Raw genomic sequence first — 72,089 nt, forward strand, 5'->3', positions numbered from 1 at the left:
TGCGCTGCAGAACACGGAAAGAAGCACGGGCCCCTGCGGGGGCGGTCGCTGCTGCGATACTGGCTTCGAAGAGGTGATTGTAAGGGATGGAAAGTGTTTGGTGACTGCGCTGCAGAACACGGAAAGAAGCACGGGCCCCTGCGGGGGCGGTCGCTGCTGCGATACTGGCTTCGAAGAGGTGATTGTAAGGGATAGAAAGTGTTTTGTGACTGCGCTGCAGAACACGGAAAGAAGCACGCGCCCCTGCGGGGGCGGTCGCTGCGGCGATACTGGCTTCGAGGAGGTGATAGGAAAGTGGTGACGGCAGAGTAAGGGAGGAAGCACGATACTTCCGGGAAGAGGTGAGGGAAACATGCAGGGATTCGATTTTAAGTGGTGGAGAGACGTTCTGCTGCGGCAGAGTGAGGGATGAAGCTCGGGGCCCCTGCGGGGGCGGTCGCGTGGTGCGATACTGGCTTCGAGGAGGTGATTGGAAGGGATGGAAAGTGATTGTGACTGCGCTGCAGAACACGGAAAGAAGCACGGGCCCTGGGGGGGCGGTCGCTGCGGCAATACTGGCTTCGAGGAGGTGATAGGAAAGTGATTGAGACTGCTGCTGCAGAGTGAGGGAGGAAGCACAATACTTCCAGGAAGAGGTGAGGGAGACATGCAGGGATTCAATGAATGAGAGAAAGACATTCTGCTATGGCAGAACGTGAAAGGGTGGGTGGCATGGAGTGAATTTGTCTCTGGTGCGGGGAGGTGCATTGGTGATGCCTCATCTAGGGGGTGATGCTTGAAGGGTGGATGCAGGCTGATGCTTGACGAGGTGGGTGAGGAGGGTCCGATGTGTTTTCCTGATGTGGGCACGGTCGGTCCTGATGTAGTTCTTGAATGCGTCGGACGACCAGCGGCCGAGTGTTTGGATCTGTGATTTTGTAAGGCCTTTTTGGGCGGCCGTAGTTGCAGCGCCGATGCGGAAGGAATGGGTGGAAAATTGATCCGCCGGAATGCCCGATTGTGATAAGACCAGTTTAAGGTGTTTTTGGAACCAAAAACGTGATGCAGGGTGATTTGAATCGTCCACAAAGAGAGGGTCAGATGGAGATGAGGCCTGTGATGTCCTGGAGTGGAGGTATGCTGCTAATGTTTGGAACGGCTGGATCGGTGAAGGGAGTTTGGAGATGTAAATTAAATGACCAAGTCCGGCCTGGTCTGTCTTGCTCTGCTTGATGAAGTATGAGATGGTTTCATGATCGATTATGGACAAATCAACGATGGAAGGGTGAGCTGAAGGATTGAAGTGAGATGTAGTGGTGAATTCTGAACCTCTGAGAAAACCGAAGAACGCCAGGATGAACATGGCATCGAGGGTGCGTGCGGTGTGCTTTGTGTGGTAGCCTCTGCGAAGAGTGGAGATGCATTTTGTTAGGATCTCTAATGTGATGGGTTGCCTGGCGTCTCGAGGAGGAGGTTGGGTTCTTTGGATGCCCTTGAGGAGCAGGGATGTTTGAGGACTTTCTATGGCTGGGGAAAGTGCTTTGAACATCAATTTGGATCCCACTCAAGTAACCTTTGATGGAGCTGGCTTGGAGACGCTTTGTGTTGAGGAAGGATATGAATGACGTGATGGAGAGGAGGGAAGAATCCGGGAAGGGGATGTTGTATGAGAGGTGAAACGTTTTGAAGTTCCTCCAAGGCGTGAGGTATGTCCCTTGGGTCCTGTGAGAAACGGCATGGATGATTGAGTTTCTGGAGGCTGTTAGCAAGGTATTTAGAGGATGATTTAGTTGAATATTAAGGCCGAAAGGGGAGGGACCGGAGTTGGTGATTGGTCTGCCTCTGGTGCAAGCAGCCTGAATGTCTGCTAAAATCTGCGCCCTGATGCTGTTAGAGACTGGAGGAGGTTCCAGAACCGGAGCGTTTAAAGGCATCGGAGAGGGGACAGCAGTCCCTAAAGAATGCTGAGACGTTGCCTGAGTCGCAGAGATGAGGGCAGTTGTGGCTTCCGCTGGAGCGGCCAACTGGTGCTTCCTCAGGCCGGTGACGGCATCCTGGCAAGAGACGGCTGTTAGTAGTGGATCCGCTGGCCATGAGGCGGTTGCTTGGGTAGGTGGAGGAGTGATTTTTAGCGGGTAAACGGACCGGACAGTGCTGTTGCTCAAGCTGTGCTGTCGGTTGCCGTGCAAGGGAGCGGGAAATGTCCCTTCTGCCCCCAACTGGCATCGACAATGGCTAACCTGGAGCGTGGCCTAGGTAGCCGACTTGTGGAATGCTCATGTATCTTTAAGTTGATGTGCGCACTGTGTGGGTAAAAAAACAATGAATTATTTCAGAGGTAACATTGTGACTGCGTTGCGATTCCAAGATGCGGTTGTGTTCAGGTTGGCAGACGAGATACCATAGAGATCTTGCGTTTAAGCAACTGGTAAATATACTGGTGCGTGCCCTTGTAGTGTAGCTTAACCCTGCAGTTTGTAACAACCGCCACTACATGGTGCACGATCTAAACAACATGCCGTAGCTTGACGCTGTGAAGGCGGATGGAATGATGGGATATGTTGTCTTCACCGCTGACTGCCATCGATCAGACAGGAACGCAAAATCATGTTAGCGTATTGAGTAGAGCAATGAAGTTTATGGTTATATTGCATATATTTGTGGTCCATATATAAAAGTTACTGCTTGTCACAAGCTTGTGGCTAACTAGACGCTGGACACTACTTCCACCTTTGTCCAAGACACAGTGGTCATGCGGTTTCTACGTCAGAAGGCGGTGACAAACACGATTTACAAGTAGAAAAAATAATTTGAGATATATATTGTGTTCAACGGAGTATTTACTATATGAAACACTTGCTTGTGGTTTAGTGATAGTTTACTGCGAATTTGTTACAAACTGCACCTTTAACTGTAACGGGTGCGTGCGTTATTTGGGCAAGATGTAAATGGGAATGACACCCTGTGTAGAAACGTATCCCGTTGGATACGGACACATTTGTTAACCAGCAATCCCTTTCGGAAGTGCCGATTATGTTACTAATCTCCGGAAGTTTACAATAGTATGACTGACGTTCGCTGAACGGCACGGTTCCGTGCTGGCCAGCGATATGCCAATCTTGAGTGCAGTGGCGCCGCGGAATGACAGTGGATAAATCTAAATGTATTAAAAGATTATAGTCACCCAGCTTCTTGCGTGACAGCGAGTTCGGCTGTTCAACACTAGTAAAGTCAGTTTATAATTATGTACATTCTCATATATTGTGAATTATCGGAACTGAGTCATGGAATTTGGGGTTGATTAGAGTCAACGTTGCTGCATGGAACGACAGAGTGAATCGTTTCCCCCAAAATTATTGCACAGCCATTGAAACGTTGACGTGTTGTCATTGAGCGTATGTTTATTGGATTGGGTCGAATCACGGCGATCTTGTGAGGCGTGCTAGCATATGTTTGCTGGTGCCGGCGTCTTCACGCTCGTTCCCCGTTAGCAGTGAGCAAACGCTAGCTGGGAGCTAGCGTTTGCAATTAGCCGGCATGTAGCAGCGAGCTCGCGTTGCAATGAGCAGGTGTTTAGGAGCAAGCTAGCGTTTGCAATGAGCTGGCGTGTAGCAGCGAGCTCGCGTTGCAATGAGCAGGCGTTTAGGAGCGAGCTAGCGTGCCGGCAGCAATTGCACGTGGGAACGAACGAGGTGACTTGCGCGACGTAAACAAGTGGGGATACGGAAACGCTTCCCTAATCTGCGGGAAGATGTAATTGGAAATGTTGCCTCACGGATCGGCCCTGCTGCGTGACTACATCGATTGCAAACCCGTATGATCCCTTGAATACTTTACGTCCTTCCTGTGATGTGTAGATGTGTAATCCTTTGAGATGGCTTCAGGTAAGAATCTTGGTCTACTTAAGTGCTGGTTCGCTTGAGCTGATAGGTTGGAGTCTATGATTGCTGATTGCGAACCAGCCGGTCTTAATTATATGCTCTGGCTTCTCCCGAACTTTGTTAATCTATAATTATCCATTAACATCATTTAGTCTCATGCTGTTACTGTCATCCGCCCTGTTAAAACACATGTTGTAGTTATCTATCGTCCCCCAGGTCTGCTTGGACTTTTCTTATAGGAGTTGGATGGGCTTCTGTCATCTTTTCCCGAGGATGGTACTCCTCTGGTGGTACTTGGAGACTTGACCATCCACCTGGAAAAACCACAGGCTGCTGACTTCAACAACCTGACTGCGTCGTTTGACCTCAAGCGAGTCCCCACTCCAGCAACCCATAAATCTGGTAATCAACTTCTTTTGGTAATCGATATTATCTACACACGCTATTGCTTCACCCATCACTCCCAGGTCACCCCGTTGCACACGTTGGATCATTTCCTCATCACTCTTGATCTCGACTTAACTTCTCCCGACCCTAAACATGCTTCCCCACTGGTCACATTCCGACACAACCTACGATCACTCTCTCCCTCCCGCCTATCCTCTGCAGTCTCTGCCGCTCTCTCTCATCTTGATGCTAACACCACCACCTAGAGGTAGACCGATATGCGTTTTTCAGGCCGATTCCATTTTGAACCGATATATATATATATATATATATATATATATATGTAAAAAGGTAATTTTATATAGAAATTAAGAACACGGGCTCTGAAACGTTTGAAAAAAAAATTATTCTGACCTAGAAATCTTAATCATAACACTTATATTAATAATAACAAAAGAAAGAAGGGAGCACCTAGCAGAATTCTGTGAACATTTTGTAAACCACACGCAACACAGTAAAAAACAACAAGGAACAAATGATAAATTTGAATTGTATGGAATAAATTATATTTATTTATGGAAAAAAATATGTTCTGATGACTTAAAAATTCCATACAATACTAGAACCATTCAATTAATCATTTTGCTCATCATTGGATTAACTAGCACAATTTGAATTTATATAATAAGTGTAAATAATTGAATTGCCTTCATAGCTTTATTGTGAATGTTGTTGAAGAGACCGCAAATGTTTTCATGAAGCTATAACATTAAAAGCATATTTTAGGCACACTTAGTTAGTACATTAGCCTATTCCTTGAGTGTATTGTCGGCAAGACGAGCATTTAATCACACCCATGTGTGTCTCTGAACATTTATGTGTATAAATGAGTTGCGAAAAATAACTCGATCTAACATTTGTCACGAGCAGCTTGAGATTGCGGAGTCTGTGTGTGTGCGTGCGCGCGAGCGTGCGTGCATGAGAGTGTCTGACTGAAGACCGACGATTCAAGTTCTTTATGCTGTAAAATGGCTTGTATTTTTTAAATGGCATAACTTAAAATGACGGGCAAAACGCCATCTCGATCAATTACAAGAAACGCGTGCAGTGTGCTGCTCGCTTGCAGAGCAAAATCATTGTTATACTATGGATGTGAATTATATCTACATGATAATAATGGGTAAATCCTGCGGAACCTGCATGAAACCCGCAAAGATGCTCCGAAATTCAGGCACTAATTAAATTGAAGTGTTTTGCATCTTCAGTGTAGTGGATTGAGATTTATTTCACGTCTGATGCTGCCTTACCTCAGAGAGCATGAACCCGAAGCAGCGCTTTCGGTGTGAGAGTGAAAAACACTTTCTGTTCCACAGCCTCCCGCGTTGATTGGCCGGACTCGTGACTTAGTCCCAACAAATCAGAGGGGCAGTGGGCGGGCATTACTCTAGGCAACAAACTAGAGTGACGTGTTCCGACTGTTCTCACTAAATCCTTGACTGCATCAGAGCCAAATAGCGCATTTCAAAATTAAATGACTTTATCGGCAAATCGGCTTTGAAAATGATCGATATCGATTATCGGCTATATCTTTGATATAGACGCCGATAATCGGCCAGTTCGATAATCGGTCGACCACTACCGCCACCCACACCCTTTGCTCCACACTAACCTCCTGCTTAGACATCTTATGCCCTCTTACATCTAGGCCATCTCGTGCATCTCTTTCTGCCCCCTGGTTATCTGTTGTTCTCCGTGAGCATCGTCAGGTCTGCTGAGAGAAAGTGGCGCAAATGAAAAGAACCCACTGACCTCTCTCTCTATCAGTCTATTCTCTCTTTCTTCTATGAGGATGTCTCCCCTGCGAAAATCCCAGCACTACCCCGCTAAAATCAACAACTCTCCTGACCCTCATACTCTCTTAAAACCTTTTCTGCTCTTCTTTGCCCGCCTACCCCCTCACCTCCATCGGACTTAACAGCTGATGATTTTGCATCATTCTTTGTAAAGAAAATGACAACCATCAGCAATCTATTCTCTGCGCCACCGTCTCCGACTCTGCCCAATCCCCAGACACATGCTTCTCCTCTCGTTTTCTCTCCTATCTGAAGAGGACTTTTCCAAGGTCATGCCCCCTAGATCCCATTCCCACTCATCTCCTCCAGGCCATCTCTCCATCGGTTGTTCCATCTCTGACCTACATTATCAACTCGTCTCTCACCACTGGTACATTTCCTACACTCTTCAAAGAGGCCCATATTACCACACTACTGAAGAAACCCACTCTTAATCCTGCACTGTTAGAAAACTACAGACAGGTATCCGTCCTCCCCTTTGTTGCTAAAACTCTAGAACATGTTGAATGTAACCAGCTCTCATCCTTTCTCACCCAGAACAACCTCCTGGACAGCAACCAGTCTGGTTACAAGAGCGGTCATTCCACTGAGACTTCGCTGCTCTCTGTCATTGAAGCCCTGAGACTGGAAAGATTTTCCTCTAACTCATCTGTTCTTATCCTACTGGATCTATCTGCCGCCTTTGATACCATTAACCATCACATCGTCCTGTCCACCCGCAAGGCTATAGGTGTCTCCGGAATGGTGCTACAATGGTTCAGGTCTTACCTCTCAGATAGGTCAGTAAGAGTATCCTGGAGAGGTGAGGTGTCTGAGTCCCAAGATCTCGACACAGGTGTGCCTCAGGGCTCCGTGCTTGGTACGTTGCTATTCTCTTTATCCATGACATCCCTAGGCTCTGTCATTCGGAAACATGGCTTTTACTATCACTGCTATGTGGATGATACACAACTCTACCTGTCTTTTTATGGCAAGCGATTTTGTCATTTAACCCTTGAGGTTTACTAGTATCTATTTTTAGTCTACTAGTACTTATTGTTTAGTCACTAGTACCTATTCCATTAGATACTAGTACTTATTCATTAAATACTAGTACCTACAAATTAGATACTAGTGCTTATTTATTAGATACTAGTACTTATTCAATAGATACTAGTACTTAATCATTAGATACTAGTACTTATTCATTACATACTAGTACCTAAAATTAGATACTAGTGCTTATTTATTAGATACTAGTACTTAATCATTAGATACTAGCACGTATTCATTACATACTAGTAACTTTTTAGATCAAAGATATCCTGAACATAATAGATACTAGTTTAAGCTTATGCTCAGTTTGAAAATTATATGTTGAATATTTATAAGACAACGTGGCATGTAAGGGTGATCGGGCCAGAGAGTAAGAAAGAAGATGCAAAATGGAAGTTATCAAGCAAATACAGAGAAAATGCAGCTTTATTGAAAGAAAATTAATTTGTGTTTAGTGAACTTAAGAAGAATCGAGGGCATGCTGGGTTGCAAAAAGATGAATGTTGGTTAGAGCTTACCATTCTCAATATTACTTTGATAGAACAGTTTTTAGGCAGCCTATCTCCACCATGAATATTAATCACATCCAATAGTACCTACATGTTTGAAAGTGCAATATTCTAATGCAGAGCATGCAATACGGTTTATGCATAATTAAGTCAATTACGTGTATATTTGTAGAAAGCATAGCATACACAGTTTTATCATACATTGCATATCTATTATTAACTTTCTCTCTTACCTCTTATGTAAATAAATTATTTTCATCATTGATATATTTTATTTTTATTCTATATATTTCTTTTTTCCATTTTTTAAAAAATGTTCTGATCCATTGCTCTTGTACAATTTACTATACACCTGTTGGTCTTAGCCAGTGCGTTATACACACATTATATTTCTACTATGTAGTTACATGTATATAGATTCATGTAAACTTTGTCACTTGTTGTATGAAGAGAAAATGTCTATTGTCACAACTGTGTTTTTGTACAGATATATCTTTGATGGTGCGTTCAAAGTTCCACAGCTAGGTTATACCTTGTTTTGATGTCTACCGTCATGCAAGAAAACAGACATTTTTACTGTAGCATTTTTAAGTTATGGACCCCTGAACTTGGCATATCTCACAGTGCTGTTCAATGGGCCGTTGCACTTATGGGACATTTTGAGGTGCTACATCTCGAAAACTATTTAGGGTGCATTGAAAGTTCTATATTGGGGTTATACCCACTATCCTTGACTACCATCTACCCAAAACACAGACATTTTTACTGTAGCATTTTTAAGTTATGGACCCCTGAATTTGGCATATCTCACAGTACTGTTCAATGGGCCGTTGCACTTATGGGACATTTTGAGGTGCTACATCTCGAAAACTATTAAGGGTGCATTGAAAGTTCTATATTGTGGTTATACCCAGTATCCCTGACTACCATCTAGCCAAAACACAGACATTTTTACTGTAGCATTTTTAAGTTATGGGCCCCTGAATTTGGCATATCTCACAGTACTGTTCAATGGGCCGTTGCGAGTATTATTACTTAAGTGGATGAACTATATTTTTATACAAATTAAAGTCTTGAAGCTGCTCAACCATCTTGATTAATCTGGCTGTCTGGTTTTAGCAAGTATAAAATGGTAATAGCTTGTTTAGCTGGTCCTCCCAGTCTGACCAAAGCTGGCAAAGGTAACTGAACCCATCCAAACTACTATGCTAAACCAACTGAGCCATCTTAAACAATCCAACCAGTTTAGGCTTATATTAATACTGCTCAACATCAAAACTGATTAACACACTCAAAATGATTTTTACTATGCACTTCATTTAATGCAAATGCATATACTTGTATGTATATACGCATTACAAATATTTTACGCCACTAACGCAAGATCCATTTTTTCTGTAATCATTGTCAAGGGTTCCATTATATAATCATGATCTTATTCATATAAAGGCCATTAAACTATTTATTTGGCTGTGGGTCAGAAGTCCCGTCTGCTACACTTATGGCTGTATCAGAATCTATCAGACAGCGTACCAGTATTAACTTCCCTTTCGTGCTGGAATGAACAGCAAGATTTTGTGTAGTATTTTGAAGTCTTAAAAGAATACAATCAGTTATGAAAATATTTTGTGAAATATGCCGATTTCATAGGCCCATAACTACAAAATGCTACAATAGAACTGTCTTCTGTCTTACATGATGGTAGACAGTGAGACCCTGTCTACGGCCCATCGAACAGTACTGTGAGTTATGTCAACTTCAGGGATCCATAACTTAACAATGCTACAGTAAAAATATCAGTTTTCTTGCATGACGGTAGACATCAGAACAAGGTATAACCTAGTTGTGGAACTTTGAACGCACCATCAAAGACATACTTGCACAAAAACACAGTTCTGACAATAGACATTTTCTGTACATACAACAAGTGACAAAGTTTACATAAATCTATATACATGTAACTACATAGTAGAAATATAATGTGTGTATAACGCACTGGCTAAGACCAACAGGTGTAAAATAAATTGTATAAGAGCAATGGATCAGAACATTTTTTGAAAAAAATGGAAAAAAGAAATGTATAGAATAAAAATTAAATATATCAATGATGAAAATAATTTATAATAAGATAATTTACATAAGAGGTAAGAGAGACAGTTAATAATAGATATGCAAAGTATGAAAAAACTGTGTATACTATGCTGTTAACAAATATACATGTAATTGACTTAATTATGCATAAACCGTATTGCATGCTCTGCACTAGAATATTGCACTTTCAAACATGTAGGTACTGTTGGATGTGGTTAATATTCATGGTGGAGATAGGCTGCCTAAAAACGGTTCTATCAAAGTAATATTGAGCATGGTAAGGGGAGTGGGTGATGGAGGTTCCACATGAAGTTCACTGTCATCTCAAGGGGCACTCAGCATGTTTTGACTCAGACAGCAAGCAGCAGCCCATCCTCTGTGCTCTCTCACTCACACACACACACATACACACACGCACGCACATACAGACACGCCCACAGAGACACGCACACACAAAAAGTTTAAAAAAAAAAACGTAAAAGAAGAGAAAGGCGAGATGGGCCCTGAGCTAAGCGTGAATAAGAAACTGGAAAAGCCGCATGCACAACCAAACCTCTAATGATGATCCAGAATGCCGCAGCAAGAGTTATCTTTAATGAACCGAAGAGAGCACACGTCACTCCTCTATTCATTAAGCTACGTTGGCTCCCTATAGATGCATGCATCAAATTCAAGACTCTGCTCCTGGCCTACAAGACCACCACTGGTTCGGCACCCCCTTATCTTTACTCGCTAATGCAGACACCATCTGACCAATCACATGACACTAGGCTAGCGGATAGGAGGGGATTACACAGAAGAATCTCGGAACGAATTCAGACAAGTATGGTAAGAATAACTGCATATTATTACGACATAATAGTGTTTTTACTCCTTGTATGTACATAAACTTGTTGTTGGACACTCCATAAACCAAATTAGGACCTTAAAAATACAATGCAAGTCTCTTTAAGACTAAAATGGCAATTTGAGAAGCTTGATAAATACAAGCCCTGATCTCCGCAAAGGGGAGCCATAATTAAACATCACCATTATGAGGTATGACGTACTTAAACTAGGGAGTTACTGGAGTGTTATTGATTGTTTATGTGAAAGTTTCTAAGAAAATTAGTGATTGATTTCTTGGAGACATCAAAGAAGTTTAAGAACAAAGAGAAAAAAACGTAAATGAAGATGTTTCTCCAGAAACAACTCTGCAGGTATCGTGGAAGGGCTTTGGAAGTAGTGTGTTGGCAGATTGGTTGTGATAAAAATAAAACATATTTTAAAGCGCTATTTGCTTAATTTTGAAGGGGGCAATACCAATGAAGTGTGACCTAGAGGGCTACCTTTTCTTAACAATAACCTGCACAGGTTATTGTTAAGAAAAGGTAGCCCTCTAGGTCACAGCTGCACCACCCCAATTTTATTATCTGCTATTATCTTCTAATCTGCCAGAACTTGAGGCTAGTGATTACATCAAAATAAATGTAATGAACGAAACAAATAAAAATAAACTTTGATGTGAATAATTGACACTTGCGTAAACATTAAGGTATAGCTTTATATTTATATTTTCTATGGTAAACTGTGTAGACCACTTCGGAAAATGCAACGCCGCTCCAGAGGAACAGAGTTTAAGTTTTTCAACAATACAAAAACGGCCAACAGAACAATACAAACGAATCAAAATATTAACAAATATCTTCATGATTTAAATATACATATACTGTATAAGTAACATTTAAAAATAAAACAGACCAGTGTTTACATCTTGCGAAGTTGTTACTGTAAAAACCTTTTATCTACATATTTTTTCATAAATCATGACATCTGGTCACCCTTTATATTTTTCTGTTACAATAAATGTATTGAAATGAGCTTGTCAAATTTCACAATTATTAAAAAAAAGTACAGTTCCTGAAAAGTAGCAGCTTTGTAGATATGACAATAGCAACAATATACATGTTTTGAACAACATGAAAGTAAACATGTATGCCTTTATTTGTATTTTTAGATGGACTATCCCTTTAAGATAAATAAAATCAATAGACATAATTTGGATAAAAGGTACGGTTGGATATGCACGAAACAACAATTTTAGAGACACACTTAAAAACTTAATTTAACGTAGCACCCACAGAGACCACAAGTGGGACACCACAGGAAGTGGTCTGGAATGGGAAATTAAGGGACGTCCTGCACTGCACGAAAGATGATGCCAACAACGAACCAGATTAGCGGCCCATAACTCAATACTCATTAATCTTGTAGAGTTTCAGGAACAAATACAGGCAGATTAGAAGGGATAACAGCAGTTGTGCCATGATTTTTTACCCCCCACTCTTAAGTGATCTGTAATCCTTACTATTTACAACACTCCTATTAAACAATGATACCAGATGTGTTCTGGCTCAAAGAGAATCAGGTCAGACATTCAGCAGGTAATCTCTCTCTCTCTCTCTCTCTCTCTCTCTCTGTCTTTCTGTCTCTCTGTCTTCTAGCCAGTTAAACAAAACTGTGTTTGTTCATGAGATGAGAACCATCTCAAATATTCATGTGATCTCAAAACATTGTTCCTTTTGAGGCTAAATAGGCCTTTCTCTCTTGATGGGTGTCACATGTTTTCAAAGAGTGTTGAGGACAGTAGCATTGTGGTGGGAGTTATAAAAATAATATATTAGGTCATTACGATAAAAGATAATTACTTTTTTGTTTGTACTGTTTGGTTTCAGTTCTGTGAGATATCAAATAGCTTCAGATTTTTGCACATATTTTTGTGTAATATGATCTGTTTCACAAATAAATAGTTTATGTGTATTGATTTTGAGGCTGGGTTTCATAGCATTTCCATGTCAGAAATGGAGTGCAGAACAAATTATTGAAATTATCAAGAGCTAAAATGAACTCAATGATAATCATCCATAAAACTGTTATCATAATAGCTTGTTGATTTCTGTTTGCTTTAAGTTCAAATCTTGTTTAATGTAATGGATAATGTCATCATCATCATCATTTTTTATAACACACCATAACAGAAAAAAGTCATGATCATGGTTTTGATGCAGGGAACAAATATTAGTAAAATTTAGATATTGAATGAATATCTTGAATACACTTAGAAATCAAAGTGTATGCCACATGAATAAATAGGCCTATATAATATTTCAAACATAAAAACAGCCTGTTAGCATTGGCCCCATAAATGACTATTTTGCTTCTCTTCTTAAATAGCTTTATCTGAGTGTTTAATATTCAACCTGAAAACATTTGAGGTAAAGATAACTGAAAAAAACAAGTTCTATCTAGGTTTGCATGTCAAAGAGACAATCAATGCAGGAGTTATCCACTCTTAAATCTCCTGACACCACAAACTAAGCAACTGTAGTACTGAATTAAAGTGCCTGTCTTTACAGTTAATCTGGCATTTACTTTAAGAGGGTTTGGTCCATCACAGGATAAGTAAGGTGATTTAATCTAACAACGAATACAGGTGATGCCATGAGAAGCTTGTCCACCAACAGCTTTCACGGTTGATTAACATGGGTTAAACAATTAGCCTGCAGTCTGTCCCAAAGACCTTTAGAGAGCATTAGCCAGAGTACCAAAAAAAATGTCATGTCTCTGTCTGCTGTAATATACCGTAAAACTTAATTTGCAGTTTATGTGTAAAACATCTTTAAAACAAGAAGCAGAATTTTGTGAGACATTAACCATTTGACGCAAATCTACTCAGATGGACATCTGAAATGTTAAAATGTGTGTAACAATGTTGTTTTACCCTAAGAGCAATAACACACGCAAATCCTGACTGAAGTTGTCATTAATCTATGCATGCACAGTTAAAATAAATTTTATAAAAATAAATTTTATTTTGTACCCCTGTTTGGGTCACAGAGAGTTGGAGCTTACCAGGTTTTTCTGAGGCCTAGAGATCCTAGACAACTGGTCAGTCTATCACCTTACATTGGAGGTTGGCAAATTTTTTTTTTACAAAATGTTGCCATTTTACACTATAAAATTTTCATATATTTTTGAAATGCGGTCAAATTACAGAAAAAATGGAAATGTACAAGTTGGGTGTAAAATAATATTTAAAAATGTAAAAATATTCTATATTTGATTCTGGAGCCCCTGCTACCGGAATATTATTGTTTTCACTTCTTTTTTAAACTGTGTATTTTCCCTATTTTTGTTATCAGTCTAATATTTCAGGTAAAAATGCTGATTATAAAAAAAATTGTTGTAAATATCAAATACTTATATGTTACAAATGCTATTATGTTATTTTGCAGCATATGGGACTTCAAATAGCTTTAAAATGCACACACATGCAATATAATTAATTTCAAAATAATCATCGTTTTCTCTCACAAACCAATCCTTTCACTTCAGGTGACAGTTCTTAATTCTTTGAAGTCATTTCGATTACTTTCATTATGGATGTATTTCCTTTCTTGGAGCTTTACCCTTTATAATCCCTTAAGATTATGTGGAAGAACCCCTGTTTCCATAAACAAAATGCTTAAAGAAAGAGATGCCAGAAGGCCAGGCATGAGCATCAGAATAGAGGCTGCAATCTTCTGCACACTACCCATATCACTGTTCTTCATGCACCACAAAAGCAGTTTACCCTACAGTTTTCCCCTCCAGTTTACAGCATAGTCAATTGGCAATCTGTCTATGTCGACCAATCTTTAAATTCGCTTTGCCATAATGCAAGAAGAGAACGGACAACAATTATGGTGGCTTTGCTTTCACTAATGACAACAAAGCCGTCAAATGTAAACATTTTAATGCTGAAGTACAAGGCACTCATCAAGCTGTTGGCCTTATTGCTGCTTTTCTATTTTTCATGTTAACCAGTTAGAGATGCCAATGTGTTGATTAATTCATGGAGCACTTGTCTTCACTTCAGTAACAGTGAATTCCCTCAGATGACTGTGAAGAAAGTTGTGATAGTTAAAATGAAGAAGCAACAAACAAAGGCTTTATTGTTTTAGCAGAGCTGTGCATTATAATGTTGTTAAACAATTTGGATCTCATAAAAAGCATTTCTTTGTAAATTTGATTATTTTAAATATAAAGTGATTGCCACATTAGACTCAGCTTTATTCATTCTAACATCATCAAAATGTTGATGTACATGTTACTGTACATGTTCACATCTATCTCAAATGCATCATTTATCAGTGATTAATAATAGACTGCCAACAGAAAGCTTTGAATGTGGATTTTTGAATAGTATTTGGTCTCTCTGTTATTATAGCAAGCACCTCCATCCTTCATAAAGATTTAAAGGTTTTTTCTGCAGTTTACTGCCCCTTGATTCAACAACACCATATATATCTTGCAGCACAACGCGGGATACAGATTTTTATGGGGCTTGCGTTGTCTACATGCAGCATAAAATGAAGTCGGCCAGGAAACAAAGCAACCATTTCTTATTTGAACTTTTCGAGAATGGCAAGCCAGGTATGGCTCAAGACACTTAATAATGCCATAATACTCGTTAGACTTCCATGAAAACAGTGTGAAATAAATCAGCCTTGCTGCTCACTGGCCCCGACCCAGGGGTCACATTTTTATAGATGGCTACTTCATCATCCAGCAATCTGTTCTTGGATTGCACATAAAAGATGTTCAAACGAACTTGGGCGTAAATACAGACTTGGGCGATCTTGTTCTCTGATCCTTGAAAACAACTTAGATTGATTGAAAAACAGGTAAAGGCTGGCAGATATATATTATTATATTATTTCAAGCGCATGCAAATGTCTCTATTTTTATCTATAGCATTTTGATTGGTTTATCTTATTATACATTTTTTTGGTTTATTTATGGTCATTTTAATTTAATTTTAATTAATTTAATTTAAGTAAACAAAATGGTTTGCACAAAAATAAATTCCAAACCAATCTGTTTGTATAACATTACAGTTTTATTGTACCATGCATTACTATTTAGTTGTATATTATTATATTATATTAGTATAGAAAATCTGCCCAGCATAATTTGGGGACTGACTAGGTATGATTCTTCTGATTTGGTTCTTACACGAAGGCACATTTAACCTTTTGACCCTGGTCACATCTGCACTTGGAAGACGGGAAAAATAAATCACAACATAAACCGGACAAATCACCACAAAAGGCCATGTAATGCATATACGCTGATATCGTTGTTATGCAAGAGGATCATTATGTATAATGTAATAAATATCAGAAATGTAAACCTTCAAAATGCTCTCTGTTTATTTGATATATCATTACTGGAGTCTGACCGAGGTCTTCTTTAGGGGGTAGTAAAATCCCATTTATATCTGCTCTAGTTGGCACTTTGCCATATCTTCTGGTCCCAAAGGGTAAAAGAAAATTGTGAAGCTGAACAGTATAATATTACCAAACAAATAACAAGACTTTATCTAATGATGATTCTGCCTCACACCAAAGGTGATGGAGAACAAAGTAAAAGAGTAAACATTTTCCTTATTTGCGTGTGTAGAGCAATGCGATCAGTCGGCTTTGGTGTGCTGATCTGAAAAGTGGACATCTTGCCAAACCAATTATTGGATCAAGAACACCCTGGCTTAACATCTCGATTGGTTACAGCTCTCTATAAAGGATCATATCAAGTGTGGACTAAAGATAAGGCTTGTGCTAAAATACAAATGTTAGTTGCCATGCAAAATGTGTTTATTGTGTTTAATTGTTTGAGAGATTTTTACATATGCTATACGTTTTGTCTTTAATGAAACAGTTTACCCAAACATAAAATGTTATTATCATTTACTTTCCTGGATGTCATCCCAAAAAATGCAAAATATTCTTTCATAGACCAAAATTCTAGAAGAATGTCTCCGGTGCTTCTCTTCATGAAAGTGAATGGGAATGATATAACAACTAAAATATTACAAAAAGCACCATGAAAGTATCATAAAGCTATGATATGTGTGCAATTCTAAAGATTTCTGTAAGGGCTCAATGTATCTATCTTTTACTTTTTTTCTCTCTCTCTTTGGAGCTGGGCTGCACCTGTTTTTATACACTTGTATTGTAAAATATTTTGACTTTTATGTTCCCTTAAAGAAAAGGCGTAGGTTTGGAACAACATACTGTGTACAAAATGATTGAAATTTTCGGTGAGCTAATCCTTTATTACAAATAGAGCAAAAGCCTGTGCAAAGCCCTCTTTTGAGACCAAAATAATGACACCTCTGTTGTGTCCAAATAATGGAAAAATAATGTAAGCTATAATTTACCTCATACCAAGACCTCCAGCTCATCTTGTGCATCTCTCTCTAAGTATTAAACCCGCCTACAGACGCGACCCTCCAATCACAGGCACTTTAAACACGACAGGAGCGCACGAGCGCACTTCCATGAATGAATGAGAGCAGAATAAAGACTGCAATCCTCCGGGGACCAGTGTCACATCACCGTGCACTCGAGAACAGATATTACAATCTGTATCTTTTTGCTGTCCGCGCAAAGCATGGGAATACGAGGAATAGAGTCCATTAAAGATCTCTGTGACGATGAAACTCTCCAAACTGAGATTTGGCCGTTCCCCTCAAATTAGGAATGCTGCTACCTAGGCTGATCTGAATTGGATCGGCGCTTTCTTTAGGACCGCTGCCTTGCGCCATCCATGCCTTTGTCAACGGTAAACGATTAAAGTCCTAACTAGGATGGCAGTCAACAAAGTGTTTTCGGAGGGATGGCAACTTTTAACAACCCTCTTCTGGATAACCGGAGACTCTTGCAAAAACTTGTAATCATGTTTTCCTTTAGCGTTATATGCGTATCGATGTTCTATCTTTGGCTGGGATGCTGCGAGTCGGACTTGTTGGACAGATCAGAAAACTCACAGCCTATACTTTTAACTGGATGGTACAGAGAAAACAAAAATAAGACCGTGCTGAGAGAAATATTAACGGCGCCTGGTTACGTGGTGGAGGGGAGCGTGGATGTTAACAGCCAAGGAAAAGACTGGACCGCAACCCGGCGCCTTCCTCACGCTCTCATCATCGGAGTTAAGAAGGGAGGAACGAGAGCGCTTCTGGAGTTCCTGAGACTTCACCCGGATATCCGAGCTCTTGGTTCTGAACCACACTTCTTTGACAGGCACTACACACGTGGAATCAGCTGGTACAGGTAATATTGGCACAGTGGATACACGTTTTTACCAGTGATCTAGGCTTCCACTTGAAGCTAAATGTTTGAGTTAACTTTTGTGTTTTGGAGAAGAAAGTTATAAAGATTGGGAATGTAGGTCATCATTTCTAAATAAAGCTGCCAATAAGGATTATCCAGCAATGCTAAACAATAGAAGAACCATTTTTTTCTTCCATATATACCTTTTTGACAGGATGGGTTTTGCACAACAGAAAGGTTACATGGATGTGTTGTTTATGAACCCATTCAGCCCAAAAAGAGCATCTTAGGAAACTTCATTTGTGTGTGTACACTCTTAAAAAAGGTTATTCGGAAGACCATGGAAGAGCCATTTCTTGCTAAATGGTTCCATCGAGTTCCTTCAACGTCCGCAGATGTTAACCTTTAATTGCACTTTTTGAGTTTAGCCTATTGTGATAAATCTGAATTGTACCAATACAGGACTTTTAAAGTCCACTATGAATGCATACGCATAGAACAGTAGGCATAACAGTATTACAATATTCAAAAAGTTTTGAATATTGGCCGTTGCTATCTGGCCATTTCAATCCACTGAAGTGGTACTGGATATATGTTGGTGAGGTTAATCATCTCTGGAGTTTATCCTAGATGTTCCCTAATATTGAGTACACTTACTGTATATCTCAATTGTCACAGGAGTTTCTCATTAAAGAGACAGTCTTGGCCACCATTGACCATATTTGGAAAATTAAAAACGGTAGTCAAAAGTGCCCAGAACTGTTTGCTTTAATAAATTCTTCAAAATATATATTTTTTTGTTCAACAGAGCACTAGAGTCTACTAAAAAGCATGACAGGTTTATCAGCAAGCCCATCACAGATTCTGTCAGAATCTTCCATAAAGTTGCCTTCGAAGTGTTCAGAGAGTTGACAAAACTCAATTACTTACCCTCTAAGCAGCTGATTGATTGTTTTGACAATTTCCAATTGGCTTGCCCAGTCCATATAATTAGTGCATACCCATACCAACTGCTCAGATATCTCTGAATTACGAGCATTTGTATAATTGTTATATGAAGCATTTGCCTGATAAGACATTGCTTTAATTTTCCTTTGTGTGAACGCATTTGTGTGATGTTGTCAACCAAATCCCCGGTGTTGTGCTCCGAGGAACTCTTTGAGCCGAGAGGAGGCAGATTGTCATCTTGCTGGGAGCAGATGGACCTCACAGCATGACAGGCCACTTGACATTATTGTGAGACCTGTCGATTGATCTTTAACCCCAGTCACTTTTTTCCACCAAACGTAATGATGTGTGCCAGGGACTTCATATGGTCGGAGGACCTATAGATATCTGGCCAATCACAAATTCTGGAATCTGTCCACGCTCAGACGTACACGGGTCTGATGGAATGGATTGGTCATTAATCTTGTCATCAAAGGTAGATTAAATCTGTGGGGGGTGGGATGCCAGCCTCACAATCTCAATTCAGATATTGAACAAAGAGAAAAGAAATGACATTAAAGCTTGGGTAAATCTGCAACAAGGGTATGGTGATAGATGATTGTTTTGTCCTTAAAGTGTTTCTCCCATTGATCGGCCCCAATGTTTGACCTTGAGTTCATGCTTTTGTTTAACCAGTCGGTGCAGATTCGGTTACAATTAGAAAGAGGTTTTATCCTGCCTGGGCATAATCACCACAGAAGGCACCAAGTTCATGTTTCAGGCGCCTTTACTGTCACTTTCCCTTGAAAGGAATCTATTTGGTGTAAGTCACCCTCAATACTTCCAGATAGGGCCGGATTGGGACTCATTTTCAGACCTGGAGTTTCATGCCTTAGACCGGCCAACTTTAGTTTACGACTGACTATATTAAAATAATGATAATTATCCCTTTCACACTTCCTTCTGTATCCCTCGAGTGCACCTGTATTTAATCACAATAAAAGCATTCTATAATCTTTAACATATTTGACATGGAAAGCACGTTCAAATGAAATTAAATCAAATCAAAGCAAATATGCAGGCTTAATTCATATGACTTTTATTCTATTCCCTTTCAATTGTGGGCTTTGTAACTATCGTTTGATTAAAAACATAATGGGTCACTAGTAACACACACAAAAAATGCTTTTCTTACTTAGTATTTTTGTCTCGTTTCCAGTCCAAATATAAAAAAAAATCTCAAATCAAGATACATTTACAAAACAAGTAAAATGGTATAAGAAATTATGTCTTGTTTTCTGAAAAAAGAAAACACCTCAAAATTAAGTGATGTTTTGCTTAAAACAAGCTAGCCTACATTATCTGCCAATGGGGAAGAAAAATAATTGTGTTTCGGTTTGAATTAATATTTTGCTTGTTTTAAGCAAAAACATTTTTAGGTGTTTTTTCAGAAAACAAGACATAATTTCTTATGCCATTTCACTTGTCTAGTAAATGTATCTTGAATTAAGAATATTTAGATATTTTCACTGGAAACAAGACAAAAATAATAAGTAAGAAAAGCATTTTTTGCAGTGATCATGTTTGCTTATTCACACACACAACAACAGCTTACCTACTGTGTCTTTCACAGTGAGAGTCTCTGGCATGATACAACTGGGTCCTGGCTCTGTTTCTGACACTATATACAATTTTAAACATTTATTTCTGTTACCACAAATATCATTAATTATCTCAGGGCATTTTCAGGGCTCTTCATTACTAGTTCTTCTGAATGACAATCCTACCTGCCCATTCTGGTGTATTGGGCTCATGACTGGAGCTTGGTAATGTTACTGGGCCTGGCTCTTCATCACTGTTATCAGCAAACTGGACTGCTGGTGAAGAGCTACAAGAAAAAATTTGATAAATGAACAGTGGTTTGCAGACAACTTTGTTTTGCATGGTTGCTAGCATCTTGCAGTGCTCCTATTCCTAACTACCTTAACGTTAGCTTACCGGCCGTCTCGTCGTCTTCATTTGTTTAGAGAAAAAATGTGGTCAGCTTATAACATTTGGCCGCGTCAGTTTCCAGAGCTTTCTTCTTTTTTATTCTGGCCTTTTCAGCGCCGCCTTTGCGCTTTCTGTTATCCATTTTTATTTCTGACGTTTTTTTATTTTGAGCAACTTGCAGTGCCGTTGTCGGGGGCGGGGCCAGGGAGTCAAAGATAATCACGTCATCATTAACCTCCGGCTGCAGTCTGAGTTGGGCTGCGAAAAAATATTAAATAAAAAAGAGTAGGGCTGCGGTAAAATAATAAATAAAAAGATTAGGGCTGCTGTGAGTGCAGGCAGCCCAGGGACAGCAGAATCCATATTTCAACCGTTTCATGACAACACTGGCCCTCGCGGCCCAAAAAAAAGACCGGCCCACCGGGAATTCTCCCGGTGCTCCCGATTAGCCAATCCGGGGCTGCTTCCAGAGAGATCGTTCAAATGCAATAGAGATCTGTCAATATGGGGGAAGCGGAGGGCGGGGGATTCAAAGGTAAAATGACAGATATTACAACATTAGCAATCATCCAGATTGTGGTGAGAGCTTTGAAACATAGATGTACATATGCAGTTTTTGAAGTCTAAAGAAAAGCATCAATATATTGATTAAGAACTACTGAAGGGACAGGATATGGATGAACCTAAAACTGCAAGGCTGATTTCCGGGAACCATTTGGTAAAATAAGATTCTTTGTGGAATGTTTGTGAAAATAATGCTGTGTCACTCATTGTCTCACTCATGATCAGATGTCATCAGACGTTATCAGAATTAATTTGCAAATAAGAGGTCCTTAAAATAATTCAAATTCAAACCTCTGGATTGGGAGCCAAAGCTTGCTTTTGGCAGGGGGAGGCTTTTTTAGCTGGCATATGGTAAAAGACAGAAACATAATTGCATTGCTAATTACAGAAAAGTTTGGGTGTTGTTGTCTTTGTAATGTTTTCAGTCTTCTTTTTTGATTGCACTTATGCTTTTGTTGTCCTTGTGCTGTCCCAATTGCTTCCATTACTTACCCCACCTGTAAGTCGCTTTGGATAAAAGCATCTGCTAAATGACTAAATGTAAATGTAAATGTAAATGTAAATGTAAATGTAAATGTAAATGTAAATGTAATGAAGAAATGTAAAAACAGTCTTGAGTTTTTCTTTAGGTGATTAATTATTGATGCTCTCTGTCAATATGAGCAGTGCATCTACACCACAAGGACATTTTGACTAGTCATTCAAATACTGACACAGATTAGGGTGCGAAAAAAAAAACTGACAATAAAATGACTTTCAAACAGACAGAAAATAAGACCAAAACAAAATGAAAATGATTGTTGACTGGATGAATCCATTCAAAGATCCAACTGTTAGTTGTTTACTGAGTGACAACAGTTTTTACACATATTATTGGCATAAGTATACCGTACTTGATGAAATTACCATAAGTTTTATATGCTCCATTGGTAATTTGGCTCTCATTGGATGCCACAGGGGAGCAGGGATGGGGAGGTGGCGTCTGAGCCCCTCTGTGATGGATGTTTCTGGGAAGTGGACAGGGCACAGTTACAACTGACTGGCTTTTTAATGGCCTCTGTATGCAAAGAAACGGATGGATGGGCCCAAATACGCACACTTAAACATACCTCTCTGATGAGCAGTCTGTGAAGTTTTACAGATTATATTATATTAATATCATAAATACCTTAATGAAAATATTTTTTAGAATACAAGGCATGTTTTCTTGTGCTGCAATGTTACCAGCATATGTTACTTGTATAATAAAAAGGTCCAGGATCCAAAAAACAACAATCAACCAAACTTCCAATGCAGCACTATTTAAACTATTGTGTTTCTCTTTGTGTTCCTTGTCATTAAATGTCCCACAGTCTGCATTGATTTCACAATTAAAGTCTCATTACAGCATTTTATTGTAAGAGAACCCTGTTACTGTTTCCCAGCACAAGCACATTTTTCCGAAATGAAAATGAAGGAACATATTACACAGATTCACTGGAATGAGAACATCTTATCACATCCATTCTGTAGTTGATGCGTGGACAGCAGACGGGGTAATTGCTTCACATCTGTTTGTGCACAGCAAGCTGCTGATGAGGCCATAGAGCAGCCCATCTACAAACTCCACCTGCCACCTCCGCACCAGCTGAGACACAAATTACCATACCCCCATCATGATCAATACCCAGGGCACCATTTGGTTTATTCAGTATAGCTCTAATAGGCCCAGCTAAAAACAGCGTCAATTAGACAAAACCATTCCACTGCCTCCTTTGGGCTGTTGGGATTGGACAACACTGAGCAATGTGGAAACAATGGAGTAGCTTCAAAGCTTACAGAGAATCCAATTCCAATTCGCCTACTTATACTAGCCCTAATAGTAGGTACTGTTTTTGTATTGGAATTGTAAGTACTTTTGAGTGCATGGCAAAAGAGATTGCACACACTGGGACATACTAACAGAAAGCGGAAGTGGCCGTTGTTGCCTAGACAACATAGTGTATTAAGGTATTTAACAATTCATTATTTTGCATGTAATCTTTACTGTTCCTTACATTTGTTAATTTTGTCATGGACTTTCAGGGAAGACATGGCAAGAGAACCCAAGTGCAGGCAGGACTCAGACGTGTGGGTAAACAAGGGTATTTATTAAACAGAACAAGACTATACAAAAGGCAAAACAAAACCCACGAGGGGGAAAACAAGACAGGGTAAATAATAAACTTTAACAAGGACACAGACTGACTAGACTTTTAAAACAAACACTTTAAACTAACACTTACTAGACGTGGGGAAAACAGGAACAAGGCAAGGCACAAGAACGGGCATTCAACATCAACATCAACATCAACATCAACATCAACATCAACATCAACATCAACAATGACCAGGTATCATATACATTGAACGAGCACAGGACAATGAAACATGACTACTCTTTATAGGGAACAAACACAGGATAATTAACAAGAAACAGGTGCTGGGGATTAAGCACTCAGGAAAAGCTGAAGAGGAGTGAGAGGTGCGGGGCCAAAGAGGAGACACGAGAAAGAACCATGTCTTTCCCACATAAAACCATCAGGCAATGCCATGGCTCCACTCGAGACAGGAATAAAACATGACATGATAGTGAAACCATGACAAATTTAGTAACACATCAGTTATATAATTTATTAATGCAGTGGAACGTCACTATACTAATTCTACTTTCGAATACTATTTGGACTGATAGTATGCGGAATGAAATGCATGGATAGTATTTACTCTGCATCAGGGGCCTAAAGTCTTGATACTTCAACAAATATTTTATTCAGTTTTATTTCAGTTATATGTCAAACAAACTGTATTCTGTAGTTTGTCGTCTAACCAAGAAAGCAAGGCGTTTTTTCATCTTTGAAAAGTGATGTGCAGTGATTTTTAGTGGTAAAATAATCTAGATTTGGTTTAATCCAATGCATATTGTAGGGGTAAAATAATCTAGATTTGAGTTAATTTGATGAGTAATGTTGAGTTCATATTGAAATCTTCAATAAGATTGACTTTTGATTGCAGACATATACACAGAGGAAAAAGGAGATAAAACAAAACTACACAAAAAAACATGAATGCAAAATAAACAAACACAATAATAATAATAAAATTGACTTTTGATTGCAGACTTGGCCAATCTAAACCCAAATTGTGACATTGTTGAAATCTCTTCTGAAATCAACTGTGAGATTTCTGGGTCATTTGCTCGGGTGAAATATTTGAGGCACAGAAAACTTAAGCAAAAGTTTCCGTTTGCTCTCCATGTAATCTCTCTGATATGTTTGAAAACTAATAATTATTTCAGTCTAAAAATGGAATGGGGGAAAAAAATCATGGAGGAAACTTCAACTTCACTTTGTTCTAATCTCAAAGTTTTGAGATTAAAATCAAAGTCATTTTGATTAAAGCATATAAAAAGCCAAAAAACAGGATGAGCTTTCATTACAGAGAATGCATAAAACACACACTGAATTTAGTGACAGAAGTTTCCTGGGCACTTTGAATACAAACTTCAAATCACAGTTAATAATTAAAAAACAAATCTGGAAATACACAAGTGTACAAATATGGCATACACAGATACTGAGTAGAGTAATATAACAGAGAGTTTACAAAGTTTACAAATGTAAATACAGCCTTAGTGAGGCGCCTTGAGCAATTGAGTGATACTGAGCACAATCCTCTGGATTTCGTAACTGAAAAGTTATGCAGGGATGATTTCTGTGGACATTGGGAAACACTTGTGCATTAGCTAGAGGCACAAAGTGTCCAGTGTAAGTTTGAATCCGTCACATCAGTTGCAGTGCGTGAATAATTAATGGCAGGGTCTAATAGATTTGCTGGCCCCATAATAGGCGTAGGTCTTTAAACTAAGTGCTTTCTCAGATGAAGTCATTGATAATGCAGGCCGCTATGGGGATTGGTATAACTGGTGGACTGCTGTGTGGATAGGAGTTTGCGCTGCAGGGACGCCTGGCACAGCAATGTGTGTCCGTCTCCTGCCAGAGGACACTAGAGGCATCATATGACCTGTCCTCTATGACCCATCTCAACAGCATGATGGACAGTAAGTGTCATTTTTTGGATGATATACCATTAGCTTTATGGGCTTTCTTTTGTTGCTTTGGTCCATTACTATAGTGTGTCCTTGAGGAGTCATAAAAGAGCAAATATGGAGTCTGTAGGGAAGAAAGAAAGGGATTCCAAAGGTAGTCGTTGTGTTTCCTTTATTGAAAGGACTTTTGCATTTATAATTCAGAAAAGAAGAGGAATGAAGGAAAACAGTGGGAATTGGATTTGAACATATAACTCAGGCCAGAAGGGTTCATACATTGTTTCTTTGTGTTCAATTTTAGTTTTACAGTGACATAATCTCATAGCAATTTGTTTTTGTAGCTATTTTTAGAAGTGACTAACTCGTATGATGTCTAATTTGGCATTTGTAAATATGCTTTCGCACCGGTGATGGTTAGGTTTAGGGGTTGAGAAAGGGGCGAACCTAACATCACTGGGGCGAAGGCAGTTGGTACTATAACATACAAATGAGAACGATTTCACACTAACTAATCGCCTTGCAAATTGTAACTTGAGATTTTTATAATAAAAAAACATAAAAGTAGGACACAATTTACTACATAAATAGAAAGGATTTTTTCACATTTTATTATTTGACGAGATGGCTAATTTGTATGATTTCATAAGATTTTATTTGTACGTCTTCCCGTCAGTGATGTTGAGTTTAGGGTTGGGTTAGGGGAGGGGCTTAAGTATGGTTGTTTTCTAATAGAGTGGTGCAAAAACCCTGGGTTCTATTGCCCCAAAGTCTCAGGGTTGCTAAAAGTGGTGATTGCTAAATGCGACCACATGCTTTGGTGGGGACATTAAATGTCATCACGCTTAAAAATCTCACAAATAGTGTAACATGGTAACAAACCTGTAAGTATCATAAACCTTTGTTAATTACATAGCCTATTTTTTTGCGATCCGCCAAAAGTCTATGGGAAAAATCCAAATGCTCACGGTTAAGAGAACCAGTGCACTGCTCACTTCTGTATTGGTTTACAAAGGTACATCATCTCTGCACCACTCTATAATAGCATATATCTGTAAAGTTCATTTGAATAAGCCTCCTTGTGAAATTGTTGTGAATTCCCGTGAGGGAGTTTTGAATCTTGTGAGATCAAGGGGCTCAAAATGTTAATTTACCATCCTTTCTTTTACAATTGGTTACATTTTTGTTACAGAAGCTCCCTATAATCTACTTTATCTAATAAAAAAAAAAACGTTTGTTTTGGCTGAGGATACATTCTTTGTTATTGGCTTGGTCTTGTGATTACTGCTGCTCTGATCTGGCCGTTTACACACGGTTGCTATTTTTAGAAGCAGGACCTAATTTAACTTCTCAAAGCTGGAAATTTTGATTTGCAGTCCTTCAAGTAGACATTGGATGCGGTCATGCTATAAAGGCAGGTGGGGTGCAGGGGGTCCATTAAACCCAGCGGGAATCTTAAAAAAAATGAGTCCCATCCGCCGTCGGGAGGAAAGAGATGCATGAATTCCATTTGTTTTTCTGTGTACGTTGGTTACCCTCTGTGATTGATGCTGATTTCACATCTGCATGATAAGCTGCATTACCAATGCACATTTCCAACTCTCTGGGAGCTGCCTGACTTCTCATATATAGCCAATAAGAGACAAAGTTGACCGTGGGTCTGGCATTATCTGCTTGTGGACAAAAGCCGTGTCACCTCAATAGTTGGGTTTTGCTGGGCTAAAGACCCTCTTCTGATGCCGGTATTGGGGGCGTGATGTGGTTTGGACAATCAATATTATGTTGGAATCTGAAGTAAAACAGATCTTGGAAACAACTAAATACAAGATTGACAGCAGTAAGTGAAATAAAAAAAAGTGTGTTTACTTACTTTTTTAACTTTTCTTTCTTTAAGGAGTATGATGCCCAAAGCTCTCGATGGCCAAATCGTAATGGAGAAGACCCCCAGATATTTTATCACCCCGGAGACCCCGGCTCGCATCCACGCCATGTCACGGAACATCAAGCTAATCGTGGTGGTGCGGGACCCCATCACCCGAGCCATTTCAGACTACACCCAGATTATCTCCAAGACCCCAGATATCCCCAGTTTTGAGAGCCTGACGTTTAAGAACAGATCCACGGATCAGATAGACTCTCTTTGGAGCCCGTTGTACATCGGACTATACGCCAAGCACTTGGAGCGATGGTTGGCCCACTTTCCGCTCACCCAGATTCATTTCGTCCACGGCGAAAGGCTGATAAGTGACCCGGCGGGCGAACTGGGACGCGTGCAAGATTTTCTCGGTTTGCAAAGGATCATTACAGACAAACACTTTTACTTTAACAAGACAAAAGGGTTTCCATGCCTCAAAAAGCCAGAGGGCAGTAGCAAACCCCACTGTTTGGGGCAAACCAAAGGAAGAACTCACCCTAAAATTGACCCAGAGGTAATTCGTAAACTTAGGGATTTTTACCAGCCACATAATCTTAAATTTTATCAAATGGCAGGCATGGATTTTGGATGGCAATGAGTGTTTCTAAGCATAAACACATATGCAAAACATATGCAGTTGACATTGACATTACATCTTTACTCATGACCTGAGTTTCTTCTGTGTTAGGTACAGAAGCTGATTGTCTAGATTGGTCTAGTTTTCTGAGTTTAGAAGCACGGAGGCTAGTGTTCATGGAACAGCAAAAATGATGAAGTGATGTCAGATTTCTTTTTCGATGGCTCCATTTAATTGATGTATCATGTCTGTCCGGTAAATGGACACCGCAGTTCACAATATTCTTTTATAAATTTGACTTTGGTTGACAGTGACATCAATTCTGCTCTTGTCATTTTTTAATTTTTGATGTCTTTTTATGGCGGAGTCAAATTAAAGCTCATACATATGGAAATGTCATAATTTAAAATAAACTGTGTAGCATAAGCATAGTTTTTCATTGTTGCAGTCTTTATGTTAAACAGAAAACTTTTTTTTTATAACTATAGCACATAGTATGTGGACGACTATGTCATTTTTTGGTTAAATTGCACTTTGAGGAAACTTTAACATCCAAAGAACCTTTTTTGATTAAAAAAACGTTCCTTGTTATGGAAAACAAGTTCTTTAAACAATAAAAAGGTGTATAAGGGCCCTTGCAATATAAATCACAATTTTGACTTTTATTTGTATCTGTTTTTTGTTCAGACAATACAGAATGCACATCTTTCTAATAAAAATGTATCTGTACTAGACTGAAATCTGGTTAAAAAGCAAATTGAGTAGTAGGAAATCGTAAAAAAATCAAACCTTAAAGTGATAGTTCACCCAAAATAAAAATTCTGGTCAGGTTTGAAATGACAAGAGGGTGACAGATTTGTTACTTTTAGGTAAACTATCACAAAAATATTGTATATGATTAAATAATGGCATGACTTAATTAAAATAATGTTGTTGTTCTGTGACAAAATAAATGTTTTGTAATATTGGCTAATATTGGCACATAAAGAATATGGATTTGGACTTTAAGAGATGGACTTTAAACGAACAAACTTGTAATGTACATAAAACGACATTACATAAAACTATAGCACACACTGTGTTGATGTATCACCAACCCTTTCAAAGTGATAAACGCTACAAAAGATATTTTGTGAAACTTTGTCTCAGGCGCCACCTTCTGGCAAAACAATAAAGTGCACTATAAAGAAATGCATATGGGGAAATATAATTTCCTCCACAAATCTAAAAGATAACACTAAATAACCAACAAATCTAACATTTAGTGAACTTTTGAAAGAATTCAATATAATCGACAAATGACAACAGCCATCAATCTACAATATTGTTGAAAAGACTTGTTCATTATGTAAAAAAACATTTAAACAAATGTAATACTCCCAGTTTTATTGCACATTAACACTTCATATTGACAGTACAAAGACTTATAGGCAGTTAATAAGTTAATCAACATATTGATATACATGTATTTTTATGTATTTTCTCTAAATGGGGTCAAATATCCATAACATGAAATTATGAAGAACTAATTTAGTTTTCCATCATATACATGACACAGTACCATCCTTCTTAGGGTTCATGAGACTTTAAAAAATGTTTGCATGCTGCTAGCTTATTTAAAAATTAAAAATTTATTTTCATTTAAACTTGAACCTTACCAAATACATAGTGACACAGAGCTGTACATTTTAATATTATTATGCTTAATGAACATAAGCAAGCAAAATAAGGCAACACAATAAACTGTCCCCAAAATAGGATCATCAATATATCCCATATACTCTAGTTGATGTTTAATATTTGATTACTGTATATATGTCTACTGAAAAAATGTTGGTTAAAGAACAACCAAGATCAATAACACAAACAAAGGCACTCATCAATGTATATTTTGCTCTCAATAAAACAGATAGAAAACGATACATTTAAGATACCCTCAGGTTCACAGTAATGTTTCAATTTTCACCTTTCACATTTTTATTGAACACACCATTTTGTAAGTCTAACAGTATGTGTATGTTTCTAGAGTCATTTAAACAGTTACTTTCATATAAATATATTACATTAGACTCTCTGGGGATCCGAATATCATTTAATGTATCCATTTATATCAGTTTATATCAGCAGTTTCAGCACAATAATAACAAATTAAAAAAATACAGCATCACCTTTAAACAACAGAGTACATCAAACACAACATTTTAAATAGCAGAGTTATCAAACTACTCTAGCATAAGGCCGGTTTCAATCTACATGAAAGACATACACACACAAAGTGAAAGTGATTAAGCTGTAAAAATGAGATGCTTTGTTTCTTCAAGTCTATTGGATTGGCCTTAACAGTATTCCTCTCCTTGTGGAGATGGCAGGTCATTGAGGTCCAGGAAGACAGAATTGGTGGACAATCTGCGCCCCGAACTGGACAGGTCCAGAAACTCCTCAGCTGAACTGGGCACAGAGCTGATGTACATGTCCCACACCTGCTCTGGAGACTCCAGGTCCAGCAACTTCTGCTTGATCTTCAGGTTCTTCTTGATGTTCTTTCTCTTGTGTTTGAACTCCATGATAGTCTTTGTGTATCTGTTTATGGTTGTTACAGAGGAGGCCATGCAGGCAGTGAATGAGCTCCAAGCCAAGCTGGAGAATAGACCAAACATTAACAGGGCATCAGATAAGTGTAGCCAGTTTGCTGTCATCTGTTTAATTTGATATTTTCTCATGTCCAAAAATCTACAGTGAAGTTCCAAATAATACCAGACTGTGTTGTTCACCTTACACGTGCATTTCGGACATTTGCACTTATCGTACGTTGACATTTACACTTACATTGCTTTGAAGACTGTGGGTTCTCAAATTTTATATTTCACTTAATGTCTTGCATATCTGTAACCTCTGTATATTTGCATATTTTATTATTTTTTGTTTTTTTTATTTGGAATTTCATTAGTTATATCACGTAATATGGGTGGAAGAGGCCGATACTTCTGATATGTTTAGCTGGTAGAGGTAGAGGTCTGTATAGGTTAAGAGAGGACACAGGGGCTATACCAAAGCTGTTATTCCCAACTACTGTGTCAGTGCACGAAGTAAATCCTTATCCTGAGTTAGTACAGCCAACATGTTCCATTCCTTCCTATGGTAGCCCCGATGTCACACAGCAGCTACAAGAGTTAATAGGAGAGCTGAGTAGTCAGATTGGCGAGTCAATTATCAGCCATTTGCTAGCTAGTCCGCGTGTAGCCAACCACTTACCCACAGGTCCATCAGAGTTAAAAATGACTGAGCTCCTATCTGAATAACCCAAAGTCAACTTCATAGTGAGGTCTGTCATCAAATAACCACCCATGTTTAAAGTAGATGAGAGGTACACAGTCGAAGAGTGGATAGATGTCATGGGACTGTACTTAAGGAAAAGCAGTTGCCCCGAAACGGAGAAAGCCGACACAGTAATGAGTCACCTCGTGGGTAGAGCTAAGAATATAAACAAAGTGGGACTAAAAAGCACTGCTCCTTCAAGTCCAGGTAGTGTCGAGAAAATTTATGTCATGTTAAGACACTACTTTAGTGATCCCCCTATGTCACTTTTGCCATTGGCAGATTTCTAATCAACACATTGAACTCTGCAGCTGAACGAGCTAATAGCCGTACGCTGGTACAAACTGGTTTAATGAACAATCTCCCGTATAGTTCGCGGAGGGTTTGTGACCTGAACGCCGTGCCTTGATCCGTGAGAACCTCCTTCAGGATTCCCACGCGGGAGATGATTCAACACTCTTGGCGGAAATGCTGCGGAGAGCCACTGTTTCGGGGTATCGTGTCACATAGTCTACTACGACCAATGCGAAGCGATGCCCTCGTGTTGACCGCTCTAATGGCCGATCAGGTCCATACCAATTCTCTTCAAGGGGACCCGAACCAACGGAAGAGGGCACAATGGTGCTTTTGGAGTTGCCGGTGGGTTTACCAACTGGCATTCAGGACAAGACGCGCACCATCTGCACACGTTCTTGAGATGGAAGTGTATGGACATGCAGTTTGCTTACCTGTAGCTCAGTGGTAAGAGCATTGCAAGGTTAACAACGCAAGGTTGTGGGTTGATCCGAGGGGATTGCAAATACCTATGTATAAATGTGTAGGATAATGCAATGTAAGTCGCTTTAGATAAAAGCGTCTGCCAAATTCATAAATGTAAATGTTCCCACCCTAGTGGTTCCTGGTCAGAGAGATGAAATGATCTTAGGCACTAATGTACATTATTAGCCAGATGGAGAAAATACACCTAAATCCTGAATCGAACTGAAAGTTCATGTAATTATGACTGTGGCAAGGGGGGCGTGGTTTAGTGATGTCTGCACCGGGGAGGAGAGACATGGGAAAGACGGTAAGCAGCTAGGTCGATTGCAGATTAAGATCACCTGCGTCTCGTTTCAGTGATTGGTAAGGAGACAGCTTAAAGGCACACAGTTACAGAGGAGAGTCGAGAGAGAGACAGACTGGGAAACCTGAAACCTGAAACCTGAGCAACGTACCGAAAACAAGAAGTGATTTATACAGACGCATTGGCGCAACGTCTTGTGAGTTGAAACAAGAATAAAATAATTATGTCTCCCAGTCCACACCGACCCCGCCTCCTTTCTTCCAGACTCTATTGAACCTGTTTACAGTGGTGCTGAAACCCGGGAAGGAAGGAGCAGTGCCGCCACCATGTCTCAGCCGGGTTCACCATTTGCGGCTGTGATTCAGTCGCTTGCCGGTCTTCACAACGAGCACCACCAAGCGCTGCTTAGCCTACGAGAAGACCAGGAAAGACGCTTCCAAGCCCTGGAAAAGGCTCAGCAGGAAAACCGCTGGGCCAGGAGGCTGCTGATAAGGAACCATTGGCCATCGGTAGGTGTGCCGCTGCACAAGATGGGTCCTCAGGACGACCCGGAGGCATTTTTGGAACTTTTCGAGAGGTCTGCGGAGATTTCGGGCTGGCCACAGGACGTTTGGTCAAACATTTGCCAGTCCCGAACCTTTTGATCTACGCAGATCTCTAGAATGCCATCCAGCGGGTCGGCCTGAGCCCCGAACAGCAGCGGCAGTGGTTCCGGTCTTTGGAGCAGGGGGAAGCTGGCCAACCCTTTGGCCTTGCTCAGCAGCTCCAGCGTCGCTGACAGGGGCCATCTATCTGGCTGAAAACCAGATGGTGGTGTGCCCCGGTGTCGGCTTACCTTGACCATCTCTCTCACCCTTCTCCTATTTCTGGCCCTCTCTCTCCCCGACCTTTACCCCTTCCCAGGTCACGTTTCAGCCCGACTGCGGGCTCTCCTCTGCCTCAAGCCTCTCCTCACCAGTCCGCCAGCCTACTTCCTGCCGCTAGAGTGGCGGAAAACTCTGGGCTGATCTGTTGGCGGTGTGGGGAGCTGGGTCACACAATCGACAGCTGTCCAGTGATGGAGGTCGGTACGGTGATCCGGATCCCCGACGACCCACAGGTTGCCTTCGGCCTTCGGAACTATATGCTGAAAGTACGTAAATTTAATTTCTTTCACTTCCATTCTTAAATGGATGTAGGTCTATCAGTGCTTATGTGATTAATGTGATAAGGTGTAAATGATTACATCTGATCGCTGAAAACATAAATAGCCTACTGCATCAACACTTAAGTGCATATTGTATGATGGATGCGCTGGCACTGCTGGAAGACTATGCCAATGGCAGACTTCGGAGGGAAAGAGTATTCAGGGACCGTGAGGATTTCCTAGCCCATGATGATGAGTGGCTAATAAGCCGCTTTAGATTTCCTAGAGCCATGCTCTTGGATCTGTGTGCTGAACTTGGCCCAGCATTACAAAGACCAACAACACGGAACCGCGCCATCCCGGTACCAACCCAAGTACTTTCAGATTTTTGGCAACCGGGACATATCAGCGGGAAATAGGCGACAGGTAACTAACTGTACTTTTTTTTTAAGCAAAACCTTATTGATTTTAACATTCCTATTAATTTGTCATAGGTCTGGGATTTCACAGCCATCCCTAAACTCATTAGTGCCTGCAGTTTTGAAAGGGATAATTCAAATGACCAATCGATACATAAAGTTTCCTTACACTGTTGGAGAACAGGCCAATATCAAAAGAAAATTTGCAGCAATGTCCGGTTTCCCAAATGTAATCGGCGCAATCGACTGCACTCATATTGCTATAAGGGCTCCATATTTAGATGAATTCATTTATGTGAATCGCAAACATGTGCATTCAATAAATGTGCAAATTATATGTGACGCCAACTTGACTCTAAGGAATGTTGTGGCACGATGGCCTGGTTCTACACATGACTTATTTATTCTAGCGCACAGCAGTGTAGGGAATCGACTTAGGGCAGGTGCCGTTCGTGATGGCTGGCTTCTGGGTAAGTAAATGCATATAATTGTTTTTACATAACAGCTAAAGCCTATTGTACAAATAATCTGTTATACTTTACAGGTGACAGCGGTTACCCGCTCAGGCGCTGGCTACTCACCCCATTCTCAAACCCTCAGAGCGCAGAAGAAGTGCGCTTTAATGATACCCACGCTTGTGCGCGCTCAGTAGTTGAGAGAGCCATTGGCCTCCTCAAGTGTAGATGGCGTTGCCTTGATGCTTCGGGTGGTGACTTTTATATCAACCAAAAAAAGTTTGCCAGATCATCATGGTGTGCGCTATTTTACACAACATTGCACTGATGAATGGTATCCCTGTTCCTCCCGACCTACCACAACACCAGCATGAAGAGCCTGACCCACATCCCCCTCCCCAACAAGAAGGACATCATCAGGGAGCAAGGCTCCGTCTGGAAGTAATGCGCCATTTGTGAAGAACAACAGTGCCAAGGTTCATTTTTTAACAAGATCTTTTAATGTAGATGCAATGTCACCCAGCACAAGCCTTATTTGCTTAAGCTCATCTGCGATTACAGTAATTGCGTTAATGGTGTCTCTCTGTGTCTGCAGAACAGCCTCAGTCAGCACCCGGCCACTTCCAGCCGTGCCATACGGTGGGGACGCACTTGTTCTGGGGACCTCGGGAAACTCCATGGCCCTCCATTCTGCAAGAATAAGGACTAAACCAATTGTGTAACTTATTTTGTTTAATTGAGCACACAAGCAATAAAATTATTTACCTGGTTCCCCTGTATCCAGCACATCCGTGTCTCCCTCCCTCTCAGACACAATGCCACACACACTGGTTTGGCCAAGAATCGAGGCCATTCGGGTCTCCATTGGGGACAAATCGGGGGCGCCTTTGCCCCCACCAGTCGCACACACACTCTGTCGGTGAGAGGCAAGCCGTTTCTTTGCTCCCACCTTAAGATCGGACCACTTCTTTTTTATATCTGGAACCGTCCTGTTTGCCGAAGTAACTGCGTTTACCGCAGCAGTGATGTGTTCCCACTCTAAATATTTTTTTTTATTGGTAATTCCACTGCTGTGGCCACCAAACAAAATAGCCTTCCTTTCAACCACCTCACTCACAAGAACCTCTATTTCTGCCTCAGAGAAATTTCCTTGCTCCTTTTAATATGCATGGCCAATGAGGTAATTTGCATTGTCTATATATGGTTGAATGTGGGCGGATAAAGGGCGGTAAATTGCGTGCGCAAATTATCAGGTAGGCTGTGATTTATAAAGTGAAAATTGCTTGCAGGTGTGCGTACGCATGGTGTTATAAATCAGAATCTTTTTTTGCATACGCTATTTTTGGCTTTTGTGCGTACGTAGAGTTTTAGTTAGGATCCTAGGCACAGTTTTATAAATGAGGCCCCAGGTCCGTACCATCGATGGAGAGTGTCTTCCGCCTGCACAACCGCTCGTCTATCCTAATTTTGCCATTTTAAAAGACAGCTTGTATCGAGTGACCCGAGACACTCAATCAAAGAAGGATACAACCCATTTAGTCGTCCCGAGGAGCCGTCGGGAAATGCTTTTCCAGACGGCTCACTGTAATCCAATGGCTGGTCACCTAGGGCAAACGGCAACATTAAACCGCCTAATGGCCTGCTTCTTTTGGCCGGGCATTCATGAGAACGTGCGCAGATGGTGCGCGTCTTGTCCTGAATGTCAGTTGGTAAACCCACCAGCAACTCCAAAAGCACCATTGTGCCCTCTTCCGTTGGTTCGGGTCCCCTTCGAGAGAATTGGTATGGACCTGATCGGCCATTAGAGCGGTCAACACGAGGGCATCGCTTTGCATTGGTCGTAGTAGACTATGTGACACGATACCCCGAAGCAGTGGTTCTCCACAGCATTTCCGGCAAGAGTGTTGAATCATCTCCCGCGTGGGAATCCCGAAGGAGGTTCTCACGGATCAAGGCACGGCGTTTATGTCACGAACCCTCCGCGAACTATACGGGTGATTGCGCATTAAAGCAGTTAGTACCAGCGTCTACCACCCACAGACAGACGTGCTGGTCGAACGCTTTAATCGCATGTTGAAGGCAATGATCAGTAAGTTCGTACATGAAGACACCAAAAATTGGGATTGAGGCTCAAACCCCTGTTATTTGCGAGAGGTCCCCCAAGTCTCCAAGGGGATTTCCCCCTTTGTGTTACTCTATGGACGTCAGCCCCGTGGGGTGTTGGATGTCCTAAGGGAAGCTTGGGAGGACGGACCCTCAGATAGCAAGAATCAAATTCAGTATCTGAGAGAAAAACTCGATACACTGAGGCGGCTCTCGATGGAGAATTTGCTACTGGCCCAGGACAGGCAGAGCCGACAGTATAACAGGGGTACCAGATTGTGCAAATTTGCACAGGGAGATAAAGTGCTTGTATTACCCCCCACCTCGAGTTCTAAATAACTCGCAAAGTGGCAAGGGCCCTTTGAGGTTACACGGGGAATAAGCAATCTCAATTATGAGGTAGTGCGGTCAGATAGGAGCGGAGCACATCAAGTGTATCACCTCAATCTCCTTGAAAAATGGATTGAGGTGAACCCGGTGATGCTGGCGACGGTAGTGAGTAGAATCTCGGGCCAGAAGCGAACAACCCAGTACAATCTCTCGCTCTGGCCCCGGGGGATCACCTCTCACCCTCCCAGCTCACCAATGTAGCCAAGTTGCAAGCAGCTTTTGCAGATGTGTTCTTGCCCCTACCGGGTCGCACTAACCTCATCGAGCAGCATATTGAGACCAAGCCTGACGTGGTGGTTCGCAGCCGGCCTTATAGATTACCTGAACACAAGAAAAAGGTGGTTCAGGAAGAATTAAAGGCGATGCTAGAGATGGGAGTAATAGAAGAGTCCCATAGCGATTGGGCGAGCCCGGTAGTTTCAGTACCTAAAACCGACGGCTCTGTCCAATTCACCGATCACTCGATGGTATCTGGCGTTACAACCCTTTAAGTTTCAGGTGATCCACAGACCGGGGTCTCAGATTGTTGTGGCCGACTTTCTCTCCAGGAGGAGCGGGGAGTATAAATAAGAATAAAAGAATAAAATAATTATTTCTCCCAGTCCACGCTGACCCCGCCTTCTTTCTTCCAGACTCTATTGAACCTGTCTACAATGATATTATGTAGTTTTTGGACATGTTGTCTGGTCTACACAGATGGAAGGGGACTGAGATGCCGAACAGGATTGGACAGCTAAGCTTACCCAAGCCATAGTGCTGTGTCCTCGGCAAGAACATCTCGTTTAAGGCTGGTTACCTGCTACCGTACCTGTTTCTGAGGGAAGTGCTGTCCTTGTCTAATCTGCAAAGTCACAGTCACATAGGAACATTGTCACCGGGCGGGTGGTAGCATCCATGAGCGATGACAGATGGGTTCCAGTCAAGGTGCTGAATGCTACTGACAAGCCCATAACTTTGAAGAGGAACACGAAGTTGGCTGGTGTATTCCTGTGTGTAGCTCTGCAGGGCTTGGACATCAATTCCCAGCATCCAAGCAGTCACGAGCTGAAAGTCATAAATCAAACAACACATGTCTCGGTTGTTGACCGTATTAAGTGAGTTAACTGAGTTAAGTCGGTCTAAGCGACCTTGATGTTGATTTTTTCAAAGTGTCACAGCACTGGAAGGAACAACTTGTGCAGCGATAATATGAGGATGTGTTCTCAATGAATAAACTTTATAGTTTATAGACTCTAGTCGCCCCTTTAAACTGCCTTACCGACAGAATACCACAAGCTCAGACATGTTCTTTCAGAAATGGAGGAGCCTGAGATCATTTGCAAATCCTCTAGCGAGTGGGCCTCCCCTCTGGTGCTCGTCTGGAAGAAAAGCAGAGATCTACTCATTTGTGTCGACTATCGGTGACTGTATGGCTGCACTACTAAAGACGCACATCCTTTGCCACACCAGGCAGATCGTGTAGCTGCGCTTGGCAGCAATGCCATATTCAGTGCTATGGATCTTACCTCAGGATTCTACAACATGGAGATGGCTGAGGAAGATAAAAAATTCACTGCGTTCACAACACCCATGGGACTCTATGAATTTAATAGGCTCTCCAAGGATTGTGTAACAGTTCTGCAAGTTTCATGCTTCTCATGATGGGCATATTCGGAGCCCAGAACTTTCTAACCTTACTTTGCAAACTAGAAGACCTCCTGGTATTTGCAAAAAACGAGAGTGTGGCATTGGAGAGGCTTGAGCTGGTGTTTTGTTCTTGTATCGTGTGTGCAAAGATCAACTAACAGGAAAGAAATGTTGGCAGTACATCGTCGCAGCTTCACTGACCGAACAAGTTCTGGAGGGAGTAAATGACGATGCTGTTCACCAAGGCCAGGCCAGAACACTTCACTTGACTAGGGATAGATTCTTCTGGGTAGGCATGGTGCGAGACATCAGAGAGCATGTTAGGTGCTGTAAGCGACCACCAGACCTATTGAATTGGTGTGTATAGACTTCTGGTCTGCAAAGGATCGCAAGGGTGGGAGTGTAGATGTGCTAGTGGTTACAGACCACTTTACGAAGATGGCACACGCTTTTGCTGGCAAAAATCAATCAGCCAAACAAGTAGACTGCCAACTGTGGGACAGATATTTTTGCAGCAATGGGTTCCCAGAAAGGATTCTGATCAGGGAGCGAGCTTTGAGAGGCATCTCATTCAGGAGCTGTTACAGATTGCGGGAGTGATTAATTGCACGTTGGGTGGTATGATAAGAGCCTTACCCACAAGAGATAAGCAAAGGTGGCCCCAAATGTTGCAGACCCTAACTTCTTCTTACAACTGTACAGCTCATGAGTCTACCAGTTATGCACCTTTCTTCTTCATGTATGGAAGAATCCCTCGTCTGCCCGTAGACGTGATGTTTCGCATTATTGGGAGAGATGACAACGTCCAGACTATGGCAGCTATGTTGCAAAGATGAGATATGATCTCAAAGAGGCCTCTCTCCATGATGACTCACTAAGCAGCCATGAGCTGTCAGATCAAACCTTAACACAGAATTCTGCACTGGGGTGTGACCTTCCTGAAACTGAGCGTACTGCTGAGTGGGTGGCTTCCTTACCTGACACGGATGATTCGGTGCAAGGGCGAGTAGATACAGGTGACCAGGATTTGATCCTGAAAAAGCCTGAGAGTAAATCAGATGACCTAGTCCAGGTGTCTGAAAGTAAACGCCTTAATTTAGACTCTCGACTCGTTCCATCAAATCCAACAGACTGTCAAGAAAGTGTACGTACAGTTGATGCAATGCATAATGCCAGAGAGCAGCCAAGATCCACCAGCACCTTGTCCATTTCCATTGCACCCCCTAATGTGCCTGAAGTAGTGACCCAGGTACGAACACGGGTAGGCAGGTTAGTAAAACCTGTTAATAGACTGATTCCGAATATGACTCTGAAAACAACTCACAACGCAATCAAAGATGTTACTAAGTCTCTTTTATTTTAAAAAGGTTTCAAGTTAAATGGGCCTAGTCATAAGAATAATAGGCAAGCAGGAAAAAAGTAATTTGAATCAAATTGAGTGGCGTATAAGGCACCTCTTGAGCAATAGAATAACTGATACTCCTTTGTTCTTTGTCCCCTGATGTTCGGGTAACATGTATGTCGCATGGCGAAATGGTGTGGCCTGTATCAAATGACTTTCCCTATTTGCTCCCTTATCAAATTGACAGAAGTGTAGTAGCTCAAGTCTTGTGAAGTTAATGGGGGAGTATGTAGCCAGTTTGCTGAGTCATCTGTTTAATTTGATATTTTTTCATGTCCAAGGAGAAATGTTCTGTAAATTTAGTGAACTGCAGCAAAACTTGTATTAAGTTAATTTTTATTAATTTTTATTTTCAATAGTTTCGATAGGGAGTTCCTATCAATTGTTGTAGGTGGGGCCTGAATTAGTGAGTACCGCTCTCGTGGTACTTAAATCTCATTTGCTGATAGATTTAAGCAGCGTCGCATTAAGTTGAACGCATCTATCCCTTATGACGCTTATAAGGTATTATTCAGGTGTTTTATATCAGAGTTCGGGCTAAAATCGGCAGGAAAATGGATCTCGTGGGCCAGAGTTGAGAACAACTGGTGTATGCAAACGGAGAAGCAGAGGTCGTTTTTCTCTCTCATATTTATCTTGCATTAACTGTCTATTTGTAAAGTAAACACTACAATTATGATGTAAAAACACTGTTCATTTTGTATCATGCTAGGCTATCCCGGTATCAATTGCCCTATATTTTCGTACTTGTTACATATGCATTCCCATAGGTTTACAGCATATTTGAATGTTAACTTCCACTTGAAGTCTAATACATAAGCGTCAGTCTTTGGTTGCTTTTATGATTAAAACTATTTGTCATTAAGTCATCCTTCGAATAAACTTTCCTCAATCACTACAACACTTTGAAACAATGCAATGATTTTGATTATGTATGAACTTACATATAAGACCAGCTGTAGTCCCAGTTTTGTGGTTTCCAGTCCTCAGGGCCCAGACTCACCGTTAGCTGGAATGCTGTTGTAAACATCATGTGTGCTACCATACCAAGAAGACCTGTAAACAAAATCAAAGTCTGTGACTACAGATCCTTTGCATAACCAAAGGTTTAAATAAATAAAAAAACAGATAACTAAGGAATATCTTGAGTTTGCTGTATCTTATTTTAATGCTAGTTTTGTCCTAGGTTATTACAGTTAAGCAAAACTATAACTATTCTTTAGTAATATTGTGACTATTATATTTCTTAAAAAAAAACTAATGAAAATGACAATTGTTTTTTAATAAAAACAAAAATGTTGTTTCAGCAATAAACTGAAATAAAGTGATTTAAATTACGGCATAAAAAAAACCTCTAAAACAAAAAGCTACTTCAAGTATCAAAAAAGCTGAAACAAAACAAAAAATACAACAAAGTGATAACAATTTGGTCTTCGTTTTTTTTTATAATCTTCAGGCTCCCTTGAGAACACTGATATACTTTAGAGGGCGCTGTTTTACTCATGTAAATTCAGAGAAAACAGTTGCTTCTGTTTGATTTTCACCAGAGGCTGGCAGTAGATGATGGCCACTTTTTCAATACTCCAGTTAATTCTGATCATGTACATAAACCCTTAAATTGATACCATATACCATACCTTATCATACCATTCCATAGTATACGCCACCTTAAACCCCATGTGACCCTTTCTAACTCTTCTATGCTAAAAAATATCAGTAGTTGTATCCTATTTTACTGTAATTCACAGACTGTATGAAATTGGATTTGAACTTCAAAATGTCAGACCTCAAGGCTACTTAATAGTGCTGTATGTTATTTTATCCCATTCCATTCCATTCCATTTTCTACCGCTTATCCGAACTACCTCGGGTCACGGGGAGCCTGCGCCTATCTCAGGAGTCATCGGGCATCAAGGCAGGATACACCCTGGATGGAATGCCAACCCATCGCAGGGCACACACACTCTCTCATTCACTCACGCACTCACACCCTATGGACAATTTTTCCAGAGATGCCAATCAACCTACCATGCATGTCTTTGGACCAGGGGAGGAAACCGGAGTACCCGGAGGAAACCCCCGAGGCACGGGGAGAACATGCAAACTCCACACACAAGTCGGAAGTGGGAATCGAACCCCCAACCCTGGAGGTGTGAGGCGAACGTGCTAACCACTAAGCCACCGTGCCCCCCTTATTTTATCCCGATACTATCAATTAAATGTCCCTGCCACATAAAAGACAGCTTTAAGCAATCTGTGACAGCCCTGAGCTCTGTATTGTATAATTCAATTTATTAAAATCTGAATGTTATCTTGAAAATGTCTTACTTAAAACACATACTTTTGTCAAGTAGGACCGATAGCCAAGTTTTATATTTAAAATGGTACTATTATAACCTTATGTGAAGCTTGGTAATAGAACATAAAAATATGCAAATTTATTATTTCCCATGGGGTTTAAATATCACGCAGCATATGTATAACCTCATTTTTCAAAATGACACCCAAGATCACATTATCATAAGTGCTAAAATGACATTGTCATCCCATATTCATTTGACATGAGGAGAACACAAATCCCTGAAGAAGCTTGTTCAGTAATTAGTTACAGTTAATTAAAACATGTTTAATCCAGTTTATATGAATGTTCACAATTCTGTAATCTTTCTTGGTTTTTGAATGTCACTGAGATGGCTGTAATCGCATTATGCACAGATCAATTAATGGACACACTGGGAAATGTTTCAGGAGTCTAATGAGTGGTGTGAGGTGTGTGGAGTGGTAGCATGGGTCAGGGTCATTGTTTAATAGTTATATCATGTGGAAGAGAGGAGTCCAGATGGCAAACAACACATAATCAGCAGCAGTCAGCCCATGAGTCAGAAAAAGCAATGTCATCCATACCGAAAAAATTACAAGGACGAAGGAAGATTACAGGTTATTAACAGCCTACTAACTCAGCATATTTCCTTGCAACCTATTAAGGAGGGAAATGACAAATGCAAAGAATATGCTACAAAAATGACAAACAACAAATTAAACAAACAAAAATAGATCATTGTGATGGTTTTGGAGTTTTGAAAAGGCAGTTTGTACTTAAATGCTCCCTGTCTTGTTGTTCACACACTATCATGTCCATCTAAACCTCTCTCTCTTGTCTCACATTCATGCATCTTCTCTCCCCTGAGAGCATTGCACTGATAAACCTTATATCTCCATGAAAACTACAGGGAGGTGCCTTTATGCAGACATCAACACAAAAATTCAGACAGCCAAAATCTGTTGAAAATTAGGACCATGCATTCGCTAATCTGATCATTTAATGAACCAGTAAACATGATAGCTCAGCTAATTTCCTTCAAAGAAACCCTGCAAAATTTAGGCATTTGGTTTAATTTATTATGATAATCAATAAGGGATATCTCACCCAAAATTAAAACAAATATGTCATTATTGTATATGACTCTTTCTTCTATTTACCACAAAAGAAGATATTTTGAAAACGTCTGACTGTTTTGTGTTCATACTATGCAAGTCAATGGGGGTTGGTTTGCAATATTTTAAAAATATCCTCTTTTGTATTTTGCATATGAAAAAAAGGCATACAGGTTTGAAACAACGTAAGCATGAGTAAATTATGAAAGAATTTTAATTTCTGGAAATTGTATTTTCCCTGTATCCTAATTTGCATACTTTTCTACTAAAGAGAATGCAAATGTATATTCTGTGTTTCAAATTATTGTCTTCTGTGTTCACTTTGTAAAGAATACAGAAGAGATCAGTCTACTTTTGATTGTGTCAAAAGCAGACAGAAGCTAATTGAGGTCGCAGCTTCCTTCCCACGATGCACTGCTTTCATGATCCAGCTCTCATGAAGGTAAACAAAGGAGTGACAGAATTGATTGTGAAATTTACAGATTTCACAATCAATTCTGCACTGAAATGAATAAAGAGCAAATTATACTGTCTATACATATGTCAGTGTAAGCCCCTTAAATCACGAAAAAAGGCAAAAATAGCCTGGATAACTTTCAAGAATACTGGCTTAGCAATACTATGGCTTACATGGAATGCTGACCCTGATGTTTTTTGTTGGTATCTAGAGAATAGGCTGGGCTTTGTGATAACACGTAAATGCAAAGGTATTTGCCACAAAGGACAGGCAAAGGGCAGAATGTAGGCAGATAGAAATCTAAATCTGTTCTTTCTGGACACTACCACCAGTGTTGGGAGTAATGCGTTACATAAGTAATGTATTACAGTAACATATCATGTTTTGTTGCATTACTAGTCAATTTTCAGTAATATTTTACTCGGTACATGTTCAGAAACACTTGCGTTACAACGCCTGCGAGACATTAACAACTCCAAAATCTCGCAAGTTAGTTCTATTTCCTGTTCGTGAATAGACGCATGAGGTGTCATCCATCTCCATCTGGTTGGCATGATTTCAGCCTCCGAGCTTAAAGTCTGAGGCTATTGCCCCCGCCCGGTGCACTAGAGCTTGTCTTGCCAAGGTCGCGGATTTCCCGCACAATTTGGCTGTTTTGAAAATGCAGTTGCGGGAAAAGTTATAGAGCCGCAGGTTCCCTTTCTGTCGGTCTCTCGACGTTTTATCGAGAACGACAGATGGGGTTTGCCCTTGAGAACCAATCAACTCTGACTACTACAGAAAAGGCCAGTAAAATTTGGCGCATGAAATTTGCATTCCGGTCTCCGCCACCGGATGTTCGGTATAAAAGGAAGCCGGCGTGCAGCATTCATTTACCTTTTGTTCTTCAGAGCCTTCGCTCATGACTACGAACAAAAATAATTCAACAAATTTTTCTTCTGCATTGCCGGATCTACGACGTAGAGCAGCGGATCGTCCCTACCTGCAGCGACCTTACCCTGGGCGTTTTGCCGGTTCCGGAGGTGTTAGAGATTTTTTCTAAAAAGGTCCTTTTCAGGACTGAGCATTCTCCTGCGCGGCATGTTCCGCTGTTCTCTTGGGTGCGGCACCCTCATCAAGGAGAGGGATGGACACGATCGCTGAATTAGGTGTCTGGGCGTCCAGCATGCTGAAGCAGCGTTCGTTGACACATCTTGCCCGCACTGCGGACAGATTGTCATTCAGAAGTTGCGGTCACGGGTGGCTGTCTTCCTACGGGACACACCATTTCGTCTGCTACCTGGGCCGTGACATTGGTGGCTACGGCCCTGAAGTCCGCCTGTATTAGCAGCGTTAGTGATGTGGGGACCTCTGCGAACGTAAACCCGCCAGCCAAGTGCTCACAGGCCGACCGCACCCCGATTCGCACATTTGAACATCCCCCAAAAGGGCGGTGGCTTACCGTCCGGATCCTCAGGCACGCACTCGGAATCAATGCGTGACATTTGTGGGGCAGCTTCCCACGATGATGGGGCAGCTACGTCCAGATCCAACATGTAGAACGGCGCTCTACGGGTGACCAAGGTGGCGGCATGGGACCTGGGTCGGACGATGTCCACGGTAGTGATTTATTCATTTATTTATTTATAAATTAGATAGTATTATTAGAATGATCTTACTCGTTGTATAAACACCATGCACTGTGCTGTGTTCTAACTTATCTGTTTTTCCTGTTTGCCCCTGTAAAGCTGCTTTGAAACAATACACATTGTGAAAAGCGCTATATAAATAAACTTGAATTGAATTGAATAGTGATCCAGGAGAGACACCCCCGGCTGAACGCAGTCCGCTTTCTTGGTGCATCCGTCTCGCAGGTGAGTTGTTGGTTGTTGGTAAAACCGTCGAGGACTGCGGCCAGCAGTTTTTGATGGTGAAGAAGCAGACAGTGGTGATTAGCCACATTTTACTAAGCGACTCCGAGATTTTGCGTGATGTCTGCTTCCCGGCAGCCCAGGACCCCTTCAACATCGGCTCCGGTTCCTGTGCCCCCACATGCGGCACCCCGGAAGGGAGTAAGGTATGCGGGTACTAAACTATCTCAATGACTGGCCTATCTTGGCCTCCCTAGCAGACATCTGTTGAGCTGTGGGTTGGGCTACGCCAAAACACCTTCGCAAGGATTAACAACCTGCACGTAAACCCGGTGTCAGCCCAAGTCCTACGTGGCGACATGTAGGACTGGCATCCGGGGGGCGTATGCCTGCGAAAGAACCTTTCCACCCTCCAGTAGGTTTGGTCAGTGTGCTATCTACCTCTCTTCTTACCCAAACATACGGCTAAGAACAGGTATCTCACCAACCTCCCTTCTTACCCAAATACTGGTTAAGAACAGGTATTCCATCCATCACTAAGCAAGCACACCCTGGGGGCTGGCTGGGCAGAGCAGCCTTCCCCCTTAGGCCGGGATACCATATGATCTATCACAGATAGCTCTAACCGGACCTAGTGCTACCGGACGTCTGTAACACCCCCTCCGTGGGCTGTTCCGTCTGATGTATCCTCATGAGAATGGTTCCCACTCCTGGTAACCCATGAGCTTCCCCAGGTGGACCTCCACTTCGCGGTTAACTACTCAGTCCGCACGTTCCATGCGTTCTCCTCCAAGGACGAGACCATACCTATATCCACCATATTCCTACCAACGGGTAGGAGGTAGCCTCTGCAGCGCATCCCTAATTAAGGAAGTTGCACTTACCCTGTGTAAACCCGAGCCGGACGGCCTCTCGCCAGTAGAGAGCTAAGGCCTCTGTCCATGAAAGGTTACCATCAGGGCTGTACCCATCTTTCTCCAAGAAAGCTCTGGAACCCCCCGACCACCACACTGGTCGCTTCGCTAGAGATTGTGAAGCGATACAGCGTTGTGGCTTTTTCCATAGGTAAACCCAATCTGTCGTTCTCGACACAACGTCGAGAGGCCAATAGAAAGGGAACGTCTTGGTTACTTATGTAACCTCAGTTCCCTTATGGAGGGAACGAGACGTTGTGTCCCTTATGCCAAAAACACGTATCGTATTCTGCTGCAGTCATTAGAGGCTCTCAGGCTCTTCAGAACAAGAGGTAAATGAATGCTGCACGCCGGCTTCCGCTTATACCGGACATCCGGTGGCGGAGACCGGCATGCAAATTTCACGTTTGAGCAGAGCTATACGCAGTCTAGAACAACTAAAACATTGACGTGCTTGTACACATTATACATTTGCAATAAATTTAACCATGCTTATTTCTTAAGCAAGTTTTTGCATCTCTTACGAACAGAAAACACATTTCTCGTCCATTTCCGTGCGTGGCCTCGAGCACACATGGGATCTTTTCTAAAGGGACACCCAACCCAAAAATTAAAATTATGTTATGGATTACTCACCCTCTAGTTGTTCCAAACCTGTATACATGTCTTTGTTTGGTTGAACACAAATATATTTGGTAGAATGTTAGAAACTGAAAATTCTTTGGTCAATTGACTTCCATAGCAGAAAAGATCATAATGGTAGTCAAATTGACCCAGACGTTTTTGCTTTCCTAAATCCCCCAAAACATCTTTTGAGTTCAACCGAACAAAAAGTATATACAATACCTAGGAAACCATTCAGATAAGCAAGTACAGCAATACAAAAGTCTTTTCTTAACTTTGATTTGACACCAGAAAATAATTGGGCTAATTTTCATACCCTTTGGGCTGGTTTTGATGGGTCATTGGGCTGCTTTCAGGAAGCTAGTTCGCAAGATCCCTGTGACCAGCAGTTTACATGATGACTAGCTAGAATTCTATATTATCTAGTTCAGTGCTGGGATGGGATTATTTTGTATTTAAATAACTTTTTTAAATGTTTTAATCTTATTATTTTTGTATTTTCAAACTAAAATACTTTTTGCCAATCAATCTCCTTATTGGACTGCAATGTTTCAAATTCATCCATTTGAAATGCAAAATACTATTAATTTGTAACAGAATTTTGTATTTAAATGCGTTTAAACTTAAAACACATTTTTGGAGTTTTTTGTACAGCCTAGTTAATTAAAAAAAACAGCAGTCTAATAAAGAGGTTGATGGCAAAATGTATTTTGAAAATACAAAAATACAAATAATTTTTTTTAGAATGTTATGTTCTACTTCTGTAGTTATATTACCTCAAAAGTAATACAGGAGTCATGTAACGCATTACAATTCTGAGACAGTAATATTGTAAATTAAGGGATTACTTTTAAATAACAGTAACAAGTAATCTGTAATGCATTACGGTTTGGAAGTAACTTGCACAACACTGACTACCACTAATGCATCTCTTTGAGGACATCTGTTTCAATAGCTTTACAAACAATACAATATACCGTAGCATAGAGGAGGGTTGTTTGCTTGGCCTGATTCTGATTTTTAAATGAGTAAAATATCTATAAATGTCCACAAAATATCTTGAATGTGGGATCTGTTACAAAATTTGGTTCCATATTTTTACACATCCTTTTTAAGATTGTATAGAAATAAACTTAAATCCAAACAATACAAGTTGACAAAGTAGTACTAGTAAAAAATCAGCTCAGTTACCTGACAAGACTGTGAATATCGCAGCAAAGGCATTCAGTTTCAATCCATCAATGACGTTTCCAAAGTGGCAGACCTCTATGGACATTAGAATTCCACCAGTGGCCAATAGTAAGATGTAGAGACATTCAGCCACAATACACAGCCATAAGACACCTGTGTGTGTTTGAACAAGTGAAAGAGAGAAAGTACAGTGTTTCAGAGGTATAGAGGACAGGCACCTGAGGAAATTATGGACGGAGGTCCCACTGTCCCGGCATCTATAAAGAACAGCACACAGTAAAGACAAGAAGCAAATGGATCCCCCTACTAAAGCTAACATGGTGCTACAGATGCTTATGGAGACTGACACTCTGACACAAAACAGATCCATTCAGGATTATATTCAAAGTGGGCCTTGTACCCTGACCAAGCTGCTAATGAATAGCATCTACAATATTTACCTCTTTCTCTGCCATTTATTATATTTTTGGTCATTAACACACGAAAGTTCAAAGCAATAGCCACGTTTTTCTGTCATTTATGACATGAGTCTTTCCAACAGCCCATGTTTTCATTGTTATACAGTAGGGGGCGCTGTTATACATCTGAAAGAGTACAGTATTTACAGATCCAAAAACAATCAAATGCTTTATATTTTGATCATGACGTCTTAGACAAAAACACAATTTTCTTCTTTTTTTTTCAGAATGTATTTTTAAAGAAAACTTCACTAATTCGGGAAGCAATAACAAAGAACAACTGAAGATAGAATGTTTTTTGTGTGTTTGTTTCAAAGCAGAGTCTCTTTTCTCTCATTTCATTTGCTGTATTTTCATGCATTCACAGAAAAAAATGTTCTAGGGGCCATGAAAGTTATGTAAAAATGTTCAAAATGATCAATGATAAAAATGCTGGCGGTGAAAGAAGTAAATATGGAATATGTTGACTTTGTGACTAATTTAATGCAGTTGCCTTGCTGCATTTTGCATTTTTTGAGGTAATTTACTCAACTTGTTTTATCCTGCCATTTTTACTCAGGATTTTGGGTAATTATAGTCACAAAAGGATACATCTATGCTGCTTTATGAAAATACTTCAAAGGCAATTTAGTAAGACTTGGACATGTTGCGATGCCATCATTGTCAGGATCCTGTCCTTTCTGTCCTGAGCTTTTGAGCCTTGTGGACAGGGTCGTGACGATACCGACAGACATAAAAAAGGCAACTAGAGACACTGAGAGTGTGTTTACACAATGAAATAATGATTTTCTTGACATCACTTCCTGTTTGCTGAGAGCGTGTGGTTTGAGACAGAGCTCCGTCAAACTTCTCTTAATATATCGTTTATTCCTGTTATATCTTAAAGAGTAGGTAACATATGTTTTTAGGCCCTACTTTGGGTAATGGAGTGTCCAACAACAAGTTTATCTACATACAATGTGTAAAAACACTTTAATCTCGTAATTATATGCTGTTATTCGTACCCTACTTCTTGACTGACTCTCAAATGATTCGTTCAGCGATTCACCCGTCTAGGCCCCTCCTACCCGGTAACCTCGTGTCATGTGATTGGTCAGATGGTGTAGTCTGTTGTGATTGGTCAAACGCGTTCATCATTTGTCGCAAATGGAACGCCTACCATCATTACAGGATTACGGTTTACATGTGGTTGGATGTCTTTATATATATATATGTGTAGATAGAGATGGCGGCGATTTTACCGTACCAGTTTGAGCCCGAGTCTGACGATGAAGAAGACGCTAATCCTCCACAAACTCCACCACGACTGGAGCAGGATGTTAGTCAGTGGCAAGTGACAACTCTTGTCATAAAGACTCTCAGTGTGACAACATGCATGTTGTGTTTTGCTTATCAATGAAGTAAATTATTGTTTTTCTTAAAATACGTTAGCCTAGACTTGAAATTTATTGTCACCCAATGGTCTGCTGAGATGTACTCTGAAAGAAGAATTATATAAATAATTTAATTTCAATCCAAAATTATTTCATAAAACATTCTATTAAGTTCATAAACGTTTAAAGTATTTTGAGAATTAATTCATCCTTCTGCAATTCCCAATAAGAAAAAGGACATTTACAATTCTCTTGTAACAGTATTACAGTGTACAGTGTTCGTATCTTCGTATGTTATTAGATAGTGATCTGATTAGTTATCAGATAGTACTCGAATTCATGGATTGAACCATTAAATCAGCCGAGTAAATAGCAAGATAAACAAACTGTAGCACACCAGAAATTACGCTACATGCTAATGTTAGCGTTATATGCATTAGCTAAACACACACATAAGGTACGAAAATATTTATTGAAGTTCAGACAAATATCAAAAGTCACACTTACAGCTTGGGACTCGGTTGGGCTAAAAGGTCCAAATAGAGTTGGTATTGCCCCCTCTCTCAAGGATAGTCGTTTCACATATCCTGCACTGAACGCGCCAAGATTATCAAAGCAATCATCGGTGAAATGACGCGCACACAGTACAACCCTGGGGGTTGTAACCATTTTGAATTGTAACTATTTTTCCCTCACACGTTCTTGCTTAGGTAGCTGAAATAAGACAGACTTAGTTTCACGCCGTAGAACACAGACTCTAGACATGATACACATGCATCACGAACGTGCGACAGTGTTTGTGGTAGGAGACATAAGTTTTCCTCAGCAACACGTTTATGTATAGTGACGTAGATATGCATCCACGACTCGTTTGTGTGATTCAGAGTCGACTTCCATTTTTACAAGCAAATAACTTCGTTATTTATTCACCTTCGGACTCACAACTTGGCAGACAGCTTACTTTCAAACACGGCAACATAACAGGCTGCATGAAACGTCATTTTCATGATGTCACGTTACGTACGCTTTAAGATTTATGTTCTAAGATGATAATTCACAGTGGGTAAAACTTACCCACTGGAGGTGGTGGTCTAGTGGGTTAAACTACTGAACTGGTAAATCAAATGGTTGCTGGTTCGATCCCAGCAGCCACCACCAGTGTGTCCTTGAGCAAGACACTTCACTCCACGTTGCTTCAGGAGGATTGTCCCTGTAATAAGTGCACTGTAAGTCGCTTTGGATAAAAGCGTCTGCCGAATGCCTAAATGTAATGTAATGTAATGTTACCAAAATCGTCATATAACGCACAGATAAATTTGTTTTATACGATCATTTGCTATTAGCCAACAGGCTGTTAGCATTCCCAGCCTTTAGTTTCTGAATATTGCCCTTACTGCTTAACTCACTGTTCTCATTAGCACACCACTAATGGCTAATGATTCAGATATGTGTTAAAAGTTACCTCTGAGTGCAGATGATGAATCTTTCTTTGCACTTGAGTCAGAACTGGAAGCATAGGAGAAGCAGATCCACGATCTACTCGAGAGGCAAACACATCTGCGAGCACCAGCCACCATAGTCAAATGTTTACCGGGAGCCAGAGCACCTGACATCAAGTCAAATTTAAATGTGCTGTCTAAGGCTAATCGTAAATTCAGTAAGATTGTTATTCAATCTGTCCAGATACCTTTAGGAGATATAATAAAGCGACACAGAATTAGCTTTCACTGTTATACTGATGTTACTCAACTTTATATTTCCTCGAAGCCTCATGAAACTCAGCAGTTCCATCAAATAAAGGAATGCATATGTGATGCCCACTAAAGTGTTATCACATTAGTGGTAGGTTTTGTAATTTTTATAATTAGTGTTTGAATGTTTAATCCAGGGTAATCAACCAGTTTCCTCCATCCTTGCACTCAAATATTTTATATAAATGTCAGGAGTAATATTGGTGTCGCCAGCAGGGGGCAGTGTGGCGATAATTGTGTTCCGTTACGGCTTTACGTCAGTTTGGTCTGCCTTGCGGTTTTCCTCTTTCTGCTGAGCGAGATGAAAAACGGACGCATAGTTTGCCTTGTCTCACTTCTTTCTCCTGTTTCCAGGTTGGTGAAATAGTAAATAGAGCTTAGTACCTGAAGTGTAATATGTTGATATGTCACTGAATGTTTAATGTCTACTAATAATGCTGTTTGGTGAAGATGTGAACATATAGCATTAGCTATCACCTGCCTATTGCTATCAAAGTCACATCAGTCAGAGTTTTATTTTTAGCTCCTTGTACATTTCTAGTAAAGTCTTGATCGTTTTGAAATGTATGATATTGTGTAAAATGTGAAAAGTTAAAAAACGGAGTTTATGTAATAGGTAAAAGCTAATGTTGAGAACAAATTTTGTATATTGTAAAAGTGGTTAAAAACAAGTTACAAATCTGTCAGCTCATGCATTTTGGGAAGAGTAAAAATTCTTTAAGTTGGAAATGGAAAGTGAATTTGGGAGCCATTTAGAAGTGGTAACATAAGCAATTTTTTATATGTAAGTGGTGACATCAGCTATGTTTTATTTTAAGTTGAAAAGAGACAACTTGCAGGGTAACAGTGGTTACTGTCATTTTGATTAAATTAATCACACAAAATTTGTAATTCCGTATTTGCTGAAAGATTGAAAAAAAGACAGATTGTATTTTATTTTGAGGGTGTGTTTATTTCATAGAGAACAGTGCATGTTTGTAACAGAGGAGGATTGAAATTGTGAATCTCTTAATAAATCCTCTTCTCTGCTCTTTCTGCTGAGCGAGATGAAAAACGGACGCATAGTTTGCCTTGTCTCACTTCTTTCTCCTGTTTCCAGAGAGAGCATATAAGCTGTATAAGTGGTGCCAGCCGGTACCTGTAACACATAGTTGATTTAAAAAATTGGATGAGTAACAATTTTTTCTACTGAACTCGGACAAAACAGAAGTGTTACTTTCTGGACCGAAAACCGCCATACGTAACAACCAAGAATACTACTTAACTATTGACGGATGCTCCATAAAATCCTCGTCGTCAGCTAAGAATCTTGGCATTGTATTCGATAGTAATCTGTCATTTGAGAGCCATGTCGCCAACACCTGTAAAATTGCATTTTTCCATTTTAAGAATATATCTAAACTATGTCATATGCTGTCACTGTCAGATGCAGAGAAATTAATTCATACATTCATGACATCATGAGTAGATTACTGTAATGCACTTTTAGGTGGTTGCCCTACAGGCCTATTACAAAAACTGCAACTGGTTCAAAACGCGGCATCTCGAGTTCTTACATGTACAAAAAGGTATGAGCATATAACCCCGGTTCTGTCAACCTTGCACTGGTTACCTATAAGCATTAACTTTAAGATCTTGCTTATTACCTATAAATCCCTACATGGTCTAGCGCCGCAGTATTTTAAAGAACTTCTATTGTATTACAATCCTCCACGTGCATTACGCTCTCAGGCGTCCTGTCAGTTGGTAATACCTGGAATATCAAAATCAAGTGCAGGAGGTAGTCCTTTTCTTATCTAGCACCTAAACTTTGGAATATTCTTCCCTGCACTGTCCGGGAGGCAGACACACTCTGTCAGTTTAAATCTAGACTAAACACGCATCTTTTCAATCTTGCATACACTACACTTCCATAATATTAATCCTCAGAGGATCTAGGCTGCATTATTTAGATCAACCAGAACCAGGAACACATCCAACAACAAATGATGTACTTGTTGAATCAAAGAGTGCAGAACAGTACTCTACTCTCAGCCAGTCTTGTCTCCTTGTTCCAAGGTTACCGCAGGAAGCAGTTCATGCCCAGACCTGATGGCAGAACTGAGAATGGGAAGCTGTGACCTGACAAGAGCTGAGATGATAGAGCTGGATAAAGGACGCGGCAACTTCACACGATTTTTCTACAACACTTCAAATGCTATTAGATTGTTAATGATAATCTTAAATTTATAATTTACCTTAATAGTAAGTTTATTATTTTTTATTTAGCCTTGTTGTGCAAGCACTGTTGAGCTTGTGCAGAGGCAGCAGCTTTTGCCAGAGGGGAACTGGAATCCCCTGGTTGGGCCTGGGTTCTCCTGAGGTGTTTTTTCTCTATTGGAGTTTTGGGTTCCTCGCCACCATTTGTATTTTTGTTTTGCACTATTTGCCTGGCCGGGGTTGCTGCTTTAGAATTTAGAATTTAGAAGTTAGACAAAATTAACATTGCATATAAGAATTTATAGTCCCTTTAATATTTGACCTGTGGTTCTCTCTCCTTTATCTCAAATGTGTGCTTTCACTGTGCGTGTGTGCGAGTGTGTTTGCGTGTGTGCGTCTATGTCAATGTGTGTAAGTATGTATGCATATTTTGTGTGTGGAGCATTTGTATGTCTGTCTTTTGTTGTTTTCACCTTTTTCTTGTTTTTACAGGTACATGCCTTTAGTTTTTTTTTTTTTTCTATTCAATGTGTCTCATGTACAGCTGCTTAGTAACAATGAAAATTGTAAAAAGCGCTTTATAAATAAAGTTGAGTTGAGTTATTGTTAATGTTATTGTCAAAAGCCTTGTTGTGCAAGCACTGTTGAGCTTGTGCAGAAGCCTGGGTTCCCCTGAGGTTTTTTTTCTCGATGGGAGTTTTGGGTTCCTCACCACCGTTTGCATATTGTCTGCCTGGCCGGGGAGGCTGCTTTAGAATTCATACTTGTATTCAATGTGTCTCATGTACAGCTGCTTTGTAACAATGAAAATTGTAAAAAGCGCTATATAAAAAAAGTTGAGTTGAGTTGAGAAATGATCACAGACAACAGTTTGATATACTATGCCTTACTGAAATCTGGCTTAAGCCAAATTATTATTTCGGTATAAATGAGTCTACTCCACCAAGCTACGGTTATATGCATGAGCCACGTTCGGTTGGTCGAGGTGGTGGTGTCGCAACAATATTTAGAGACTTTCTCACCGTAACTCAGAGAACAAAGCGTACATTTAAATAATTTGAAGTGCTTGCGTTGAACATATTTGTTCCAAACAAAAGTAAAAACACTCATACATTGGCTACTGTGTATAGACCCCTGAATCTCACACTAATTTTCTGATAGAGTTCGCAGACTTCTTATCGGACCTATTGGTTAACGTCGATAAAGAACTGATTGTCGGAGATTTTAATATCCACGTAGATAGTGCTAACGATCCATTAGCTGTGGCGTTTAAAGAGCTACTACATTCTTTTCTGTGTAACACAATACATTTAATCAATACGACTTAATCAAACACTAGACTTGATTATATCTCACGGAGCCGTTCTAACCAATTTTGATATTATACCTCAATGCGACAATGTTTCTGATCACCATCTTATAACATGTACACTGTGCACTGCAGAAATCACTTGTATATCTCGTTATCGACAGGGTAGAACAATCACCTCAAATACTAAAGATAGTTTCATAAAGAACCTGCCAGATCTGACTCCTTTAATAACCTTGCCAACAAATATAGAATCGCTCGACGACATGACCAGCAACATGGGCACTATTTTCATTAATACATTAGAAGCGGTCGCACCTATGAAGTCAAAAAAGATTAATGAAAAGATCATAGCACCATGGTACAATAGCACCACTCGCGCTCTAAAAGAGAAACACGTAAACTGGAGTGCAAATGGAAACAGTGGTCTTTAAAATTGCATGGAAAGAGAGTGCAAACTGTTACAAAAAGGCACTAAAAGCAGCAAAAGCCGAGCACCTCCGTAACCTCATAGAAAATAACAAAAACAATCCAAGATTTTTATTTAGTGCAATTGCTAAATTAACAAACAAACAGACTTCACCTGACCTGGCTATTCCGCCGCACCTTGGTAGCAATGAGTCATGAAATTTTTTACTGAGAAAATTTAAAAAAAATATCGACCATCACCCAAAAAGTAAAGCTACAGTGTATTTCTACTATAAATCAGGAAGATTTAATTAAACTTATTGCAACATCCATACCGACAACATGCTTATTAGACCCCATCCCGACTACTAACTGTTGCAATTGAGTCCATTTATAACATTATTAACTCGTCATTAATCTAGGACATGTCCCAGGACCCTCTAATCTGGCTGTAAGTAAGCATTTTATCAACAAAAAAAATTTTAGACCCCAACGAACTTGGAAGCTATAGACCGATTTCAAATCTCCCGTACTTGTCTAAAATACTAGAAAAAGTTGTGTCCACTCAGTTGTGTACTTTCCTACAAAATAATGACATACACGAAAAGTTTCAGTCTGGCTTTAGACCGCATCATAGCACTGAAACTGTGCTCGTTAGAATAACAAATGACCCTCTTATTGCATCAGATAAAGTAAACATCTCACTCTTATTCCTGCTTGACCTTAGTGCTGCTTTCGATACTGTAGACGATAAAATACTATTAGATCGTTTACACAATTATACTGGAATTCAGGGACAGGCACCACAATGGTTCAGATCTTACTTAACAGACAGATATCAAAATGTCAATTTAAATGGGAAATCGTCAAATCTCACGCAAGTAAATTATGGATTACATCAGGGATCAGATTTAGGACCCTTGCTTTTCTCCATATACATGATGCCCCGTGGCAACATTATTAGAAAACATGGAATTACCTTCCACTGTTATGCAGATGATACTCAGCTATATATCTGATCAAGACCAGATGATTCCTTCAAACTATCCAAACTGGCAGAGTGCATCGAAGACATAAAACATTGTATGACTAGTAATTTCCTTCTTTTAAACTCTAGCAAAACAGAAATATTACTTACAGCACCAAAAACACGTAAACAGAATATCTCAGATTACAACCTGCAAATTGAAGGCTGCACTGTTACTCCAAAAAATACAGTTAAAGACCTAGGCGTTATATTAGATGGCAACCTGTCATTTAAAAATCACATCTCAAATATCACAAAAACAGCCTTCTTCCACCTTAGAAATGTTGCCAAATTACAAAATATTTTATGTGTTGCTGACGCAGAAAAGCTTATTCATGCATTTGTGACCTCAAGCCTTGACTATTGTAATGCTCTACTTGGTGGTTGTCCTGTATCATCAATAAACAAGCTACAGTAAATTCAGAAAGCAGCTGCCAGAGTTCTTGCCAGGTCAAGAAAATACGATCACATAACACCAGCTTTATAATCGCTTCACTGGCTACCCATTAAGTATCGGTTTGATTTAAAAATTATTTTAATTACTTACAAATCTTTAAACGGTTTCGCCCCTACTTACTTAGCTGAGCTTTTATCACATTACAACCCATCACACTCTCCACGAACTCAAAACTTTTGATAACACCTAGAATAACTAAATCCACCAAAGGGGTCAAGCTTTCTCATTCGTAGCACCTAAACTCTGGAATAACCTTCCTGATACTATTCGAGGGTCAGACACACTCTCCCAATATAAATCTAGATTAAAGACACATCTTTTCAGCCAAGCTTTCACTTAATGCATAGTTATTGAACAGCAGCTATGCTAATTATTCTCTTTTTGCCTCCTCCTCAGGGAAAAAATTCCGCCAGATTATTGGCGTTGTTTTGTGGTCGATGTCGGACAACAGAGGAATAAAATTAAAACATGCTAATTCTATTTTCCCTGGTTGTTCCTCTGTTTTCTGGTGTCGATCGTGGAGTGGGATTGGTGGGGTTGAACCTGCACGGTTTTCGGCGAGTGGGTCTTTCTGGGTTGCGGATGGTGGGCTCTCACTCTTCCTCGTGGATATTTGCTCGGTGGCTTTTGGTCGGGGTCACTAAGTGCAGCTATGACACGTCAGAAGGGATCTGGCCCTCCCGGCTGAGCCTGGTTTCTCCCGTTTTTTTTTCTCCGTTAATCAATTATTGGAGTTTGGGTTCCTCGCCACAGCAGGGCAGTGTTGGCTTGCTCACAGGGAGACTGCATTTACTTAAAAACTCCCTTGTTTTTGCTTTAGTCCCTGTTTTGCCCCATATTGGGAAATTTTGTTTACCTTTTTGAGAAGTCTTTCATTTATCGTGTCTGTTTCCCCCATCGTGGGTTTTTGTTTTACAATTAATAAATATTTTTGTTAATAACCCCTTCACTGCTGTCTGCCCTTGGGTTCTGTCTCTGATAATTCATGACATTCATAGTCCTTGCAAGTCAGCATAGTCTGTAATTAAAACTAGGCTATGGGGTAAACATAAAATGTAAATAAAGATCAATGGACTATCATTCAGAAGTTGAGGTTTGACACCAGCACAGTGTGTAATTAATCCATGAATAACATTATAGTGAGACATGATTTTACATGTAATTAAAAAATCTAAAGATTGGTAATAAGTAACCCTGCAAATGGCCAGCTTAAGGCTCAGTTTCACAGACAAGGTTTATCTTAAACCAGGATAGACCATAGTTAAATTAGAATTTTTAAGGCACTTTTATAGAAATGCCTTAGAAAATAACATTACTGGTTTGCACCTTGAGACGAAACAATGCCACAGACATATTTTAAACTATGTCAGGACAATTTATTTTCAGTTAAGACAGGTCAAACATTCATTTTAGTCTGGGACTAGTACTAAGCCTTGTCTTTGAAACCAGGCACATGTGTTTTATTGTCATGATTATTACAACAAATGATGAAAATGTTATCTGACATCACTCATCCATCAATTATCATTTGAAGCAATTGAAGAGGCTGGCATTGTTTGTGGGAGAATTAAATGTTATTGACATGTTCAAATACCCACACGAATGAGAATGAGGAAGATGCGTGGCTGGTGGAAAGATGAAGATCATGCTGAATTAGAACTGAAAGGACCTCCAGACAGCTTGCACCAATATGCATATGTAATGAATCTAGCACCAGGAAAATTGCATTAATCAATGAGCCTCAGGTGACACCCTCTTTAAAACTTGATGGAAAATCTGAATTTCCCAGAGTTCTCTATTACGAATGACAGATCTTACCTCTCTCATGGGGAGGGGCAACGTTTATGAAACTTCGACATTTCTCGCCTGCAAGAGGAATAGAATGGGAAAAGGAACTGGTTACAAAATGGTGCGAGATGCATTTAGAATAGACCGAATCCTATTATTTGGATTGGTTGCATTTCCTTCATATTCTTTCAATTTGTTCTAATATTATACACTATTATGCTTCTGAATGTTTTTTTACTGCATCAAACCATTAAGCGCTGCATAAGCTAAACATATATAGAAAAATATCAAACAATTGTCAATAAAAAAACTCAGTGGAAAGAACCAATTTAAACTAAATAGAGTCCTGAAGCATACCAATTGAATTCAACAACTTTTCTGAATAAAGTGGATAGAAATTGGGTCAGTAGGTTTAGAATGTCCAGTTCGGGGGAAGAATATTATACTATGTAAGTGAACTGTCAAAATGTTGATGGCTTTCCAACAAAACCTATCCAAAAAACAGCCAGAGTTCAGATTATGTCCAGTGACTATTAAGTTAAACAATAAAAAAAGATAAGAAAGGAGACTTGTCAGATACAGTCGTCACCTAGAATTTATTTGGTGAAGGGCAAATCAACGAGTTTTGCACGCTTATAAAAAGAAGAATTACGCATTACGTACGCGTGATTACCGTTTTTAAAAATATACATTTATTGTTTTGGTGTAAGAAAGTAGGCTTAAAGTCATATTCTTACCAATACGGTCCACATTCTGCTCACAGGAAAACCAAATGCCGGTGTGGAACTTCCTCAGAACAAATTTATCCTCACCGGTCTCCCATATATACTGTACCAGCCTGCTGTCATTGATGTTCGAGCTATTGTACCTAATGCAGTGTGTTTGTTTCCCTGTCACCGGCCCGGTGCAGAATGGTTTGACTACTTTCCGGTTGCCGTCACACCAGTAGCTGGTAGTCAGTGCAAAAATGGCGAGTATCAGCGCGACGAAGTTCAAGGTGAGCGCCAGGGATGCTCTCCGCCTCCGATCCATCCACATTGTAGCGAGTAGACTGAAAAGATATACTGGTGAATCCGAAAATCGTGCTTGTCATGTAAAGACCCTGCAGGTTTGTGCGTTGACTGAGTTCTTCGCAATCCCGAGCTGTATCAGCCTCCCTCTTCGCTCACCTTAATGATTCACAGTCACATTTTCATGTCATGTCACACAGAACGAATGTGATGAGGTCACTGTGGTCAGTCAAATATATTCAGTCAAATGTGGAAATAAAAAGGGGACCTATTTGTGACATAGCATGTGGGCTGTCAAAATGTCATGTTGGTGATTTGGATGATTTGAAAGTATTTTAAAATAGCTTTCTTTTTTTCTATTCTATTGGAACAATTTTGTAAAATGTTGTATTTTGTAATTGTTTTTAATTAATTGATTTTATTTCAGTACTGCAGGAATTCATCATAACCAAATATATTTAGTTTTTAAGTGTTGTTCACAGTATCTACAATTAACTCTCTTTATGTGTTGGAAATAAAGTTGTAACTCAAATTGTATCTATTAAACCATTGAACAGACATTTTTTTATAGTACAGGAATGTAGGATTTAAAACTGTAAAAACTGTAAAATTCTGGCTGTTGGGGCACTATAATAAAATTAACTTTTTTTTCAAAACACCTGGCTAAATGGGTTAGGCTACGTGTTGTTCAAATCGACTACATTGAAATAAGAGCATTTTGTTGTGTTTTGTTCTCCTAACAATCCTTTTCAAATATCTTTAGTTGTAATGTATTGATTAGGCAAAATTTCACAACTTTATCATTAATGATATATCTGTTTTTTATCTTTTAAACTGTTTGTCATCTTTTGTTATCTAATAAATTTACCATTTGTTTGTGGAACCAACATGATTAAAAGTATGAAATTGATAAAAAAATCACTATAAGACACTCCATTAAGCAATAACCACGAACACTATTTGTTTATTAATAATAATGTTTTCACACTGTTAATTATTAACACCATATGGAAACAAACCATTTATTTCGGCTGGATATGTCAGCCAAGTCGATCAATATTAGTGACAGTGCATAGAAGTATTTGAAACCCCCACCTCTCTGCAAGGTCTCTGGAGGATCGTCAGTGTAATGAAGTTACAAGCCCCTGTCCTGATAATTTAACACCCAAGGACAACAATCATGCATATGAGATGCAATGCACTCAATAGACAGCAATGTTTATGTTAAAGTGTGCCATATATTTTTATTAATTGTTGGTAACACTTTACTTAATGGTGCCCTTGTAACATATGTTACATGTATTTACTAAAGTATTTACTGAACATTATGCAAAATTACATGTAACTACACCATAATCTCTTGGAATGATTTTTGGAATGATCTGTGGTTGGTCGGCTTTATCAGAAAATGTGTAGTGAAACTCTCTAATAGCTTTATTCAATGAGTCTAAAGAAACATACTTTTTGGAAATCAAATCCTGAAGACATAGTTACAATTCTGCTGGTACTATACCCTCCAAAAAGTCATGCAGAATGTCAGGTGGAAACCCATTCACATGAAAATGTGTCAGGTTATCAGTCAGTGGACATCCTCTTTTAACACCATGATTTCTGGTCATGTATTACCTCTTGCACATGTCTTTAATGGTTCTCTCTTGTACTTGTTTGGTGTAGACCTAATCTGACCTCTTTATTCTGTATATTTCATCTTGTTTGCACATACATAACCGACAAATGTGATCAGCTGAAAAACTCTCCTGGAACCCCGCAAAAGAGTAAGCCCCCAAATTGCCCGCTGCTACATACAATACAGTACCTTTAACACTTTCTGCTAATTGTTCAATATACACACCATGATCCTCAAGAGTTGTAAGGTCTTGAATAAGAGGATCTTCTGGATAACCATGCTGTTTCACAGTACTAACTTTACACAAAAGTGCAAGCTGGATTGTGTGAAGAGCTGACTGATATTTAGAGTCAAGATTAGCAAGTACCCAATATATGGCACACAATTTCACAACTTCAGACGAAACCATCTCTGAACGCTACAACTATCTAAAATCCTATTGCTTAGCGAAGCCTGCAGCATTTTGAGAGTGGGTACATAAACAACAGAATCTTTTTCAAGAAAAAACTCAATTGGCATAACGACTGGAAATTCTCTCAGTGTAAGATGCTCTCCTGCTGGCAGTTGATACACAGCAAATTCAGAAGAGTTAAAATTATGGTGTTGATGGAAAGTTTAAGAGTTTAGAGTTAATTGAACACTAATTAAAGTTAACCCAAGACTGTAATTAGTTGAATCAAATGAAGAGTTGGTGTCTTAACAGAGTATGAAACTTAAATAAAAAAATAACTCCTACAGTGCTCCGTGACTGGCAGGCGTAAGATAAATCTGATTCACAGCCAGAAAGCCACGTTCACATGTTGATGATATGTTTAAGTCGGAGATCATCTCTGTCTGTAAAATGTCAGTAAATAATATTTTAGCAATATAACTTGCCAGTGATGATATGGTTGAGTTCAGCTTTAAGGGAAGCATTTATTCGATCGCTATGAGGGGTTGTTTTAAATTGCAGTCAGTATCGACTTTACTGTAAACGTATAAGCATTGTCAGTTTCTTTAAGGTCAGGTGACTTTAGACCCATTCATTTAAGCGGAAATTTAAACTTAATACACATTTGTAAAAAACTGTTATGTTTATAATTTGTGGGATTTTTCCACTGTTTTGAGATTATGGTGATGATACAATTTTTTAATAACAGCTTCTAAAAGAAACCTTGCACACAAGTGCTCAGCAAAAGGCATTGATTTAGTGCTGTTCATAAAGAATATATATTTTCTATATAATACGTAACAGTTAAATTGACGTTGATCAATAATGTTTTTTTGATCAATAACATTCAGTTGCTATGAAGGGTTGTTTTTGCAGTCAGTATCGTCTTTATTGTTAATGTTAGCGTATGAATGTTAGGTTGACTCCAGGTTTAAGTTAATTAATTGCAGCATAAAAAATAGATCTACGAATTTACTTTATGCAGATTCGCAATGTAATACGTATACTCTTTGAGATTACAGTAGTGTTTTGTGATTGTGCTATTGGTCAAGTTTGTTTAATACCAACTCCTGCTTTGTGAAAGCATTTTTTTAACCTACTGTTGTCAACTCTTAGAGTGTTAATTAAGGAACCCCTCCCCCACCTCACTCGCAGCCATCAGCGTTGAGACACTAACGTTGCTGATCTGGCCGAATATTCTCTTTCTCAGTTAAAGGTTAATCAGTACTCACCCCTCAACAGAAGCAACTACGCCTGGAGCAGGGGGTATGTTTATATTGTGGCAAACCAGGTCACTTCGCTCTCCAGTGTCTGTCAAAAGCCGCAGCTCACGAGTAGTACGGAGAGTCCTGGTGGGCGCCATTCCCTGTTCAATCTCTCCTTCTAGACGCACCCAGTTGCCCATCCAGCTAATCTTCCAGGGGGTCTCTCACTCTGGACACGCCTTGATCAACTCAGGAGCAGAGGGCAACTTTATCGACTCTTCTACTGCCTGGAGTTGGAATATTCCTGCCACCCCTCTCGACAAACTGATGGAGGCTCAGTCGTCCTGAGAGGATCTATCTGCGCCTTTGTCTCCAGATTTGGGTGGAAACATTCCGGGTCTTGCTGTTCCCGAATCCCCTTTGGATTGTTCGTGGGTTTTGCCCAACATTTCGTGAGGGTGAAAAATTTTGCAATATAGAAGGTGGTGAAATTCTTCATCGAACTCTAAAGTTGGACCCATTTTCAGAAGTGTCAACCACCAGCTGGGTCAAAAGCTATGGTACAGAATAGCAGATAAATCTGTTTGTCTGTACTGGAATGTGTCATGAGCTTCCTATTTTTAAAAAGCTTTGTACTATTGTCATTCATGGACAGAGTGCTTTTTTTATTGCATGTGATGTGTGCACGCTGTACTTTGATAAACACCTAAATGCATACTGCATTGAGGAGTGTAGTAACCACTTTTCTGTTATAAATATGGATCAATTTACATATTTTAAGCCCTTCGATAAAATGTTTATTATGGGGATGACCGAGAATTCTTGGTCCCTTACTGTTAAATTTTAAAAAATGTTGTCTGAAAATTGAGTTTTTTTCCATTTTTTTTACTGAATTTTTTTTACATGTTTCTACATTCTGAAAACTGTTGGCTGAAATTAGCACAATTAAAAATATTTTCCAAAAGTAAAGTAATGTTGTCTTTGTTTACCTTATTTACACTTCATGAACCACCACAGGAGTTATCAAATTACACCGGGGTGAGTTTATTTGTGACAACCTACATCAATTATTTTTCACTGGTTAGAGTTGGCTGTAGTTATAGTTTTAACTCTATGCGGAGTAAGTTTTTAACTATTTAAGAGTGTCAATGTGCCAAGACTTTCAAAAGTGTTAGAATAACTCTATTGGGAGTGGACCCCATGGGACACTTTCTGTGAGAATCTGGATTTCATCCTGTCCTCCACAAATACTGCATCTGTGTTTATTCCAATATTCATCATATGTATTCTTATTATTCACTTCTATTCATAATATTTGCTCCTTACTTTCTTGTTGTTTAACCTCGTTGAAAGTTGTATCATGTCTTATGCTGTTTTATGTTGATATAAGCATCTGTTGTTCTCCATATCAAGGTTCCTAATGATGCCTATGGACGATTGTTCTGTTATTGTAATATTAAATATGTAATCATATCTGGTTGTTCAGGAGGAAAGACTAAACAGAAAGTCTGGTGATTTTCCACTGTTTTGGTGGTTTTATATGACGCCTCCTTAACTTATAAGTATTAGTCCTAAAATAATAAACTTTGGACTCTGATTGAACAAGCACTTGTGTCTGTGTCAAACTTTGTCTCCAGATCTGCAAACTCTGTGTGTTCCGTCGACTAGACTCTTCAACCGTAGAATATTGTTAGACAAGGGGACATAAGAAGTTTACATTCTTTCAGTTGGGGGCTCGTCTGAGGGGAGACTCTTCTCTCATTGAACCAAAGAGAACAAAGACCTCTGGGGGCGCACTGACGATCGGTCACAGACCTACATTAAAAGGGGTAAGTGTTTTTCTATGCAGTTCTTTATGACTTACAGAAATCTAACGCTTACCCTGTAGGATTCTTGTGTGTTTAAATTCATGTTAGTGGGAGTTGATTCTCCCATTGTTGTGACAGCGAGGCTGGCGACAGTAATTAATAAAATAATTATTAACGAATATGAATAGGTTTCAATTCATGTTAGTGGGAGTCGACTTCCCATTGTTGTGACAGCGAGGCTGGCAACAGTAATTAATAAAATAATTATTAACGCACGAATATGAATGGTATATGCAGTCTTGATCACACTGTAATTTGGGATCGAAGTGTTAGCTTTGAGGTAAAGGCTTTGTTACTCACAAAAAATAAATAAAAATAATTAAAATCTGTTTAATGGTTATTCTAAAAGATAACATTCTTATAGTTAGTATTGAAAATATTATTGATATCACTGTTACTGCATGTATTGAAATATTGGTGTCAGAAAAGGACGGTGAATATAATATCCACCTCTGAACACAATATAATACATGCAGCACTGTTGAAACTGTTGGTCGATTGAACACCAGGGTTTTTCTTTGTTTTGTCTGTACTGTACTGTTTATCACCGCCGGGTATATATAGAGTGTAAGATGGGAAATTCTGTTTCGAGGCCACTGCCGGGCGAAACGCCAGTCGCATTTATGTACAGAAATAATCAAGGATTTTATACAGATCCATATGTTAGCAATCTCGCAGGATGGTCGGAGGGAATAAAACCGAAAAATTAATATTCCCTATCCGAGGGAAGGTTCATTTGCTGATGAGTGTATGTTACTGGCAGGGGGCATGTCAAATGGAGGTTGGGGAGACCCAACATGGGATTATCCATACATGAATAAAGCTTATGCAGTATGGAAAGACATGAAAAAGGTTTGGGACCAGGGTCCGGAAAAATCTAAAATTATTGCGTATGCAAATCAAAACCAGTGGCCATTTGAAAAGCCACCGGGATATACGATCTGTAAAAGCTTGCTAAGAAAAGTTTGCCTTCCCCACAATTATCAATTGAAAATGATAAAATCACAAACAGCAAACCCACATGTGTTGTTTGGGAAACTTTTACAGATGTTGAAATATTTTATTAGACAGATAAGAGTGTTTCTTGATAAATTTCTAGGGAGTCAACAGGTCTTATCTTTTGAAACAGGCAGAATAACTTGCATGATATGACTTTAGAGAATGCCATGTTTACAGGCTATCTAGGAAAAAGGAACATTGAACAAACGTCTGTAAATCCGCGATTGCCGCATCCTAATCAAAGGAAGAAGTCAGAAATAATCTGCTTTCATTGCGAAGGAGGGGCCATTACAAACGAGAGTGCAGAGAGTTGCACAAATTTCGCACACACACACCACAGAGCAGACATGAGAACAACAGAGAACAACACGGGTGCTTCATATCCTACTGAGTGGCATTCAAATCAAGCATAGGGATACTCACAGAGAGATGTCGGTTCTAATTTATGTGAGATAACCCAAACATTTTCGAGTAATGTGGAGGCCAATGGTCTTAAACCATTTTTCCACAAATTCACAATTATTCCAGGTGCTCCACTAAATCTTTTAGGTTGTGATATGATGCATAAATTAGGCATGGACATTAAGTTTACTGATAACAAGGTTGTTTTTTCCTTTCTGTCTAGTTTACAGGCATCCGTCGATCCTCTGCCTACGAGTGGACTGATAAGCGGCTCAAGGGTAACTCCCTCCGGTAGCAGCATATCTATAGGGGCGGACACCATGATTAACCCTTTGTTATGGTCTCAGTTCAGGGATAAAACTGGTTTCATTGACATGGAACCTTATCGGGCTAAACTTAAAACAAACAAACCTGTCTACATTAAACAATACCCTTTGTCTAAAGATAAGGAACAAGGCATTCAACATTTGATTGAAAACTTTGTCAAGCAGGGGGTCCTCGAACAAACACACTCACCATATAACACACCAATTAATCCTGTTTTGAAAGCGGATGGGAAAACTTGGAGATTAACTCAAGATTTAAGGGCAGTTAATCAGTTAATTATACCACTCGCACCAATTGTGCCTGATGTTTTGACTGTTATGAATTCAGTGCCACATTCGCACAAGTATTTCACAGTAATTGATTTGTGTGCAGCCTTTTTCTCTGTACCTGTACACCCAGATACTCAGCCTTTGTTAGCATTTACATTTAAGGGGCAGCAATATTCATGGAAACGCCTTGCTCAGGGCTATGTAGACTCACCCGCTGTCTTTTCTGCAGCAGTGCACAGAACTTTGGCCAAAATGACTGATTTGCCTTCAACCGTGTGTGTGCTTCAGTTTGCAGATAACATACTCGTGTCGGGGGAGACTGATTTAAGGTTTTAAAGCCTCGAAAGAGAAACTGCAATGGGTTCAATCCAAGGTAACCTATCTGGGACATGTGTTGATGCAGGGTCTCAGAGCAATATCTACAGATAGGGTCCAGCTGATCAGAAAGGTTAAGTCCCCACAAACAATACAGGAGCTACAAAGCTTTCTGGGACTGATTAACTATTGTAGACAGTGGATACCTGACTGTGCGATTCACGATAGGCACCTGAGGGGTCTGATAGATCACAAAGCTCCGCCAAACACAGCATTGGAGTGGACTAAGGAAGCTGATGAACATTTCAATGCTTTGAAAGCAGCCATCACGACAGCACCAGCATTGGGCCTGCCGGACTACACCAAGCCTTTTCACTTGCATGTTAGGGAGACAGCGGGTGCCGCCTTAGGGGTCCTATTGCAACTTCATGGCTCAACATATTGCATAACAGTTGCATATCTGTCTAAAAAGTTAGATAACATAGTCACAGGTATGCCAGCATGTCTTCGTGCTGTGGCTGCAGCTGCTCTGATTGTGCAGATGGCTGAGAAAACTGTGCTGTCACACCCTTTAATATTATATGCATCCCATCAGGTAGGTGTAATTTTACACAACATGCAAACACAACACATGACAGCGCAACGACGCTCAGGTTACGAGGCTACTCTGTTGGCAACAAAAAATCTTAGCATTCAAACTACAGCAAACATTAATCCTGCTTTGCTGGGTATTTTGGGTATGGTAGACATGGCAGATTTTAATGTTGAACATGATTGCATCTTTGAACTGACCACCTCTTACTCTTCTAGGTTCGATCTGTTGGATATCCCCTAGAGGGGGGAGAACACATTTATGTTGATGGGGCTTGTTCAAAGCCATCTGACGATGTCTACCTCTGTGGCTATGCTGTGGTTTCCGAGTCAGGAGAGGTAAAAGAAGCTTTTGCTCTAGATTACAATTCGGCTCAAGCTGCAGAGTTGATAGCATTAATCCGGGCCTGTGAGCCGATGACAGGAAAGAGAGTAACAATTCACACCGATTCTCGGTATGCTTGGAGTGTTCTTCACCATTATGCCAGAATGTGGGAAGCGAGAAGTTTTAAAACTGCTGATGGAAAGCCAATTGCACATGCAAATCTGATAGGACAGTTAACTGAAGCAGTTCAGCTTCCGCTCGAAGTGGCCATAGTAAAGGTCAAGGGTCATGCTTCGGGGGAGGATGAACAGACTATAGGCAACAGAAGGGCTGATGAAGCCGCAAAGGCAGCAGCCCAAGCTCAGATTAAATCACCATTTCATCCAAAAAATGAATCAAAGGTAGCAATGACGGTGCACATAACGAATGTATCTGACATTGATATCAAATTCCTGCAAAGTCAAACAACACAGGGAGACTTGGAGCATTGGAGAAAAAATTTTTGCACTCCTGATAAGGAAAGGATTATAAGAGATGGACAGGGTAGAATAGCACTACCGAAATTAGGGTTAATCATCCTAATTAGACATTACCATGGGTTATCTCACACCAGTTCTGCAAAAGTAGTTCAAGCAATTAATCAATTGTACTGTATAGCCGATGTTCATAGAACAGCAAAGCTTGTTTTGGATGCATGCTTAACATGTGCTCAGGTAAATCCGCACAAATCAGCTAAGCACGATGCATTGACACATCCGGAAGCTCCTTTTGAACATTTACAAATTGTTTTTACGCACATGCCGCCAATAGGTAACTTAAAATATCTTTTGGTAATTGTTGATCGATTCTCAAAGTGGCCTGAAGCATTTCCATGCGCAAAGGAAGATGCTAAAACAGTGGTAAAAATCTTAACGAAGGAGATTGTGCCAAGGTGGGGCGTACCGGCCAGATTGGAATCGGATAACGGGACGAGTTTCACGTCAAAGGTAACACAGCTCTTAGCAAAAACATTGTCTATTGATTGGCATTTTAATATTCCATATCATCCGCAAAGTGCAGCAGTCGTGGAGAGATGTAATCGAACACTGAAAACACGACTAACAAAAGCTGTACTCGATACAGGAAGAAAGTGGGTTGATTTATTGCCCGCAGTCTTGGCAGAAATAAGAATGACCCCATCTTCCACGACAGAATTGTCACCGTTCGAGGTACTCATGGGTAGACCTTTCCCGACCCCGTGGGTCAAAGGCCGGTCTGGTATTTCTTGTTAAGGTGATCTTCAGGTGATCCAGGAAGATTACGTGACCTCCCTAGTCGAAAAGTTAAATTCTATATGTGCTGATGTTTCTTTGTGCCTTCCTCTTCCCTCAGAAAACCCTACTCATAACTTTGTTCCAGGACAAAAAGTTTTTGTGAGGAATCTGAAGCCAACAAAGGTTGGAGAACCAAAGTACCACGGACCAGCGACTGTGATTGCCGTAACACGGACAGGAGTTCTGACGGACTACCAGCCACAGTCGATACACGCTTCCAGACTGAAGTTGTGTTCTTCAGGAGAGCAGGCAAGGTCCAATTTAACATAGAATCTCAACAGGGGATTCACCTTAATACATCTCAGGGTAGAGAAAGCACTGACTAAGCTGAGGACAGAACTACCTTTTGTGAGGTAGGGGCCACCCAAAGCAAGAAGATAGTAGGCCCATTGAGCCAACAGTGCTGACTCCGTAGCTTCCCCTGAGGAGCATTGAGGGCCAAATTGAATCATTGAAATTATCCTAATCATGGGAATGTATACAGCTCCACTCAATGTGGAGAACGCTGGAGCTTACAGCAGACATGCTAGTAAATGATAAGGGTGACTGCAATATGCCAAAACAAATGTCTTTAATTGTACAAATGACTCTGAATATTCGAGAAGGAAGACCACCAACATCTGTAATGCGAGACTATAACTGTTCGTATACAGGAGAACCTTTTCAAGGTCCTGCATTTTATGTAAATGCTCGTCCCGCAGAATTATGTGTGTGTTCCAAATCAGGCAGACATATAGTAGGGATGTCCGATTGTAGAAATGAAATTACTTTGTCTCAATCAAATAACGGACATCATAATTGCACCATACAATATCTCAATAAAACTACTGAGGGACAGTTCACCAGGAATGGTGTGGGTTTGTGGTGAAACTGCATATTACCATTTAGATGCAGGGGAATGGAAAGGTTGTTGTTATGCTGCTATTTTGTCCACAGGAACTAGCATAATGGAAAAGACAAATCTGGCCACATCTTTGAATAGACATAAAAGGGAAGTAAAACTGCCAAATTATTATGCAGGCCATAAGATAAATGATCCATGGACTACTCCTTGGGAAAACGTGGGATGGTCCCTAGCAGGTTTGTTTACAGGAACCGGTACTACTGTTGCTCTGAACAAAATTAATGGTCTGGCATGGCAAGTTCTTTCTTTGGAAAATGACACAGCACAAGCTTTAAACCTAATCTCTAACGAATTAAAGAAAATGAGAGTTGCCGTCGTGCAACATAGACTTGCTTTGTATATATTAACAGCAGAGAAAGGAGGAGTGTGCAAAATGCTAGGAGTATCTTGTTGTTTTTCAATTCCAGATTATGCAGACAATGTCACCGACGTTGTGAAGCACATGAGAGAATCAGTTTGTGAACCCACACCGGTAGATGCAACCTGGTTTCAATGGTTGGACAGCCTATCCGGGGGATGGGGATATTGGATAACCGGTACAGTAATTCCAGTTGTGATGACCATCTTAGCCCTGTTATTATTTTTGCCATGCATGTTGCAGTGTGTGGTCGGATGTGTTAAAAGATGTGTTACTTCCTTTACAACCAAAGGAACCGATCGAATGATGTTAGCAAAAAGAACAACTGACGTCAACCAGGCTATGCTGGTTGACGCACATCTAAAGGTTATCGTCCGAAAGATCAGAATCAAACTTGGGGATCCATATTTGATCATAACAGCGATACGGACGAGGATGATAATGATTGTGTTCAAACACATGAGTTAGAACCAGAGCCAATACCGGTGATAGAATAACCAAGAAATGTTGATGGACGTGACAATGTAATGGAAGGAGATAATGGGCTTGACGATTCGGTAATTGAGATTGGTATGGTAGATGATGAAGAGTAGATATAATTATGTTTATGTTTTCGTTTTTTATTGAGGGTGATTGGTGTTGTTATGTTTTTATTACAAATCAGTCCGATTGATCTTTTACCTCAAAGAGCAGCTTGCAAACCAGAAAACCACATAAAAATACGCAAATGCAACTATCCTTTTATTAAAAATGTTGTATTAACCTTTTGATTAACCTTTTGTACTACTTTATATATATTTGTTCTTTAAAGGGACACAGGACGGCTTGTAAGACCGTTGGTCTGAAAGTGGCCATTGTGAGAATCTGGATTTCGTCCTGTCCTCCACAAATACTGCATCTGTGTTTATTCCAATATTCATCATATGTATTCTTATTATTCACTTCTATTCATAATATTTGCTCCTTACTTTCTTGTTGTTTAACCTCGTTGAAAGTTGTATCATGTCTTATGCTGTCTTATGTTGATATAAGCATCTGTTGTTCTCCATATCAAGGTTCCTAATGATGCCTATGGACGATTGTTCTGTTATTGTAATA

At 40.0% G+C, this 72,089-nt stretch overlaps 2 protein-coding genes across 2 annotated transcripts; one reads left to right on the forward strand and one right to left on the reverse strand.

Moving 5' to 3' along the window:
* Positions 1–17,171: 17,171 nt before the first annotated feature.
* Positions 17,172–28,109, forward strand: hs3st3l (heparan sulfate (glucosamine) 3-O-sulfotransferase 3-like). The gene is made up of 2 exons (XM_056771565.1): positions 17,172–17,870; positions 27,311–28,109. The coding sequence occupies exons 1-2, from the start codon at positions 17,434–17,436 to the stop codon at positions 27,927–27,929; spliced, it is 1,056 nt and encodes a 351-aa protein (XP_056627543.1). The 5' UTR covers positions 17,172–17,433; the 3' UTR covers positions 27,930–28,109.
* A 1,170-nt stretch (positions 28,110–29,279) lies between these two features.
* gsg1l2b (gsg1-like 2b) lies at positions 29,280–60,174 on the reverse strand. The gene is made up of 5 exons (XM_056771427.1): positions 59,786–60,174; positions 59,079–59,126; positions 48,279–48,431; positions 40,752–40,863; positions 29,280–30,545 (listed from the first exon to the last, which is right to left on the reverse strand). The coding sequence occupies exons 1-5, from the start codon at positions 60,084–60,086 to the stop codon at positions 30,245–30,247; spliced, it is 915 nt and encodes a 304-aa protein (XP_056627405.1). The 5' UTR covers positions 60,087–60,174; the 3' UTR covers positions 29,280–30,244.
* Between the last annotated feature and the right edge of the window lie 11,915 nt (positions 60,175–72,089).

This window comes from Triplophysa dalaica, chromosome 17 (assembly GCF_015846415.1).
Source record: "Triplophysa dalaica isolate WHDGS20190420 chromosome 17, ASM1584641v1, whole genome shotgun sequence".
NCBI classification, from domain to species: Eukaryota; Metazoa; Chordata; class Actinopteri; order Cypriniformes; family Nemacheilidae; genus Triplophysa; species Triplophysa dalaica.

Excerpts from the sequence above, each read along its gene's own strand:
- hs3st3l (XM_056771565.1), top strand. The coding sequence starts at position 17,434 with ATGGCAACTTTTAACAACCCTCTTCTGGATAACCGGAGACTCTTGCAA. Across the intron at positions 17,871-27,310 it reads CGTGGAATCAGCTGGTACAG|GAGTATGATGCCCAAAGCTC; the intron begins GTAATATTGGCA and ends TCTTTCTTTAAG.
- gsg1l2b (XM_056771427.1), bottom strand. The coding sequence starts at position 60,086 with ATGTGGATGGATCGGAGGCGGAGAGCATCCCTGGCGCTCACCTTGAAC. Across the intron at positions 48,432-59,078 it reads TGCCCCTCCCCATGAGAGAG|GTGTCTTATGGCTGTGTATT; the intron begins GTAAGATCTGTC and ends AAACACACACAG. Across the intron at positions 30,546-40,751 it reads GACTACAGCTGGTCTTATAT|CTTGGCTTGGAGCTCATTCA; the intron begins GTAAGTTCATAC and ends TCTATTCTCCAG.